The sequence below is a fragment of the Monodon monoceros genome, unplaced genomic scaffold, assembly GCF_005190385.1.
Source record: "Monodon monoceros isolate NGI ecotype Baffin Bay Population unplaced genomic scaffold, NGI_Narwhal_1 Super_Scaffold_12, whole genome shotgun sequence".
NCBI lineage: Eukaryota > Metazoa > Chordata > Mammalia > Artiodactyla > Monodontidae > Monodon > Monodon monoceros.
In genome coordinates this window covers 162,938,679-162,990,493 of record NW_021703768.1, presented here as the reverse complement: position 1 = coordinate 162,990,493, position 51,815 = coordinate 162,938,679, and the positions used below count along the sequence as shown (strand labels likewise).

The window sequence follows — 51,815 nt, the reverse complement described above, 5'->3', positions numbered from 1 at the left end:
ACACACACACACACACACACACACACACACACACACACACACACACTCCCCCTACCCCACTCAGCTCCAGCCATGCCAGTCTTGGTCCTGCTTCAGGTCCTTTGCACTGGCTGCTTCCTCTTTCCAGAACATACTTCCCCCCTTTGGACATCTAGTTTATTCCTCCTCGTCCATATAGGTTTTAGGCCTAGGGCAACATTCCCTAAGCCTACAGACTGAATCATGCCAAAAGTCCCATGTACTTGGCCTTCACAGTCAGGTCAGGGTCCCAACCTTATATCTATTTGTGCCTTTAAAACAAATTTTTTTTTTTTTTTTTGGCTGCACCATGTGGCTTGCAGGATCTTAGTTCCCTGACCAGGGATCGAACCCGTGCCCCCTGCAGTGGAAGCACAGAGTCCTAACCACTGGACCACCAGGGAATTCCCTAATAACTTATTTTAATAATAATATATAATTATTCAAAATGTTAAATGCACCTCCAATTTAAAAAAATACAACAGGATATTTGGTGAAAAGTCTCTTGCCCACGAAGGGAAGGATTACAAAGGGGCACAAGTAACCCTTTAGGGGTGATGGACATGTTCACTATCTTGATTATGGTGAAGGTTTCATGGGTGTATACATATGTCAAAACGTACCAGAGGGTACACTTTAAATATGTGCGGTTTATTGCATGTCAATTATATCCCAATTTTTTAAAAAGGAAAAGAATTTAAATGCTCCCTGTCTACCCAGCTCTTCAGTTCCCTTCCCTCCGAGAACCTATAATAGTTTCTTATTTTTCTTTCCTGAGATACCGTAAGCAAATCATGTGTTTGGGATTTGGGGTTTTTTTTGTCAATACAAATGGAAATATACAATGCACTCTACCTGCACTGTTTTTTGGCGGTTTTTTTTTCTCTTTTTTCCGCCTTTCTAATTAAGATGTTTTCACCAGTGCCTGTCTCCCTTTTGGACTGTAATTTCCACGGATGGTATGGCACCAGCACCCAGGCCCATTGCTATAAGCAGAAGCCACAGAATCTGTACATAGAGGGGTCTAAAAGCACCAGTCTGTTTGGAAGATGGGAAGTTTTGAACCTGTTTCCATAGCACTTTATGAGATTGAGAAATGTTAATTGTCCTTATCAAGGAATAGGGGATATTGATGGAGATGGGAGGGGTCTAAAGCCTCCCCGATACCTCCTTTGTTGCCCCCATTATTTCAACATATCTTTGCCCAGCTAATTTACTATTTAAGAGTAACAGTAACAAGAAAGATAATACGAAAAGCTACTATTACATGTCAGGCATTGTGATAAGAGATTTACTGACATTACATCGTTATTTTTGTGAACTATCCCCTCAGCTGAGGCTCAGGGAGGGGGAGTGACTTGCCCAAAGCCGAGCAGCACGAAAAGAGCAGGCCCGCCTCACCTCCACCTCCGAAAGGCAGGGGAAGGGGCGGCTCCCCGGTACCCGCTCACCCAGCGCGTTCTGTATCTCCACGGATCTCTCGGGGCTCAGAAGGGTCTCGTCACCATCGTAAGGGGAGCGGAAGCGGACGCCCTCCTCCGTCACTTCGGACAGGGACACCAGGGACACCATCTGGAAGCCGCCGCTGTCCTGAGGGAAACCCCACCGCAGGGCTGACAAGAACGGGACTGGGAAAATCCACGCCCAAGGAGGGCTCTCGGATCCCGGCGCTGACCCCGCCTTACCGTCAGCAGGTTGTGCGGCCAATTCATAAAGCCGTGGAGACCGCGGGCTTTCTGGATCAGCTCGGGGCCCTGGGGTGGGGGAAGAAGGGTCAGGCTAGGGGTGAGGGCAACCCTTGGGGCTCATATTGGGGCGACAGGGTTGGCCAACTTCCATCCTCGCTGGTCCCTCACGCCCAGCACAAGGCCTGAGCCATCCGGGACTCTCGATATGCGTTTTGTCGATAGAGTTTAGGAGGCGTGCCCGGGTCTAGGGAATCTCCTGGGCTCCCCCACGCTTCGCCACCGCCCAGCCCGGGGCACAGCCCACCCACCGGCCTCAGACCCAAATGGTAGGTGTTGCCCAGGCAGATGCGGCAGCCCAGCGCGTCCAGTTGCTCGGCCGTGATGCCCTTCATGGTGGCCTGCGTGCCCACTGGCATGAACACTGGAGTAGCCACCGGCCCATGTGGCAGCCGCAGCTCCCCTGCCCGGGCCCTAGAGCGGCTACACTCGGCCACCAATCTCATGATGCGCGGAGCCGACTCCAAGGATGTCGGGCTGACAACTGCCGCCATCTTGCCTGCCGGAACCACGTGGTCCGTGGAACACCCTGGGCGGCGCCATGTTGGCTGCGGTCACGTGGCGCGCGACGCGGGCCGAAGCTTTGGGAGAGCGTCAGATGAACCATGGAAACGGACGTCTGCGCGCTTGTCTCTGCGCTGCGCCCAGTTAGTTCCCACAGGCAGCGCACTGCTGCGAAGTATTAAAATTGTCTTGGTTTGGAGGCCCGTTCCTGCCAATTCCTCGAAGTAAAAGCCTCTCTAGCTATAATTTTATCTTCCATCAAATGGGGCGAATAATAGTATCTAGACATAGGGACGTTGCGAATACTGAATGACAGGATGGATGTATATAGATTTTTACACAGTGCCTGACGTAATCTTTTGTCAATTTTTTTTTGGCCGCCCCTCTCAGCTTGCGGGATCCTAGTTCCCCGACCAGGGATACAACCTGGGTCCTAACCCACTAATAATAATAATAACAGTATAGATATATATTAATACTTTAATAATCTTATGGTTGGAAATGGAGCTGATATCTGACCTGGCCAGCAGAGGGCGCGTTTGCCCCAGAAGCCTTCCTTTCGGGACCACCCGCCGAAAGCCCCGCTGATCTCAGCCAGAGCCTGACCTAGAAGCCTTGGGCTAATGCGACCAGTTTCTCAGTGTGGTGGAGTCCTCGCTGAGTCCACGTCTGGAAAGCGCCCACCAATGAAGCCCACCTCAGGACCTTTGAACTTGTTATTGCCATTGTCAGCAACACTCATCTGATATTCCCACAACTGGCTCATATTTTCACCGTCAGTTGCTCCTGACCCCCAATCTTAAAAGCCCTCCACCACCGATGACTGTATATCACATATCCTGTAATTGATATGATGCTTTTAAAAACCTCTATACAGGACTTACCTGGTGGTGCAGTGGTTAAGAATCTGCCTGCCAATGCAGGGGACACAGGTTCGAGAACTGGTCTGGGAAAATCCCACATACCGCGGAGTAAGTAAGTCCGTGCACCACAACTACTGAGCCTGCACTCTGGAGCCCGCGAGCCACAACTACTGAAGCCTGCGCGCCTAGAGCCTTGTGCTCTGCAATAAGAGAAGCCACCGCAATGAGAAGCCCTTGTACCACAACGAAGAGTAGCCCCCGCTCGTTGTAACTAGAGAAAGCTGCAGCGTGCATCAATGAAGAGGCAAAGCAGCCAAAAATAAATGAATAAGATTAACTAATTTATTTTTTTTAAAAACCCTCTATACATTGACAATACCCAAATTTTTATTCTCAGCATAGTCTTCTCTCCTGAACTCCCATCTCCTCTTGAGAGATGCCTCCTTGACACCCCCAGTGGGCATCTGTAGAAATCCAAACTCCACATGTCTAAAGCAGAATTCATGATTGTCTTCCCAAGCTTGCCTACCTACCTCCGTCTTCCCCTTCTCAGTAGTACCAGCTCATGCCCTCCACCTCTGGGACTGAACTTAAAAAAGGCCTAAAGGTTTGGAGGGATTAGTGTCACTACTGGCGAGGCTGTGATTTGGAGGGGGCCAAAAAAAAACAATGAAAAGAAAAGAAAGTCCAATCATATAATATTTACTTTCTAATTTATTATATACATTTTATATCCATTCCTGAAATAAATCCAGCTTGGTCATGGTATTCTTTTTTTTTTTTTTGCGGTACGGGGGCCTCTCACTGTTGTGGCCTCTCCCGTTGCGGAGCACAGGCTCCGGACGCGCAGGCTCAGCGCCCATGGTTCACAGGCCCAGCCGCTCCGCGGCATGTGGGATCTTCCCTGACCGGGGCACGAACCCGTGTCCCCTGCATCGGCAGGCGGACTCTCAACCACTGCGCCACCAGGGAAGCCCGTGTATCTCTTTTTATTTGATATTAAAATAACTACTCCAGGGACTTCCCTGGTGGCTCAGTGTTTTAAAGAATCCACCTGCCAATGCAGGGGACATGGGTTCAAGCCCTGGTCCGGGAAGATCCCACATGCCACGGAGCAACTAAGCCCGTGTGCTGCAGCTACTGAGCCTGTGCTCTAGAGCTAGCGAGCCACAACTACTGAAGCCCACGCACCTAGAGCCCGTGATCTGCAACAAAAGAAGTCACCGCAATGAGAAGCCCCCGCACCGCAACGAAGAGTAGCCCCCGCTCCCCGCAACTAGAGAAAGCCCGCACACAGCAATGAAGACCCAACGCAGCCAAAAATAAATACGTTAAATAAATTTTTAAAAATATACTACTCCAGGGGACTTCCCTGGTGGTCCTGTGGTTAAGAATCCGCCTTCCGGTGCAGGAGACGAGGGTTCGATCCCTGGTCAGGGAACTAAGAACCCACATGCCGCGGGGCAACTAAGCCCGCGCGCCGCAATTACTGAGCCCACACACTCTGGAGCCAGTGCTCCACAACTAGAGAGAAGCCCACTCACCGCAACGAAGAGCCCGTGAGACACAACGAGAGATCACACGTGCCGCAATTAAGACCCTATGCAGCCAATAAATAGATAAATATTTTAATATTTTTATAAATAAATAAATAATAAAAGAAAATAAAATAACCTCTCCAATTACTTTCATGTTGTGATAACCCTTAAATATTTTTGTATATCCCACTATTTAGAAATTTTCTGTCTCGTTTGTGTATATTTAGAAAACAACAAAAAGCTGGATTTTTGTACTTTTCCACCGTTCCAACGATCTTTGCCTTTTATTGACAAGTTTAGTCGATTTACATTTATAATGGTTACCAATATACATTTATAATGGATCTGATACCATCTTTTTACAGGCTTTCTATTCTTGTAGCTTCTGTGGGTTCTTATATTTGTTTTTTCTTTCCCATCTCTCTTGCCTTCTTTTGAATCAATCAAAAAATTTTTCTCAATTCATTTTCCCTCTTATTTTATGAAACTTCTGTGCACTTCATATTTTTGTGGTAGATGCTCTAGCAATTTTAAGTGGCATACTTAACAAATTGTAGATTTTTACCTTTACCATGGTCCCAATCAACTTAAGGTTTCTAGACAGTTGAACTCAGAACTCAGAAGGCTTGTCTGTCCAGTGTTTGATATCTTGATCGGGGTTTTTTTCCTCACAAATTTGGCATTATTGTTGTTCTTGTTGTTTTATGCAATCAATGCTTATAAATATATTCACATATATAGCAATATCTTTGCTTATAACTTCTACTCACAGATCTCAGATCAATTTCTGTTTGTCAGAAGTACCTCTTTGACACTTTTTTCAATAATAAGAACCCTGTGTTGATAAACTTTCTGAATTTGTGTTTACCTAAAAGAAAGTTATTTTGCCCTGGTGCTTGAAAAATTGTTTCACCGAATATAGAATTCTAGGTTGACAATTATTTTCTCTTATCACATTGAACTTATTCCACTTGTGGCTTCTATTATCACTTAAGAAATAGTAAGTGATATTGTAATGTAAATGTAAATGCTATTTCTTGAGATCTGTTTTTGTCTTTCTGGTTTCCTTTAAAAATTATTCCTTTATCTTTGCCAGTTTGCAATTTCACATGATGTATCTAATAATTTTAATTTATCCTGTTTGGGATTCCCTGGACTTCTTGGATCTGAGGATTGTGGTCTTTCCATAATTTTGGCAAATTCTCAGTTATTCTCTCTTTGAAGAGCTGCACTTGTCTGTAACTAAGCCTCAACACAGGTAGCTGTGAGTAGAATGCTGCCCCTCCTGAGAAGTTAGCCCTCCGACTGGGGAGCAACCTCTTGCTACTGGTTACTCCAGTCTGGACTGGAGTTTCCATCTCGCTGAACTGGTATAAAGGAGGGAGGGAGGAGATAACAAATACCAGCTCCCTGTTCTAACCGAATTTACTCATAGATTTTTTTCAATGGTTGTTTCCTCATTTACTGTATGCCCTTGAGACTATTCCCAGAGACTTTAAATGATTGTTTTTTAATACTTTTCACCAGTTTCACTAAGAAGTGGATCTGTGAAGCTCCTCAAGCTAGCATGCAGGAGATCGTTTACCTTTTTAATATTTTTTGATGTTTTTATTTCCCATTCAAAAAAATTAAATATATTCGCAGTATATACATATATCAAATCATTATGTTGTACACCTAAACTTGTACAGTGTTGTATTATATGTCAATTATATCTCAATAAAAGGGGGGGAAGAAATCTTTTAGAAAATATGAAAAAAGTTTAAAATGGTAAAATTTATATTTTACCACAGTATATGGTAAATATATATGTAAATAAAACGTGTGCACTAACAAAAAATGTATGAAATACAAAGAAATTTTTGAAAACTCAGGAATTTAATAAACTTGACTTATGATTCCATTTTAATTAAATAGATTTAAGTTTTTAAAATAGATAATACATGCTTTAAAAATACACATAAAATGTATACTGTGAATTATCTTTCCCATGCCTGTCCCATGTAAATAGTTCTCATCTCTTAATTTTTTTTTTTACCTCTTAATATTAAGTGATGTTTAGTATTCATTCATTTTTCTTTTTCTTTTTTTTCTTTCTTTTTTTTTTTTTTTTTGCTGCGTTGGGTCTTCGTTGCTGCGCACCAGCTTTCTCTAGTTGCGGCGAATGGGGGGCTACTCTTCGTTGCGGTGCCCAGGCTTCTCATTTCGGTGGCTTCCCATTTCGGTGACACGGGATCTACGCACGGGGGGCTTCAGTAGTACGGCGCACGGGATCGATTGCTCCGCGGCATGTGGGATCTTCCCCGACCCGGGCTCGAACCCCTCCTGTCCCCTGCATTGGCAGGCAGATTCTTAACCACTGCGGCACCAGGGAAGTCCTTAGTATTCTCTCTTGTCTATACTTACATATTTTTCAGCATATAAAAGAAAATATGTACTTTATTGTTGCAGTTGTTTTGTTTAGGGTGGATTCATCTCAATATACTAATGGTGGGTTGTTGTTTTTTTTAATCTTCTGGAATCTTTCATAGACTAACAGAGTGTTTGAACTGTCATTTTGCACTAGTCATGGATCACTGACTCATGGAATTGTCTAAAAATTTCAAAACCCTTACAACTTACTCTAGTATAAGTTTAATAATAGTTTTTTTTTTAACTCAATAGCAAAAAGGAGGTATGGGAGAAATTGCCGTCTGTCCCACAGCTATTCCACTAATAAAATCATATTATACCACATCTAGTCCCTGTGACTTGTTTAATGTTCCTTACAAGTATGTTTGTAAAATTCATTTGTGTTGTAGGTAGTTGTGATCCATTCATTTCTTTTTTATGTATTGGTATAAATATACCACGATGTACTTATAATTTCTCCAGTCAATGGACTTGTGAACTCTTCAGTTTTTGTTTTTAAAGATTTTTTCATCATTTATTTATTTATTTTTGGCTGTGTCCGGTCTTAGTTGCAGCATGCGGGATCTTCGTTGAGGCATGCAGGATCTTTCGTTGTAGCACGCAGGCTCTTCGTTGTGGTGCACAGGCTCCAGAGTGCATGGGCTCTGTAGTTTGCAGCACTCGGGCTCTCTAGTGGAGGCATGCGAGCTCAGTAGTTGTGGCACAGTCTTAGTTGCCCCACGGCATGTGGGGTCTTAGTTCCCTGACGAGGGATCGAAGCGTCCCCTGCGTTGTAAGGCAGATTCTTTACCACTGCACCACCAGGGAAGTCCCCAGCTTTTGTTTTGTGTGTTTGGTTTTGCTATTATAAACAGTGCTGCTCTGAGCATTTGTGTGTGCATCTCATTGTACACTTCTGCAAGAATCCTAGGAATAGAACTGCAGGACCCTAGATCAGGTGGATATTCAACTTGAAAAGGCAGGACCAACTTTTTTCAAGGTGATCACACCAATTGACATCCACAACAGCAGTGTAGATAAGCTTCCTCATCAGGTTTTCACCAACTATATTTATAGAGCTGTTCAATTTTGCCGATCGGGTGCCTGAGAAATGGCATCTCCTTTGGCTTTAATGTGCATTCCATGATTTTATGCTGCTGAGGTTGAACACTTTTTCAGATGTTTGAGCCATTTACTGACATCTTTCATTACTCAGATGATTTGGCAGCAGAATTCAACACAGCTGAGCTGAACACTCCTTTTTAAAATATCTATGTACTGGGACTTCCCTAGTGGTGCAGTGGCTAAGACTCCGTGCTCCCAGTGCAGGGGGCCCGGGTTCGATCCCTGGTCAGGGAACTAGATCCCACATGCATGCCGCAACTGAGAGTTCGAATGGTGCAATTAAAGATCCCGTAACTAAGAACTAAGATGCCGTAACTAAGACCTGGCACAGCCTAAATAAATAAATTTTAAAATAAAATAAAATATGTGTGTGTGTGTGTGTGTGTGTGTATATAAAATCTTCATATGGAACAAAAATACAAAATATTGGTCTTTGGAGGTTGTAACTACAAGAGTGTTCAATGAACGGCACTTTTGTATTTTCTGCACTTTTCTGTATTTGTAATATTTCACATTTCTGAATGTATAAAAAATTCAGAAAGTACAAAAGGTGAACAAACTCATCCCCCCCCACACTCACTTTCCAACTCAGCCTTTCCTAATAACGTGTTTTATCAGATTCTTGTGTCCGTCTAGTGTTTTTTCATGCAAACAGAAGCAAATATTAAGTTAAATACTTACTTTTATCCCTTTATACACAAAAGGAGGCTTGCTAGTTACCGTGGAGCATGCATTTCCCTTCTTGTGTACACCTTGGAGGGCATCCCATGTCAGTACATAGTCTCCTAGTTCTTTTTCTTTTCTAATTAATTAATTTATTAAAAAAAATTTTGGCCACACTGCATGGCTTGTGGGATCTTAATTCCCCAACCAGGGATTGAACTCAGGCCCTTGGAGTGAAAGTGAGGCATCCCAACTACTGGACCACCAGGAAATTCCCATCCTTGTTCTTTTTCAAAAGTTGTCTAGTATTCCAAAGTATGGGTAGACCATCTCTCACTTATGGGGTCTCCTGTTGATTCTCACTTGTGTTGTGAGTAATCTTTTGCTTCTACAAACAAGGCTGCAGTGAATGATCTTGTATTTAAGTCATTTCACAGGGCAGCAAGTATTTCTTTAGGAAGATTTTCCAGCAGCTAGATGACTAGGTCAAAGAGAATAATAAATCCTATTCAATGCCCTCTGTAGGGTTTGTGGCGTTTGCACCTTCACCAGCAAGCAGTATATGGAAGTGCCTGTTTCTGCACAGCCTCTCCAACGCGGTTTCACCTGCCCCCTTAACAGGAGAACTCTGGTAACTCTGTGTTATTATTATTATTTTTTTTTAAAGCATGCATTTTTTTCCCTTTTTAAAAAAATTTATTTAATTTAACTTAGTTTTGGCTTCATTGGGTCTTCGTTGCTGTGCATGGGCTTTCTCTAGTTGTGGCGAGCGGGAGCTACTCTTCGTTGCGGTGCGCGGCTTTCTCATTGTGGTGGCTTCTCTTGTTGCAGAGCATGAGCTCTAGGCGCGCGGGTTTCAGTAGTTGTGGCGCGCAGGCTCAGTAGTTGTGGTTCGTACGGGCTCTAGAGCGCAGGCTCAGTAGTTGTGGCGCACGGGCCCAGCCGCTCCGCGGCGTGTGGGATCTTCCCGGACCAGGGCACGAAGCCGTGTCCCCTGCATCGGCAGGCGGACTCTCAACCACTGCGCCACCAGGGAAGCCCACTCCCGCCTTCTTGAAACATTCTTCCTATAGCTTTTCTAGCCTCATTCTCCTGATTTTCCAATATTTCTTTTCGTTCTCCCAAAAAATTATGATGATTAAGAGCCAACGCTGCCAACACTAATGGAGCAGGTGCCAGTGTGTGTCGGGTGTCTGGTAAGCCATACGCTGTCATTGCCTTATTGGACTCTCACAGGACAATGAGGTGGGTACTATTATCATCTCCATTTTATGAATAAAGTAATTGAGGCAGAGATATTTACTAACTCACTCCTGGTCACAGGAGTAGTAATCCAGGAACAGGAATTGAAATCTCATCCTGTCTGAGCCCTGTGAAGCCGCCCTCTTATACAGCTTCTTTTCCTGAAGAAGGCAGCATTAGGGATTGCAGCACAGGGCAGGGGCGAAAGGGTTACAGCCAGAGGAAGTGGAAGAGGGGCTTCAGGCTCTGCCACTCAGAAGCCAGGTGACTTTAGTCAGGCGATGGCCACTCTGTGAGTCTCAGTGTCTTCATCTTTAAATTGGGGCAGAGGGTCATTATGAAGGTACACAGTAAATGCCAACATACACACATGAATAAACATTATGGAGCACCCACTCTGTGTCAGGCACTGTTCTCACAGCTGGCAACACAGCAGTGAAAAAACAGACAAAAATCCATTCCCTGGAGGGGTGAACAAGAAAAAATTGTAAAACACGTCATGTCTCAGGTGGTAATGAGTGTTGGGAATAAAGAGGGCAGGAAAGGAGAGGAGTTGGGAGGTGACTATTTTAAGTAGCGTGGTCAGGACCAGACTCACTGAGAAGGTGAGATTTGAGGTAAGGCCTGAAGGAGATGAGGGAGGGGCCAAACGAGATCCGAGAGAGCCTTTCAGGCAGTGGGAACAGTGAGAGCGAAGGCTCTGTGAGGTGGGAATGTATCTGGACCGTTTGCAGTGCAGCAGCGAGAGCAGTGTGGCTGGAGGGAGTGAGGGAAGGAGCGGAAGGTTGAGTGTGGCAAGGTCACAGCGTGAGATCCTGAAAGGCCTCTGGTTTGCGGTGGGGACTTTGGCGTTCCTCTGAGCTAGATAGAAGCATGGAGTGAAGGGAGTCTTTTCTATCACCAGAGGTAAAGTCGGGGTTGGAGGTGGGGTGCAGTGGCACCTGCTTTACCGTTTCGGCGCCGCTCAGCTGGGAGGGCTGTGGGGGAGCCACAAGACCGCCCGTTGAGGCAGCGCTAGGAGCGCGGCTTCAGCACTCTGGACAGAGCCGCGCACGTCGCCCGGAGACCAGGGAGGCAGCCGCCCTCGGGGCGGAGCCTGCGGAAGCGGCCTATTAAAAGCGGCGCGCTTTGCGCAAGGGCCCATCCCATAGGAGCGGGGCCATGGGTGAAGCTTGAGAAACTGTCCAATTAGAAGCGCTGGCTCGATGACACAGCGTACGATGCCAAGGGGCGGAGCCTGTGAAAAGCACCCATTCGGAGCGGGGCCTGTTGATTGGCCCTGTTGAAGCGTCGGTGCGCCAAGAGGCGGTCCTAGGGGCAAGGAGGACGTCGTTTCTGAAAGGGTGGTGTTTGCACAAGCGGGTCCTCGGGTGATTTCTGCGCCCCTCAAGTGGAAGCCCGCGTACCTTTCCAGGTGCGTGACCGGGGTTGGTACCCTCAGTAGATTCTCCAACCTCCCCTTCCTCGGGGTCCCCGCAACTGCGCAGTGTACCCCCCCCAAAAAAAAACCAGACGTAAGGGATTGCCCTTTAAGGAGTGGGTACTAAGGTCCTGGGACCCAGAAGGGCAGGAGTTTCTGGGCGTGGAGTGGAAAATCCAGAACCTCTGGATGAGAGTTGGGGGGTTTGAATACCTCTGATGTTGAAATAGCGGTCCCAGAAGCCTTGATGGTATTTTCTCTGGTTTATCCAGCTGGGGGTGGGAGCTGTCTTGTGAGATAGTCTCGGCCCCCACAGACCTGGTGCCAGGATGCCAGCATTTTGGGAAACACTGGGAAGGCCACAGGCCCAGGACTTGCGACCTGTGCGGAATGACCTCTGTGGCCACTCCTTCAACATTCCTGCTTGTTTTTCCACAGCACAGCAGAGAGCTGGTGAGTCGGGACCCCTCTCCTTCCTGTGTCCTGGGGCAAGGCAATGCATCTCTCTTGGTCCCAGTCAGCTGTCTGGGATATTCAGTATTATCCCCTCTTGGGTCTGGAAGTTGATCCCTCACCAAGTCCAGTGGACTTTTGCCACATAAATCACTCTGAACCTCAGCTCAGATGTTCCAGAACTCAAGCCTCTTTCCTGGTCTCTCAGTCTCCATTTTCACCTCTCCCACACACATGTTCTTCGCCCAATAGCCAAAGGGACTGTTCCTGAGCATCACTCAGCCTGGGTTCTTCCCAGCTCAGAATCTTTCCACGGCTCCCCACTGTCCTCAGGATAAAGGTTAGAAGACCTCTGACTGCCTGTCAAGGCCCAGCACTGGGTGGCTCCAGGATTACATCAAACCACACTTTTTCCTTTTTGCAACCAAAACGCCTCACTCATCTGACTTTAGCTCCTTGAAGTCCATTCCCACCTCTCAGGAGAATTGTTTGAGACGTCTGTTCCCTTGGCATGGCATACCCTTGGCTCACCCCCCCCCCCCAACACTGTCTTGAAACACAGAAAACCTTTCCTGACACTCCCTGCCCTAGCTGGGACAGGGCCCTCTTGGTGCCTGGAAGGTCCATGAGGGCAGGGGCCAGGTTCACTGCCACATTCCCAGCCTGCAGTACAGGACTGATACGTAAGCAATACCCAATAAATACATGTTGCGTGAATGAAACAAATGAGCACATGAAGTTTCCATTTATTCCGGGATGGGTTAGAATGAGCCTCTCAGCCAAAAACACGTGCTGCACTGTTGCCCAAAATTGTGTCCAGAGGTCTTGGAACAGGCCTGCAGAGGGAAGGAAGAGCCGGCGTGGCGCTCACACCTGGACATGGACTCCTGAGGCTGGACAGCCCAGCTGCAGAGAGGTCCAGGCCTGGGTCCTTAGGGGCAGGGCCAGCCCTGTTGGTTACACAGGAATGGTTGATGATCGGAGGTCCCTGCCAGGGTAGAGCAGTCGGGCAGCTGGGTGGTGACTTCAGGTCAGGCTGGACCCCAGAGACAACCAGGGCCCCAGTGACTGCTAAATCTAGAGGCGCAAATCCTGGATTTGCCTCCCCCATGCCTGCTCAGAAGCCCCCTTTCATCCTAAGTCTCTAATCCCCAATACTTCTCCCTGGGATCAGTTCAAATTCCCGGCAAGGCCCTGCCCCTCCCTGGGACATCATCTCATCCCGCCATGAGGTGTCAGTCGTGTGCTTTCTCCCTTCCTACCTTCCCTCCAAAGACACCCTCCAGGGTGGTGCCCAGTTCCAGGTCACTGACCCCCAGGGCCTATCCACCAAGCACCCTGTCCCGATCAACTTGCTGAGGCTGTGGGCCATCGACCCTTCTGCTGATACTCCTGGTGCTCTCTGCTGGTGACTCCAGGACGCATGACACCATCCTCCAGCAACATGTGGGCCAAGACATCTCTTCATAAGCCAGCTGTTGCCCACCATGGCCCTGGCTGAGGAGGAGGAGCTGGAGAAGCAGCTCTGCTAGGACCTCCTCCAGGCTGGCCTCCTGGACTTGGAGGGCAATAGGCCTGGGGGGAGGCCTCAGTCAGCTTTGAAGGAGTGACGCACCAGCAGCAAGGCCGCCTTCATGCTCAAGGTGTCAGCCACATCTTCCTGAACCCAGCTTCCTGGGGTGGTCCTGAGGGCTGGGATACTGTTGTTGGCCAGCTGCATCACCACCAGTGAGGTCCCTGAGCACAGTCAGGGTGCCAAGGATCTGGGCTCACGAGCTGTCTCCTCAGGACAGTTACCTGTGCTGCAAAGATGCTGCTGGCTCTGTGGCGTCCAGACCTGACTACGGTAACCCTGTCTGTGTCCGACAAACTCCCAGGGTTGTGCCTGCACCAATGAAGATGAAACCTTCACCCAGCCTTGTGCTGGGCCGAATACTGTCCCCCAAAACGGTATTTCCAGGTCCTAACAGCTGGTATCTGTGAACGTGACCTTACTTGGAAAGGTCTTTTTACATGTTTTTAAGGATCTTGGGATGAACTCATCCTAGACTAGGGTGGGCCCCAAATCCAATGACTGGTGCCCTTATATAAGGGAGGAGATTTAAGACGCAGAGACTCACAGGAAAATGTCACGTGAAGACAAGAGGCAGAAATTGGTGTAATGCTGTCACAAGCCAAGGGACGGCTGGAGCCACCAGAAGCTGGAAGAGGCAAGGGGAAATCCTGCTTGCTTCCCAGTTAACGCCCTCTTTTTGGCAACGAACTTGTCCTGACCATGGCAAAGACTCAGACAGGCATCTGATCAAAGATAAGCCACCCGGGGTCTAGCCCTTCCCCGCAACAGATGAACATGGCAGCAAGTCTCGACTCCCTGAGGACTTGTCACCATAGGTACATATTTTTCCACTGCCTTCCCTAACCTTGAGATTCATTCCCTTGCGGTGAGTCTGCATTCAGAAATGTGAATGGTGGCGGTGGCTGCTGCTTGGGAAACCAATGGTGAAAGCTGTGTTGAAAAAGCAGGTCCATAGTTGAAGGCATTTGGCAGGCGTTGCAGGAGTGTTCCTCGCCATGGACTTCTCAGTGACACAGCTTCCGTCCACACCTTTATCCTATCTTCTGAAACACAAGGTCCAAGTGATCTTGTGTGGGTCTCTTTTTTTTCCATCCCCTGGACCTGTCTGGAAGAGGAGTCGAGGCTGGAAGCCATCCCTCAGGTCTGTCTCTGGTCTCCCAAGTGCAAATGCTTGAGGGATCCCAGGGCACTTCAGGCCAACACAAATGTTTGCACTCTGGGACCCGCTCCCAGGGCTGGACCATTTGGCATCCCAGGCCTCCTCTGCTCTGGCAGTAAGCAAAATTCTTACTTGTTCTTACAATGTTTCCTCTTTTAGTGGAGAACACCTTTCTCTCACCTCCCCAAGGCGGCAAATCTTCATCCTTTGAAGGCACACTGGACTTTCTGCCTCAGCTGGGCGATTCTGAGTCAAGAATGGTTCGCACTTCTCCCAGAGGCCATGGTTAACCAAGCACGGGAGGCCAAGGGGCCACAATCTTTTTTTTTCGTGTGTGTGCCGTACGTGGGCCTCTCACTGTTGTGGCCTCCCGTTGCGGAGCACAGGCTCCGGACGCGCAGGCTCAGCGGCCATGGCTCACGGGCCCAGCCGCTCCGCGGCATGTGGGATCTTCCCGGACCGGGGCACGAATCCGCGTCCCCTGCATCGGCAGACGGACTCTCAACCACTGCGCCACCAGGGAAGCCCGAAGGGGCCACAATCTTGAACAGTACCTGGTCTGAGAGAGTGGAGAGGCAAGCAAGACTAGGTGGGTTCCTGTAGAGATGCAGTCCCAGGCCTCACTGAGGGGCTCGTTCCAGACAGGCGGGTAAAGCAATCCGGGCGCGACCCCCACTCTCTCCCGGACGCAGGGCCAGAGTTGAAAAGGGCTGCTCTGGGGAGGGTTCCTCCACCTGCGCACTGCTGACATTCAAGTGTAGAATGGTCAGCAGCATCCCTGGCCTCTACCCACTAGGTGACAGATGTCTCCCAACCACTGCAAAATTACCCAGGATCGTGAAGCACGCCAACAGTGCACTCTGTGGAACACACTCAAGGCGGGGCGGCACCAGGGGAAAGGCCGTGGCTGCTGCAGACACAAAGCGCCATCCTGGCATGGATGGTTCTGTGGCTGGGTTCCCTAGATCTTGGCACCTTTCAGCCAGATTCAACTGGGCTTTTTTAGGTTACACGTACCCAACCTACAAGGATGTTTTACTCCGTGGTGACTTGAAATTGCACTTAAAACCATATGAGAATTCATGGAGAAAACAAAGCATGCCCAACTGTGTGAGCAAACCCCCTACAGCAGGGTGGGTCTCCGGAAGTCACTCTGCAGCCCAACGGGAGAGCTGGGACTATGGTGCCGCTGGGACACCGGTTCTACAAGCTGCCAGGAAACTGGGTTGCTGGCCTTGGCCGTTCTCTGGTGACCAGGGACTGCCCTGCCCCCCACACCCTGCCTTCCCATGCTGGGAACAGAGTGGAGGAACCTGCCCATCTTGCTGCTGGTGGCCCAGACACCCAGGCCTACGACAGGCACAGAGTTTTGTTTTTCTTTATTCGTCTACATTCAGCTCAATTCAGATGTACTGCCTGAATGAACCAGACATACAAAAAAAAACCCCACTCTTTCCCACTGGTTTTTAAAATAAAATCTTCACTTATAAAACTGAAACACTAAAGCATTAAAATACAGAAAGCTCGTTTAACTCACTTCACAAAAGCATTAACAGATGAAGTATCCCTTCCGTTACTATTTAAAGACAAACTGAGTTAACACTAACACCAATTGTAAATAGACAGAGGGATACTTAATTGCAAGAACTCAAAAAAACTCTACTCAGACAAAGTTGTAATGGCAACTAACAAACCACTGAAGACACGGAGTCCCAAACACAGCTAAATATGGGTCACAGGACGGGTCACAGGAGTGACCAGCTGCACCTCACAACACAGCAACGTGGACAGGGTAGGGCGGAAGGGGCCTGGAGAGGCCGGTTGACATGTTAACTGTGATGCATAAAACTGAATCTTACAACGGGGGAGTAAGTGCAGAAGGTACAAATCTTCACCCCTTGGGGGCTTTATCTGTACTGGTAGTTCATGCTGTGATCTGCGTTTCTGCCGTAGCCCCCCTGTGACGACTGGTAGGAGCTGGGAGGGCCGCTGTAATTCTGGCTGGACCCCGGGGAGTTGTAGTTCGACTGTGATGAGTAGCCTCCTAAGGGAGAGAGGGGGGAGGGTTAGAGGTGAGAGGCACAGGCCTGCCCCGCGGTCAGAGAGCAGGACGTCAGCCAACACCAGAACTGTGTCTGCCGGAGAGATCGCAGCAGGGCAGCCATGGAAGCTCCACCTTGTTCTGCTAAGTGCCTTTCCAGGGTCACTGGGCCTAGCTGTCCCAAAAACCCTGAGGTGGGACCATCAGCCCTGCGTTTATGAGGGGTGGGGAGCTGCCCAGCCACGACGCATGGGCAGTGGAAGCTGTAACCGGGGGCTGCCTGAGCACAGGCTGAGCTCACCACCCCAAAGCAGAGCTCCACGTCAGGCTCTGTTTGGCCCTCACTGTTCTCCGTATTCTTTCCCGTTGGTGCCAACATTTAATGGTAGGGCAGGGCTTCCCTGGTGGCGCAGTGGTTGAGAGTCCGCCTGCCGATGCAGGGGACATGGGTCCGTGCCCCGGTCCGGGAGGATCCCACATGCCGCGGAGCGGCTGGGCCCGTGAGCCATGGCTGCTGGGCCTGCGCGTCCGGAGCCTGTTGCTCCGCAGCGGGAGAGGCCACAGCAGTGAGAGGCCTGCGTACCGCAAAAAGGAAAGGAAAAAAAAAAAAAAAACAAAAAAGAATAGGGCAATTTCTGAACGCCTGGCTCGGGAAGAACCCGACGCTGGAGGTGTGCCTAAGCCCGTGCTCTCACAGGGTCCTGGTGTGCCCATGTCTCCCACTCCTTGTTCTTACCCCACATGGAAGCCAAGCTGCAGCTGCCACCGGGGCCCCCCTACCTGTGCTGCTATCTGCCCAGGCCAGGCCATGCCCCCTCCTCATGGAATCCGTGTGGTCCCTGCTGGCTCTGAGTTTAAGGGGCCCCAGGCTGTGCTGCCTGCTGCCCCAGGCCCACCTTGTTTGCCTTGGTATGAGGAGCCGCCCCCAGAACCTCCGCCGTAGCCCCCGTGTGACCCTGGATTGTAGGACGACCCGCCTGAGCCGTAGCTGTTCCCGCCGCTTCGGCCTCCACTACCACTGTAGTCTGGGGGAGAGAAGATAACACAGTTAAGGGGCTGTGGCCAAGACTGCGGCTGGGGTGATCTAGGTTCCTTGTGCGCGGCCTTGGCAGTGGCAGGAGCTCAGCTGACGCCTGGGCCTTGCCCGATCCCCATCTTGACTGATGAAATTTGGCACACTCGGTCCAACCACGAAGCGCCAGGGGCCACTGGAGCCCTGTAATGTCATCATGTTCTGAAGCCCAGGTCCATCCTGCCTTCCCGCCTGCTCCTCCAACCCAGGGTCCCCAGCGGCCTCCTCCCCTCTCCCACCCAGCCAGGTACCCGAGGCCCACCGCCAGGCCCACGCACAGGCAGCACAGCTTCTTTAAGGTCCCCGGCACGCAGCTGCCCGCTATCCTGCTGTGCACGAGTTCACACCCACGCTTGCCCAGGCCTGCTGGGTCTGTGCACGACGTGGAAGGACCGGCAGACGGGGAAGTTAACTCAGGATGTGTTGGGGGCTGTCTCCAGAGCCCATCCCTGGAGATGACCTTGCAGCAGCTGGCCCAGACTCACAGGCTCTATCCACCCTTGGGCCCCAGCCTCAGCCCACAGCCTCCGGGACCTCGGAGAAGGCAACAGGGAGGGACCAGCAAAGACCTGGGCCAGGGGACCCTGCTTTCAGGATTTCCCTAACGCCCGCCCTGCAGCCAGCACCACCCGGCTTCCTTCCAGTCCCTCCACCAGAGGTCAGGTTGGGGCAGGGCAGGGCTGAGCTTCCACCACTCCTTGGGATGTGCTGCTGGCCTGGACCCCTGGCGGCTCTGGAAGCCAACTCACTGAATTTGCTCTCGTAGCTGTAGTCTGATCCGCCCCCGCCTCCGGGGGAGCTGTAGGAGTTTGAGTAGGAGGAGTAGTTGCCTTGTCCATGATTATAGCCTTTCTGCTTGCCCTGTGGGGGGCCGTAGTTGCTGTACTGGCTCTGGTTGTAGGACTGCTGCTGGCCTTGGTGGGACTGGTAGCCCGAGCCGTAGGAGGGCTTCTGCTGGCCCCCGTGCGGCTGCTTCTTCCCGGCGTGTTTCGGGGGCACTGGTGAGTTGTAGTTGTCACCTTGGTAGTAGGAACCGTAGCCAGAAGAGCCACCACCGCCCCCGCCGCCGCCACCACCACCGGCATTCCCAGAATGCCCTCCGTTGCTGTAGAACTGACCTAAACAGGAAGGCAGCGGGTCAGCTGGAGGATCGGGAGACAGGGGAGGGGAAGGAGAGGGAAGGTCACAGCTGTGGGCCCTGAAGGCTGACCCACAAGCCCACTGGCCAGGCCCGGGGAGACGGAAAGAGGCAGGAGAGCGAGGAGCAGCGGCTCCGGTCCTTGAAGCAGCCTGGTATGGGCTGGCCCAGCCTTCAGCCCCACTCACCCATCAGCTGACGACAACAATGGCTCTCTGCCCAAGCAGCGGCACGACAGCAGGCCAGCAGCAGCCTTCGCAGCGGATGTCAACATTACAATGAGATGGGCTCCAAGCGCGGGATGACATTCACGACTAGCTGACTGCTACCCAGATGTCCCCAACGGTGAGAGGAAAAGCAAAGCCCCAAAGAAGCAGCTGGCCACCGCCACCTCCCCCCTGCTGTGCTGGGAAGAGGCTCTGTAGTCCCAGGCCTGGGTGACCCCTGGAGCTGCTCTGTAACGATGCCCCTAAAAGCCAGAGTCGTTCCTGGAAGACCAGCTGGTCCAACCTGGGTCTGGGAGGACCGAATGGAGACTTAGCCCAATGACCTAGGGCATCTCCCTGGTGTGACTGCCACAGCCTCGTGGGCGGAATGAAACACTACAGCTGGGTTCAGAACACCCAGGTGGGGCCTCAAGCTACTGCCTTGGGTGGCCCCCCGCAGAGGGCCCCTCCTTACTCCCAGCACAGCTGCCGGGCGCAGGCAGGACCCAGGGGCAGGACTGACAAGCGTGCAGCCAGGCTGCCACATTCTCAGGCCCTGGAGCGGAGAATGTCACGGTGGGTCCCCCCTCTGGTAACTAGGTACAGACCCCGGAAGACAGGTTTGTTAACACAGCCCCACCACTCAGATGGACTGACGGGGCATGGGTCAGCTAAGGTGAGGCGACAGGAAGAGAACAGGTCACGTGGGTGGCTCTCCGACCCAGCCGGGCAATCCCTAGCATTCACACAAGGGCTGCAGAACTCTTGGGCTCCTGGAGCAGGCAGGCCTGGGCGCACCTGTGCTGGCTGGCCGCTGCCCCTGCCATAGACAGCCGGGGCTGGTGCCTGGTGTGGCCACTATGCCCAGGGTGGGAGGACGGGGAGAGGACGCTCCCCACACACCCTGCCCTTCCTTCCCGTATTTAGCACCAAGGATCTCCTGCCTTTTGAATGGGGTTAATTCCTTCCACCCGCTGCAGATGTACGCCCCACACCGCTGTGTCTTGGGTGGTTTGAACAATAATTTGGATAGAACTGATTTGCAACATCAGTTAATTTTCTCTAGACCCTTCCACCCACACCACCCAAAGCCAAAAACACCAAGAAGGACGTGTCCCACAATGCAAGAAAGTAAACGCGCGAAGGCTTCTCAAGGAGGCTGGAGGACAGGAGGTCCCCTGCAGACCCCCTCTCGGAAGCCCACCACCTCGGCTGCCCACGACCAGCACTGAGCGCCTCCTCGCCCCTCCGCCAGTGTGGGAATGAATGAAGACGCCAAGGACTGAGGGCTTGTTACTTTAACATGTATTGATTAAAAAAAAATAATAATAATAATAAAGGGGAGGGGAAATTTTCAACGTCATTTCAGGATAACTATTTCCTGGTATAAAAAGACATTATTCTCAAACAATAACTTTCTAGGAAAAAAAAATACATCATGCAATCAAAGTTTTAAAAAGTTTCACTGAATGTTTCAAACCCCTGGGAACAAATTATGTAATAACCGTTTTGACCAATTTTTTGCCTGACTGAATAAACGCAAAATTTTGCAAGTCAACGCAGAGGCAGGCCTTGCTGCAAAAAACCCTGCTGACCAGAGCCAAAACTACACTCATTCCCAAGAAGGACTCCCGCCAAGAGACGGGGGTCTCATTCAAGAGCCAAAACGCCTCTGCGTGCCTCTGCGCACAAGGGAGAAGCCACACAAGCTCAAGCCTGCACCCTAAGGTGAGAGGGCAGAAGCTTTCCGGGCCTTCTGGAATCTGCCGTGGATGTGCGCCCAGCAGCACAGGCCCTGCTGAGGCTTGGCTCTTCACTGGAGAATTGTGCTATGTATTAAGCTCTTCCTGCTTATTTTTAAAGCCCCATTAAAAAAAAAGAAAAGAAAAATGGAAAAAAAACCTCTAGAATCCCATGCATTTGCAGGTGTGATTACGACTTGCAAAATTCCACGTTCTCTCTTCCTTAAAGCCTGTCTGTTTCTTGCACTAATAGTGGAAGCACAGTTTTGATACCTTTGAGAGTTCACCTCTAGCTAAAGCAGCCACAGAACATTGCATCCCGGAACAAGAACCCACCAGAGCATTTACAAAAGGTGGAAGAGGTTAACTTAGCACAATATACAATTCCCCAACGTTCCCAACGTTTCACATGCTTATGAAAAAACAACAGAAAAAAGGCCAGTTGCTCTGGATTCAGATGTGGTGAAATCGTTACTGTCAAAGGCATCAACCAGATTTGGGAATTTGTTAAAAGGTTAAAAATTCATACAAAACCTGCTGTAAATTAAGACAAAGGTAGATTAAAATGCATTATTATCTGTCTCTTAAATAAAGTAATGCTTTCCATAAAAAGCAAAGGTGGGCTTTTGCCTTGATGCTGACCAACGCTGGCTCTAGAATTCTGTGCAATTCTGCACAAAAAACACATTCTCTGAAAATTGTTTTCCACTTATTGTGAACTTCAATATGACCAAGTTCAAAGGCAAATCACGATAAAAACTGCCATTGTCTTAAATTCTGCAGGCTAAGAGTTTCAGACAAGCTGCGGTGACAAGCCACGGTTGAGAAACCCAGTGAAGCACAGGGCACAGCACGGACACTTTGGGTTTTGGAGTTCGAGAAAATTGGAGTAAAAAGTTGATTTTGTGTGCAATACTTTTAGATGCTCTAGGAAGACCCAAAATCATGATAGCCGTAGCAGTCTGTGAAAAAGTCACCTACAAAAGGGGGAGACAGAGCAGAGAAAAAAAATTAGAATTCTTTTGAAAAATGGCACAGAGCGCCACATTTGAAATTCATGTTTTAGATTTCTCTGCTCCTGTAACCCCCCAATGAAGGCTCCTTCTCAAGACAAGAGCTGTGCACTGTCAGGAAAAGTATATTCACAGGATTGGTGCTTCGCATGGCTTAAAGCAGAGAAATTTAAAATTCTGACTTTTAATGAACTTTCAAGGCACACAAGTGTGTGCATTAACATTTAAAGAGTAAATTACACTTTTGCAGGATGGGGGGTGCTGGAGGACCGCCTGACCTAACCACCGAGAATGGGTGCCAGCCGCCCTTAAGCCTCAGGGAGGCTCCTGCTGCTGGGCCACCCTGCTCTAACTCAGGCCACGGGAGCTAAGCTGCAGCTTCTCCCCAAGCTCAGACAAAGAGAAACACACACTTACTGTAGCCAGCGGTCGCCGAGTTGCCTCCATACCCGTAGCTGCCATACCCGGCGCCTGAAAGGGAACAGACAGGGTCACCAGGGCAGGAGGTGGGTCGGCCGGCCCCCTGCCTCTTCCGGCATCTCAGTTGGCCCCAGGGGTCCCACCCACTCCAGGGAGCAGGCCGAGCCCACTGGGACAGCACAGGACAATGGTCCTCACCAGCATTCATGTAGCCTCCATGGTTGGCGCCACCAAAGCCTCTCCCTCTCCCTCGACCTCGGATGTTCCCTCCTCTTCCCCGTCCTCGGAGATTGGGGGGCGGGGGCACTTCGTTGTGCATGGGACCCCCCATGCCGAACCCAGGGTTATGTGGCTGGACGGGAAAGAAGACAGACGGGTTACATTCGCCTCCCACTCAAATCACCAGAGAATACACGCCAAGGTCAGAGAGTTCCGGGGTGACCGCTCACCTTAGCAGCAAATTTCGGTCCACCTCTCACAGGCACGGGGGCTCTCTTCTTCTTGTTGGCCTCAAGGGCTAGAGGGGCATCGGGGAACAGTTTTTCTAGCGCAGCAAGGGCGGCATATGCTTTGGCCACCTTTTTGTTTGAGCCAGCGCCTTGAAACTTCTGTCCATCCACCTCGACCTGGGAAGAACACATGCGTGTCTGGGGTGACCCAACACCCCCCTTGGGGCGGGGGGGAGTCTCCAAAGACTCCAGGCCCCCCACAGGATCCGCCCCCAGGACCACTCACCTCCATGACGAAGCGCTTGTCATGGCTGCCCCCTGTCTCTGAGATGAGCTCATACTTGAGGCCACGCCTCTTCTCATTAAGTTCCATAACAGGGTTCTTGCCATGCTTGGTCAGGATCGGCCCCTGCTGTTTTACGTTCTCAGGGAAAACAGAAAAGAAAACCAACAAACTCAGCTAAGGGCTTTCTAGCACGTGGAGGAGGGCAGCCGCCCCTATGTCATGGCTGAGGCCCTCCGCTCCATCCCCCTCGCCACTCCTGTCTCCAGAAATCATCTGTGGCCTCCCCAGCAATGGGACCACCTCCACCCACACCCCATCTCCTGGGGAAACGGCACATCCTCGACTGCAGGCCACCCCAGATGCTGGGTCAACACCAGCAAGGGCCTCTTGGTCATGGCTCAACAGCTCACACCCAACTCCCTCCACAGGCTCCTGGACTGGAAGGTACACTCTCTTGGGGTAAGAGAACAAGGACCAGTAACTGTCCTGGTTCACGGGACCCAGGGCTGCCTGCTCCTTCCTGCCGGGCACCCCAGCACCCACCCCGTGCTCACCTCGGCAGTGGGATCTGAGGGAAAGGCAGCGCTGGGGGTCGAGACAGCTTCCACCACAGGTGGAGGGGCCACCACGGCTGGCTTCGCCTCTGTCTCCTCAGCTGAGTCTTCCCCCTTGCTGGAGTCTCTGCCTTCGGCACCCGTGGGCAAGCCCATGTCCTGTAACACCTGCAGGAGGGAGACCCAGGCCCCCAGTGAGGGAGGGCTCAACCACGCAGAACCCCTCCCACACCCGGGATCCTGAATCAGAAGTTCCTAGGGTGGCGTCCAGGCAACTGGAGGAGCTTTCCTATAGCTCCCAAGACCACCTCGATGCCCAGCCACACTTGGGGGCCCTCTGCCCATCAGCCACAGTGATGATGGCATTCTTGCCACGTGCGACTTGGCTACCGTTCAGGAATCTAACCCTTTCGGTATGCGCGTGCCCTCCTTTAGCCTCGTGCTTAAACAGGGGATGATGGCTCTCAAGGGGAGCAAGATGAGGGGAGGGTTTTGCTGTTGTGCGACGCTGCTGGCCGCGCTCACCTTAACGGCCACGTGCAACTTGGCAGTCTTTTTGGAGGGCCCAGAGGCCTCGAATGAGTTGCCGTCTACCTCCACAGACATGGTGAAGATGGGGGCGTGAACTGGACCGGTCTGGGAAACCAGTTTGTACTGCAGCCCCGGCTTGAGCTGGTTCAGTCTCATCAGGGCATTCATCGCTTGGGGAGGCTCTGCTTTCTCCTCTAGAGAGAACACACCAATGTTGCTCTGGAAAGTCAGTCAATTCTGAACCGGGCAGGGGGACCTGTCCTGACTGCGCCCTGATGCACGACGTGGAGGACTGGGCAGGGGGCTGGGCGGCCACACATGCCGAGGCCTTGCCTGCCCCACTCCCAGGCGCACACCACGCCTGCGGTCACCAGCTGAGGCACGTCCACCCCACTTGTGTTCCATACCCAGGCTGTATTTATTTAATCATTCTTCAAAGGACTTAAGTATCATGTCCGAGAAAGAAAAGGCAAAAGGAGGTATCCCACTCACTTTGGGGTGAGCCTTAATTGAAGCCACGTGGAGGGTAAAACAAGGACTATGAATGAATGCTGGTACCTTTCTTCTGAATCTTCTTCTTCTTTTTGCTGGGAGACTTTTCCTCCCCATCTTCCTCCATTGGGCGTTTCATGGGCGTAATGGCGTAGGTGGTACTGGGGGGTATTTGAACTGAAACGAGACAAGGACAGAAGCAGCTGAGACTCCAGTCTGGGCTCTACTGGGAGCGTGTGATGATACCGCCTGCCTGGGCATGGGCACTGCACCATGCTTACCTGTGTAGTCCACTGGGTTTTCATTCTTTGGTTTCTTGGGCATCTTCGAAGGCAAGGGGTCCATACCCAGGACCTTATGGAGCTGGCCAAACGCAGCAAGTCGCAGAGCATGCTGGAGAAGGGGAAGAGGAACCTGACTCAGCCGCCCTGCGTTCCCAGCCAACGTGTGTGCTCTCACTAATGCCTTCTGGAAGGGGTGGGAGCTGACGGGTTGCTAACGGTCTCCCCTATAACAGCGAGGGGTCCCCAACAGCCAGGGCCCAGCCTTGCTGTGGGGGAAGGCCAGCCTGTGACCACCCCCCTCGAGAGGATTACAGGAGACCCCAACCTGGGGACTGGTTGCCACACGGAGCCACGTGGTGGGCCTGCGAGGGAAGGACTCCTGGAGCAGTCCGCACGCAAACACATCTCCCCGCTGAACTCGGTGTCTGAAAACAGCACTCGAGCAGGCTGAGGGGGCAGGCGACAACCACGCGTGGCGCCAGGGGAAAGAAGCAACCCAGATTGGGGCACCCTGTATCAGGCACGATCCCTTGACCTTCAGAATCCCCAGCCTGAGCCTATGAGTCCAGTGGCTACCCTGAGAATACCCAGTAATGGAACTGGAAGCCAGTGATTACAGACTGGGTAAGGGCTCACGTTGGCAATGGCGATGACTATACCTGCGCACTCTGTGTGATATCTTCCCGTTGCTGTCTGTCTAGATGCCCAATAGCATCAGTGGCTTCTTTTTCACAAGGGTCATAAATGCCAGAACCATCTGAAGGCAGGAAACAAGGAAGATATGCAGAGGATTATCTTTTAGCATCTCCGAAGAGTTGTGCTGGCTGAGGGAACCAAGTGCGTTACCCCCCACGCCCCATCCACACCCAGCTCTGGAAAACACACCGAGCTCGGTGACCCACTCGGCATCCAGCCTGTGAGAGAAATAATCCACATGTATCTCAGAGCATGGAGCTCGCGTGGGAGTGGGTCACCACTGCCCCGGATCCGCCCCGAGTCACAGCTGCGGAGCCGGCACAGGGCTGGATATGATGGTGCAAGAGGGTAGTCACATGCTTCATCCCTAGGGGGACACGGGGCTGCTGCTGCCCTAACCCGGTCAGGGGACCCGCCAGGAAGTGGCCTCAGGGCCTCAATCCCTGTCCTTTCCCTGCAACTTGCAAAGCACAAGGCCCCAACCTGGCATCACGATGCCTGAAGCCAGGCACTCCAGCACTCTCCGCAGGGCCTCGCCAGCACCCATTGGTCTGTTGGCTGTGCCGATGGACTTCTCACAGAGAAGCTCGAGGGGCTGAAAGGCAAGAGGGACAGTTAACTACAGTGTCCAGGAGGGAGTTGGCTGATGCTGAGGAGCTGTTGCCGTGTGTGTGTGTGTGTGTGTGTGTGTGTGTGTGTGCGTGTGCGTGTGCGTGTGTGCGCGCGTCCAAGACAGGACGCCTAGAGTGGGTCTTAACCAACTTCTCCTTAAAGGACCAGACGTTAAAGGGGCAGGCTGTGTGGGCCAAGAGGCAAATTGAAGCTGTTACATAGGTACTTATACTTAAAATGTAGCCATTTAAAAACATAAAAAGCATTCTTAACTATAGATAAACAGGCAACTAGCCAAAATTGGCCTGTGGGCCTCAGTTTGCTGACCCCTGTCCAAGAACAGCTACAAAACCTTCTTCACGGAGTGCAATCTGCCACAGTAAGTGTGCCACCTGGCCGGCCCCTGCCTAGTTGAGCTGTGCACCCTCCATGGGAGTCTGGTCTCGTTCTCATCCCCACCCAGGGTGTGGCACACAGTAGTTGCTCAATGAGCAGCTATGACTGGAGTATCGGCCACACCCTGAAGGGCCACTCCAGCCCATTTACCATTAACATATTCTTGGGATCTGGGAGGTCTCTGCACACATGACCCAGGGTGGCTATAGCTACAAAGGTGCCTTACCCATCCTCTGAGGGGACCCCAGGTGGGAACGCGGGTGCACAGGTCCCTCAGGACCCGGATGACAATGACACACGACTTCAGCCCATTGGCTCTGGCCTAGAGGAACAAAGCACAGGCTTTTCACACCAAGGCACCTCCCTGAACACAACGCAAACATGAAAAACACAAGTCTCAGGGTGCTACTTTGTCAAGGGTAAACGGTGAACGTTCACAACCATCAAGCGTGTGGTCGGCAGCGATTTCACCGAGTGGACAAGAATGATGTTACTCTTGGCACAAAGCAGCAGCTACCCACCTACTCAGTCACAAGCCTCCTTTGGGGGTGTCAAATTTGTCTATGCGTGCTCCTTTAGCAACTGCACGCCTGCAGGTGCTAAGTCCAGCACGGTGCTCTTCAATGTTACCGAAACTTTATGGTGAAAATTAGCCAAGTTAAAACTTAGGAATTCTCTACCGAAAGACAAATAGAAGAACAAAATGCAAACCTGGAACCACTTGGCGTGTCGGAGGGACGCCAAGGCAGCAAGGCATTTCTGCCTGTCCAGAACGTCCGGGGGATCGTTGACTGATAGCGTTTCTATTCATGGATGGAATAAGAAGACAAGGTACAGTTTGACCAAGGGGTTTCTGTCAGGTGGAAAGGGGATGTGGCAGCTTCCTAAGGGGCAGCTGAGGCTCCCAGAATCTCAAGTCATCTCCACCCTTGACCAGGGAAGGAGACGCTCAAGTGCATTTAACTCTGCCCCAAGAGGAGATGGTAAAAATCAGAGGCCCCCTCCAAAAAAACAAAAAAAACAAAAAAACAACAATAAGAAAAACAAAAACAAAAGTGGGAAGTTACTCTAAAAGGAATAATCCCATGGGGGAGGGGGACAGATAGGTGGATCCTATCTTCTAGTAGAGACTATTACCTTGCTTCCTCCCCAGGATCTCCCAATAAATTAGCTATGCTAAAAAATTCATTAGCAAAAAACGAAAAACAAAACCAAAAACCCAAAAAAAAAAAAAAATAGGTGGGGGGGGGGAGTAGAAATGCACTCCCTCTCTGCTTCCCACAGGCCTTCCCCTGAGGCGTCTACGGCAAAGGGGACCACCTCCGCCCACCAGGCGGGACTGCCCTAGCCCCAGCCCTTGACAGAGAGAGTCCTGTTGGTCAAAGGTCCAGCGTCCCTAAATTGATAAACTAGAAGGGCTCTGGTAGTAAATCAGGTATCGGAACCAAAGGTAATCAAAGAACAGCAACAAGGGCACGGCGTTAGCCTGTGCTGCAGCAAAACCGGAGCATTTGTCGTTTCTGCCATCTGTGCATCAGGGGTTTGGATAAGGCCTGTCACCTTTACTTTGAGGTGTGAGAGTTGTGACTGAAAAACGTCCACCCAGAGATGTATGAGGAGCCCTGGGTGGACTTTGAATCGTGAAAGCATTATCACTGTCTGAGGTTCAAAGACTTGATTTGAAAATCACTCAATTGTTTAAAACTTTATCCAAAACTCTGCATCAGCTCTTTGCGTTTCAATCACTGCAACTGATAAAAGCAGCCAATGGAAGAGGACAAACGAAGACGACCTCGGTTCTGCTGCAACACAAGCTGTTTGCACAAGTCCAACGTGATGCTCATGCAGAAACCATCTGGTTGTCTTCCATAATTTAAAAAGCCTATAATCACCAGGGACACGCTTTTCCAAGGCCAGAGACTGGCTCAACAGAAAAAAATCACATTTAACACCGATGAGAACATCCAAGGATTAAGACAAACAAAAATGGTGCAATCCTCTAGGAAAAGTGCTACTCACTTTTAGTGCAACCGTTTTGTCAAACTCCCAGGACTGAAACCGAGTGGGAGATGTGATCTCAGAGTAAAAGGTGGTCAAAGCTACACCGCTATCCTTTTATCAAAGCAGTCTAAAACTGAATAGCACGTTTGAATCGTGAGGGAACACCAAGTTGCCAGTGTCCTGCTGGCCTTTCTCAGCCTCCCTACCTCCAGCTAATACTTTCTCCATTTCTTCTCTGACAACAGGGGATGTCAGGTGGATGGTCAGGGACAATGGAGGCTCTTTTGTGTTTTTTATCACAATCGCGGCATCGTCGACAGATTGGAGTATTTCGTACTTGTCATCTGTAACAGCCTACAAAAGAAAATGCAACTTTCAAACGCACTTTCCCCCCAAGGCTATCGACAGCTCTGTTTAGCTCCTGGTTACTGCAGCAGACAGGCCAGTTTCTTGGACTGTGACTGACAGCAGTGCCTTCAGCTAGGGGTCAGAACCTCCCTCTTGCTGGACAGGTCTTTGGCCATCTTCCAGGTACTCCAAGGAGGAGGTGGCTACTTAGAGGAGTGATTTTCACGGGAAGCTTTATAATGTCACGGTAAGAGAGTTTAGGGTCTGGGAGGAGATGAGGGTGTGAATCCTCATTTTGTTGCTTGGTTGTTGTGTAACTGGACAGATCACTTCATCTCATCAAGACTGTGGTTTCTAATTTGTAAAATGGACTTAGTGACACGGCCGACAGCACAAGGCTGCAGAGGACTTGAACCGGACACTCCGTGGAAAGCACAGCACCCAGCACAGAGTCGGCATCCAGCCACCGCTATTTCCACACCAGGCTGAGCAGCTACCACAGAATGCGGGATGATGGAAACTGTGTGCAGTAAAATAGTCTCATCATACGATGCCTATAAAAGCACATACTTGCTGCAAACGCACGTGTCTGTAAGAGGACGTTCACAATTGTGACTTCTGCTTTCTTCTTTATACCAGTTTATATGCCTTGATCAAGAAAACTCCAGCGTTTTTGATTTTTGTCAAGAAAAACAAAGTAAATACATTATGGGGAGGACAAAGGCACTATGGAAAATCTAAGTTGACTTTTCTCCACCTCAGCACTACGGACGCTCTGGGCCACATCACTCTTGGTTGTAGGGCTGTCCTGTGCACTGGAGGACCTTGAGCAACATCTCCAGCCTCTATACCTAGGAGATGCCAGTAGCACCCAACTCCTCCTGCTGTGACAACTAAAACTACTCTAGACTCGCCACATGTCCCCTGGGGTGCAAAATCTGCCCCAGTCAAAAAACACCAAGCTAAATTGATAAAAATATACTTTCTTTGTATCTATCTTTAAAGACTCTTCAAAAACTGTCTTTCCTTTAGAAATATTTACGTCAAATTAATTTTCTTCACTTAATATACTTTTTATAGACAAAGATTAAAATTAACTGATCATTTCAATTCTGACCTCTGTCCTGAATCCCCAGTTGTCAGTCACACGTGACAGTACGTACCTTCTCACGTGACAGAACATACCTTCACACGTGAAAACAAACAGTGTGTCTAAGAGAGTCTTTTCTTTCTTCTTTTGCTTATCCTGTCACTAAATCCAGGGTAAATGCGTCCCAAAGAGGCACTGAGTGGCAGTGACACTCAAGAGGTTCTGAAGCCCCAGACCTCACCAGCTGGGTATGCGGGGTCAGTTACTGAGCTCCCCACACCTCAGTCACATCTTCGGAAATACTTAGATGATAAAGCCCGATCTCAGTCATTACGATGAAATGATAAAGAGCTCTTCTGGCCTAGAGTCTGGTGTAGTCAATGCTCAAGAAATGCCAGAGGCTATTATTTATGTAATACTTTTGTAATGAGACAAATAAATCGGTTAAAAAAATTTTTTTATGTCCAGCTTTGTGTCAGGGAGGAAGAGTCAACAACTGTGCTACCTATTCATCCACTCACCCGCCCATCCATCACTGGAGTCTGGATGTGAAGGTCATGCCCAGTGCGGCCCAAAAACAGTGCAGCCTTGTGCATGGCAGGCACTGGGCCCTTCTTGGCTGCCAGAGCATCTGGGTGGCTCTGCAGCGTCCCGCCTGTCACCTACAGAAGGTGTGAGCGCAGCAGGTGCAAGGCTGGGCTTGGAGTGTGCCTCTTGGCGCACCTCTTCCCCTGGCCGCCCTCCAACCCCAGTGGCGGCCACACTCACAGCGAGCTGGATGGCCAGGTTGTCAGCCACCTTGTCCAGGAGGGCGGTCGTGGGCTTCTCCTTACACAGCAGCACCAGCTCCAGGTCCAGGTCACCCTTGAGCAGCAGGCCCTTTGCCACGAGGCCAACACGCATCACGCCCCTCAGGGTTCTAGTCACATGCTCTGCCTTCTGCTCCCTGAGGGACAGCCCAACACATGCTCAGTGAGAGATTCCGTCTGGCCAGAACCCAGGGATCCTGGAAAGGCTGGAGTTTCTTAGAAAAGGAGGTGCTCAACCCTAGCCTGGCCAGTCTCCCTAGAAAGGAGAAAGGAAAAAACAAAACAAACACACAGACAAACAAAAAACAACCACCCTACAAAACCAACTTACCCGGCCCCTTCTTTGGTCTCGTCCTCTGGGGGCACATCCACATTCTCAGACTCGGCGTGATCGCCGCTACCTTTCTCCTGCTCATCAATCCAGTCGGACACAGCCTTGAGAGCCCGCTCCGTGTGAGACACCATGTTCTGGACTGCCTCCAGCTCCTCTTGTGTCGGATAAACGGAAGAATGCTTTGCCATCACATGGCGATCATCATTCACAAAAATTCTCACTGGACGCTGGAAATGTGAAAAATTAGTCAAAAACAATGCAACTTGACACTTACCTTTTAAGCTGTACAACTGAGAATTATTCATATGAAAATAAAACTATATGAACATATCTGAAAGCCTGAGCAGGACAACCAAACATAACAGCTGTGCTTTCTCTAGGTGGTGGGAGGAAGGGGGCATTTACTTTACACGTTTCTATATTACTAGAATTGTTACACTATGTACTTGAAAAAAGTCCAGTGAAAAATGATTACAGAATCAAATGCTTTGGGGACGCAAGACAGTGAAGGGGATTAAGAGGAACAAACTATTAAGTATAAAATAAGCAAGTTACAAGGACACAATGAACAGGATTGGGAAGGTAGCCAATATTTTATAAAAACTTTATATGGAATATAATCTACAGTAAGTTCTCAAATTACTGTTGTACACCTGAAACTAATATGATATTGTAAGTCAACTACTTCAATTTAGAAAAAAGAATCAAATGCTTTGGGGCAACACTACAGACATTTTTGTACATGAATGAAGAAACCATATCTATGATTAAGAAAAAAACTTTCTTACCATTTTTACTTCTTTTCCTGTAGTGTCTGGAAATCAAATTTTTCCTTATCTTTTCAAATTGTGACAGATTTCCTTGGTGTTATCAATACTTCAACTATCTATAAGATCAGAAAATCTTTTTAGTTTCACATATTTCATCAATGGATGAATCTTAGCAGTCAGATATTCAGCAGGATGCAAACGGCGCTGCCTCAGGAAGGAAGTCCGTCCACACAGCAGGACACATCTTTATTTCCAAGTAACCACTAAGCCACGGTACAAACAACTAATTATAAAATTCCATAAAAATGAAAACAGCTGGTTTCTAGAAGGTGCGTCTCACTTCGGGCCCACACTCAGGTGATTTTTACTTTTTTAAAAATCCCTTTTCATTGTATCTTTATATAAGTATGCCAATTTTTACAAATAAAAAATAAACCTTTTAACAAGCCTCCAGAAAATGGTACAGGTGAAAATGTTCAGCAAAATCTTGGTATTTGGAGAAGAAAAAGAGAGGGAAAGAGCTCTGGTCCTTGAGGGTAATGAAGAGATGGAAGGAAAGCAGGAAACAGAGGGGCTCAAAAGTCTTCTGTAAACTGGAGAGGCAAGAACCTTCTGAAACGTCAGGTGGATGTGGCCACTGCAGCACATGGACACACACCTGTGGGTTCAATTCTGGAGTGGTTGAGACAACTGAAATACACAACAGAAGTCTTCAAGACAAACGTAGCTATAATTACAATTTTGGACTCTAAATAACATGCTGACTACAACCTACTCAATTCCCACTCTATGCAAACAGTCTGGTCCACACTGAAATCTTCCAAATGAGTAAACAACCAAAAAAACCCCATCAGCGTAATAGGTAACAGATGAATCCACCCATTCCCTCCAACCACATAACAGCTAGCCCCTTCCATCCACACCAGTTACCAGCCAGGGCAGCAGGTTCATCTCTGAAACGCACCCCCTTCAAGGATAAACTCCGACATGACTAGCCAGAACAAGAACTTCCCACAATGCTTCCGGACTACTTAGCAATCTCATCGAAAACTTGAAGGGTTCCAAAGTAGAACTTGAAAATCTAAGGGTGGAATGACAGGCGATGCCCCTGCAGAGCCAGGCAAAAGGACAGGTGGCATCAAATGCTTCTTGACATGGGAGGGAGGGAAGGGAGGAGTGGAGGACCAGTCCCTGGGCTCAGCTCCTGGCTGAGCCTGGGCCCTTGGTACTCACCAAGTGGGAGCTTTTGCAAAGATGTGGGCCTGAAACTTTGCCAGCTGAGCTACTACATGTGTGGCCTTGAAGTTTCGTTGGAGTTTCCTTCTAACCTGCAACATGAATCTACTCCTCTACCTCTTCAAGGGGACTGTGAAAATTAAATGAATTGACCTATGGAAAGCATGGAGCATAAATCCCACAGACCCGCAAAAACAGCACCAACTTCTGCTACAGACAAGATGTATACATCACTGGCTGTTGTAGGGGCGGAGCACATGCAAAAGCACATCCTGTATTAAGGGAATAATTGTTCATTCAGTTAGGAACGAATGATATTACAGCTGTGTTTGAAAAGAACGTCTTTGGGGCTTCCCTGGTGGCATAGTAGTTAAGAATCCATCTGCCATTGCAGGGGACACAGGTTCGATCCCTGGTCCGGGAAGATCCCACATGCCGCGGAGCATCTAAGCCCGTGTGCCACAACTACTGAAGCCTGCGCGCCTAGAGCCTGTGCTCTGCAACGAGAAGCCACCGCATCGCAACGAAGAGTAGCCCCTGCTCACCGCAACTAAAGCTCGTGCGCAGCAACGAAGACTCAATGCAGCTAAAATAAATAATGGCTTAAACTACATGCCTGGTATTTGCTCTAAAATACTCCAGTGAGGTGGTGAGTGGAGAAGGGAAAAGGATAAATCAACACTGGAAAATGCTGATACCTGCTGAAGATGAGGATGGGTATACTGGGATCATTTGTGCATGTTTGAAAATTTCCAAAATAGTTTTTGGGTTTTTTTAAAAGTGAGTAGTAAACAAGAATTCTTACAAAAATGCAACCATGGCAGGTAATCTAAAATTTAAAGCAAAGCTCAGAAAACCAATTCTAAACTGACAAGAGGCAGGCCATCAGAAATCACAGCTGACTGGTGAGGAGCCCATGTTAAACAGCCCCCAGTCCTGGCCATATCTATACTGAAACTCCATCAATCTGATAATGAAGGATGATGTTTAAAACTGTATTTACTTATTCAAAAGTATTCAGCATGCACCTCCCCTGTGCCAGGCCTTGAGCTAGATGCTGGGACAGTGATGAACACAGCACGCAAGTCCCCCATTCCTGTGGACCTGGCCAGCGAGTGTACCCTAAAGGAGAAACTTCGCCTTCCCTCCGAATCCAACATGGTGCATCACTGTACACCTACCATCTCTTCATTTTACATTCTTCCTCCACCACAGATATCAGATATAGAGACTCCAAAACAACAGAGCTTAAACTGAGATCCCAGGTGACTAAGACCTTTTTATTCAGGGTTTTGTAGGACTGATATTGTCTAAAATCTTCTAAAAGGAGCTCCTGGAAGAAATGGTTGATTCGGCACCTGATGCACAACTATGGTGGGTGAGCCTGGGTCACGCTGCACTGTCAGAAAGCAAGGAAACATGCACAGATTACTGCAGGCTTGTCCAAAGGACAATTGAGCTGAACTGTGAAGACTTCCAGTGGCTACATTTGGGGCAACTATCAAAAAAGAAAACGGAAAAAAAAAGCTTCCACCCAGATGAAGTTCTCAAACACAGCAAAACAGCCAAAACTCATCAGCGGTTGCCTCTGGGGGATGGTGGCAGGAAACACCTGGGAAGGGGTCCCAGAAACCTTCTGGGGTGATGGTCATGGTCTACATCTTGGTAATACTGATGGGGACATGCAGTGGTCAAAATCCATTGAACTGGATATTCAAGATCTGTACATTTACTTCAAAAGAAAAAAAATGTAAATAAATACTGGACTCTAGTTAATATTTAGAGGAAAGACTACAACTTTCTGCTACTTTGAAAAGCATCATAAAAATAGATTATGTTAATTATATTTCAATAAAATGAAGTGGACCGAAAGACGAAAAGAATAGAGATGGAGAGATATGTGAAACACAACTAAAGTCAGATGTCAATGGCATATAGGACTTCCCTGGTGGCACAGTGGTTAAGAATCCACCTGCCAATGCAGGGGACATGGGTTCAAGCCCTGGTCCGGGAAGATCCCACATGCCGCGGAGCAACTAAGCCCGTGCGCCACAGCTACTAAGCCTGCGCTCTAGAGCCCTTGAGCCACAACTACTGAGCCCGCATGCCACAACTACTGAAGCCCGTGCACCTAGAACCCATGCTCCACACTGAGAAGCCACCACAATGAGAAGCCCGCGCACTGCAATGAAGAGTAGCTCCCGCTCGCCACAACTAGAGAAAGCCCACGCGCAGCCACGAAGACCCAACGCAGCCAAAAATAAATAAATAAAATAAAATGAAACGTTAAAAAAAAAGATATTCACTGTGTAAAACATCAGCCCATCGCAGCCCTCAAGGACATTTGTGCGCCCCCAGATGCTCCTGCCTTCAGCAAACGTCCCACAGAGAGGTCTCCATCTGCTGTCTTCACTGCTAAAACTCAGAGCATGGCTGTGGCCTGTGCTCCAGCAGGCTGCCTCACTTGAGAGGCAGGCCCAAGAAGGGACCCGTAAAGGGGCTCACTGGGCTGCGGCTAACTCTGACCACCACCCTTGGCCTATCTGCGATCCTTTCATCCCCTGGCCCTCCTCCCTCAGGCCAGGCCTTAGCGGCGATGGCTTCTGATTCAGGGGGACAAAGCGAGTAAGAGTACTTGTTCAGTGAACTAAAACAAACACGTAAAAACTGAAGTCAGGAATTCCCGGGCAGTCCAGTGGTTAGGCTTCTGTACTCTCGGTGCCGAGGGTATGAGTTCAGTCCCTGGTTGGGGAACTGAGATCCCACAATCCGCGAGGCAAAGCCAAAAATAAATAAATAAATAAAACTGGAGCCAGGATTTCCCTGGTGGCACAGTGGTTGAGAGTCCGCCTGCCAATGCAGGGGACACGGGTTCCAGACCCGGTCCGGGAAGATCCCACATGCCGTGGAGCGGCTGGGCCCGTGAGCCATGGCCGCTGAGCCTGCGCGGTGCTCCGCAACGGATGAGGCCACAACAGTGAGAGGCCCGCGTACCGCAAAACAAACAAACAAACAAACAAATAAAAAACTGGAGTCAATACTTCTTTGCAGGGCAACAAAACCGGCTTCACTTGCCTCTGTGTAAGCCTCGATCTGTCATCCAAATCAGCCTCCTGGAAGCCAGTTGCTCCAGTCCTGAATACCAGAGAATCCACCTCATTTAACCTCCTTTTCAAGATTTTGAGGAACACCGCTGGCAAGAAACCCACAATACCCACCTATATATGCAACACTCCACTGCCCCCTGCCTATCTAACTTTAAACCCAAGCCTTGAAAGGCTCACAGAGCTGCTCCTGCAACCTCATTCAGGATTCAAACCAGGCCCAACTGAAGCCTGATATTTACCAGCCCAGCCTCTCTGAAAAGAAGTCCAAAAAAAGAACGAGTGAAGAGCGAAGAATCAGGATCTTAAACAACCTCTGTGTGGTCTTGGGATGTTCTAACATGCAGGCATCAGGTTTCTTTCTTTTGTTCTCAAAACCAGCCCACCCAGAGCACGCACAGATACAGAAGTTTAAACGACAGCATGCAGTGAGATGACCACCTCTCTGACCTCTCACTAACTGGAATATGCCGTTCATGACCACTTGCTGTTGGGAAAGAAACGTGCCCAAGTCAGCATGTGTGGATCAACACATGTCTGTAGAATGAATGAAGAGGTGTAGTGACAACACCCCAACAGGTATGGCCCCACCTATCTTGAAGAGTAAATCCCCCCATCCAGGGTACTTCACAAAACCTTAGAGTCCCAGTCACTCCTGGGAATGATCCCAAACTGGATGCTCCTCTTAAAAAGACCTAATTTGGCTTTAAAAGGTACAGGACCCAATCCTGGTTCCCTGACCTCTGGAGATATAATCCTATCCTGGAATGAGAAATGGAATAATACACACATACAACTTGTAAGTGACTCCTTAAACTTTTACACATTCACATCATCGAGGATACATGGAAAATAATTTTAACAAAGCAACCCAGCCAGAAGAGGCCAATCTAAAATCTGATTATGGATGCCACTGTGAGAAAATTTTCAATTCAAGACATATCTTAAGTCTAGTGCAATGGTTCCCAGTTCTGTGCCCCACAGTGTTTTTACTGGTCCATAGGGAGGTATAAAGTTAGGAATAAAGATGTTCACAAACATTTTCAATTTAAAGGACTGTCCTTGGGACTTCCCTGGTGGCGCAGTGGTTAAGAATCCGCCTGCCAGCGCAGGGGACACGGGTTCTAGCCCTGGTCCAGAAAGATCCCACATGCCGTGGAGCACCTTAGCCCGTGCGCCACAACTACTGAGTCCACGTGCCACAACTACTGAAGCCCACGCCTAGAGCCTATGCTCCACAACAAGAGAAGCCACTGCAATGAGAAGCCCGCACACCACAATGAAGAACAGCCCCCGCTCGCCACAACTAGAGAAAGCCCGCGTGCAGCCAACAAGACCCAACAAAGCCAAAAATAAAGAAGGACCGTCCTTTACTCTAAACTTATTTTCTTCCTATATGTTCAGTATTAAAACATCCTTTTTTCTTATGAAAAGGTGGAGATGGAGTATGTTAATTAATTAAAAAGATATTTTAACTGGCAAATGCAGGTTGTTTCCTAAATTGCTTCTGGAACTATAACTGGTCTGTAAGACCCAGGCCTCCAGGCCCAATGACACCGTGGAACAGCCACAGGTCTCAGAAACAGAAGCCCCAGGTTTGCGCCCACCTGGGCTTTCCAACCTGGCCACTGTGGAAGCTCCAACAAATCACTTTATCTTTTCAGAGCTGGGTCAAAAATGAGATTAAAACACTACCTACACCTCAGAGCCGCAAACAGTAAGGATTAAAGGTGACAAGGTGGAAAAATGCTCTATCAGCTGTAAAACTACAAATGCAACGTATTGAAGGAGTAATTTCAGCTACTCTTGGATGAACCAACAGAAATATTTTAACATCTGCCTGTGAAAAAACAATATTACAGCAAAAAGGTTTAATGTGACTCCAAGTGGGAATTATTAAACTCTTTTAGCAACATGCCCTTCAGGCAGCAAGGGGGGAAGGGAAGCCAGCTTAGAAATCCTTGAGAGGGAGGGGCAGGCAGAGGCAACCTTCCCCTGTGTTCCCATGGGAAAGCCTCAGATTTCTTTTTTTAATTTATTTTATTTTATTTATTTTTGGCTGTGCTGGGTCTTCGTTGCTGCACGTGGGCTTTCTCTAGCTGCAGAGAGCAGGGGTTCTTCGTATCGGTGCACGGGCTTCTCAGTGCAGTGGATTCTCTTTGTTGTGGAGCACAGGCTCTAGGCCCATGGGCTTCACTAGCTTGTGGCCCGTGGGGTCAGTAACTGTGGTGCACGAGCTTAATTGCTCCACAGCATGTGGATCTTCCCGGGCCTGGGATTGAACCAGAGTCCCCTGCATTGACAGGCAGATTCTTAACCACTGAGCCACCAGGGAAATACCCAGTTTTTAAAAAAACTAGTTTCTAGTTAAGAAACAAAACAAAAAAATGACTGTCTCTCAAAGGATGTTAAGTATTAACAACATGCAAACTGTGAATTATTTTAGTGGGTAAGTTTCTTTTTCAAATGAAACTTTTTAATTTTGAGATATTGTAGCTTCTCACGCAGCTGTAAGAAATAACAGCGAGATCCCCCATGTACTCTACCCAGTTTCCCCCAATGGCAACATCTTGCAAACTCTAGAACAATATCACAACCGCAATCAGATACAGACTGCTGCTGTCACAAGGATCCCTCCTGTTGCCCTTTATAGTCACATTCACCTTCCAACTGTCCCCCCTCCCCAATGCCTAACCCCTAGCAACCACTAATCCTTTTAAGGTTTCTGTAATTTTAGCATTCCAAGAATGTTATATTAATGGAATTGTAAAGCATACAACTTTTCAGGATTGGCTTGTCTGTTGCAGCGTAACTGCCTCAAGATTCATCCAAGTTGTGTGCGTATTGACAGTTTGTTCTTTATGATTGCTAACTAGTATTCCATGATAAAGATGTACCATAGTTTAACCATTCACCCATTAAAGGACATCTGGGTGGGTTCTAGTTCTTGGCTGTTATAAATAAATATTAAGAGACACTATGAGCCATGGGGCCAGGCTGGTCATTTCCATATTAGGGAAATTTAGACTGGTTTTTTGTGAATTATGAATAAACAGTAAGAATTATTAACCTGCAAAAGCTCTAAATGTACCACTGAAAAGCAAGCCTAACTTACCACATTCATCCTTTACACACACACACACCACACACTCAGATAAAAGAAAGAAATCAGTTCAAAGGCAAGCAGCACAAAAGCAAGTGGCCTAGAAGATTATCCCAGTAAGACCTTACCCTTGAGCTTGAACCACAATCCTAATGGAAATCATATAAATGGCTGTTTCCAGGAAAATTACCATGAACCTCAAATTGCCAATAGCACCTCTTCTCACTAATCACCTAAGATTAAAAAAATAATCTGGAATAAATTTACAGACTAATAAAAGGACACACATTCAACTTTGTAAATGATTCTTTGTGATCTTATATGGACAAGACATCCAATGAGAAGAGAAAAAAATTAAATTTCAACTGGACATCATTTCACAAAACATCTGAAAACAGCTGATGTTAAAAGTCTGAATGAAGGACTTCCCTGGTGGCCCAGTGGCTAAGACTTGGCACTCCCAATGCAGGGGGCCCGGGTTTGATCCCTGGTCGGGGAACTAGATCCCAAATGCTGCAACTAAGAACCAATATAACCAAATAAATAAATATTAATAAAAAAAAGTCTGACTGAATTTCTAATTGCTATTTATAACAGTATCACCTAAAAAGTGATGTCTAGGAAAAATCCCAGAGATTTAATAGAACATAACAATGGCAAGAAACAATTTCTTTTAGCAAGTCAGCACACTGACAAGCCTCCCCAACAAACATATGCCTACCCTGCTTTCAGTATTATTTCTGTAACACTGTTAGCACCACAGAGGCAGCACCGACTTACCCTAAATAACAAAGTAGGAGGGAAACTAGTGGCTTCAGACAAAATTGTCAAATGCTGCAGCAGAAGACTAAAGTCCACCTCATCTCTTCAGGGCCGCAACCCCATTTCACTAACCAACAGTGTGTAGGCTCCCATCAAACCACTATTTGCCTCTAATTCCGAACCCTGCCACTGGAAAAAGAAATCAAATCTTTCTTGCCCAGGACTTGGCTAAAATAAAATATAATATATAATAATATACAGAGGGACTTCCCTGGTGGTGCAGTGGTTAAGAATCCGCCTGCCAATGCAGGGGACACAGGTTCAAACCCTGGTCCGGGAAGATCCCACATGCTGCAGAGCAACTAAGCCTGTGCGCCACAACTACTGAGCCTGCGCTCTAGATCCCACGAGCCACAACTACTGAAGCCCACACGCCTAGAGCCCATGCTCCGCCAACAAGCCACTGAAATGAGAAGCCCGTGCACCGCAAGAAGAGTAGCCCCCGCCTGCTGCAACTAGAGAAAGCCCGCACGCAGCAACGAAGACCCAACACAGCCATAAATTAATTAATAATAATAATAATAATAATACACAGAGCCTAAAAATCCTAACTCCTAAGAATATTCGATCAAAGCAACGTGCAAATCAAATATCACCATTTTGTGGGCCATATCTGCTAATACTAGATGGTGACACTTTACACATCTTTCAAGACTGCACAAAGTTAAGCAACTTAATGACAAAACACAGCAGGAGGGCAAGTTTCCAGGGGGAAGGAATCATTCCTCTGAGATGTAAAAGGTGAAATCAGGAGGAACTGGAGAGAAAGAGGAGAAAGGTAAGTAAGAGGGAGCTGCCTCAGCCCAAAGAAAACTTCTAAAGCCTTTTTCAAAACTGAGCACACAGGGCTTCCCTCGTGGTGCAGTGGTTAAGAATCTGCCTGCCCATGCAGGGGACACCATTTCGAGCCCTGGTCGGGGAAGATCCCACATGCCGCGGAGCAACTAAGCCTGTGCGCCACAACTACTGAGCCTGTGCTCTAGAGCCCATGCACCACAACTATTGAGCCCATGCGCCACAAATACTGGAACTCGCACGCCTAGAGCCCATGCTCCGCAACAAGAGAAGCCACCGCAATGAGAAGCCCGCACACCACAACTAAGACTAGTCCCTGCTCGCCGCAAATTAAAGAAAGCCCACATGCAGCAACGAGGACCCAATGCTGCCAAAAATAAATAAATAATTTTTAAAATGTGAGCACACTTCCAACTCCCACATGCTGCTGAAGCCTACAAGTGCTGCCTATGTTTAACCAAAGAGAAGAGATTTATAGACTTGTAGAAGGCTCTTTCCTCATCAGCGACTCCACCTGTCCCTATGTGGCAAACTTAACCAGGGGAGCATGAGCACCATATTTGTGACATCAAAATATTAACAGCCAGTGGACTTCCCTGATGGTGCAGTAGTTAAGAATCCACCTGCCAATTCAGGGCACATGGGTTCGAGCCCTGGTCTGGGAAGATCCCATGTGCTGCGGAGCAACTAAGCCCGTGCACCACTACTACTGAGCCTGCGCACTATGGCCCGCAAGCCACAGCTACTGAGCCCGCGTGCCACAACTACTGAAGCTGGCGTGCCTAGAGCCCGTGCGCCGCGATGACAAGCTACAGCAATGAGAAGCCTGCGCACCGCAATGAAGAGCAGCCCCCACTCGACGCAACTAGAGAAAGCCTGTGCGCAACAACGAAGACCCAACACAGCCAAAAATAAATAAATTTAAAAAACCAAAGTGTTCTCCTTAAACTGAGAAAAGAAAAGATATTAATAGCCAGGACTTCCCTGGTGGCACAGTGGTTAAGAATCCGCCTGCCAATGCAGGGGACATGGGTTCGAGCCCTGGTCCGGGAAGATCCCACATGCCACGGAGCAACTACGCCCATGTGCCACAACTACTGAGCCTGCGCTCTAGAGCCTGTGAGCCATAATTACTGAGCCCGCATGCCACAACTACTGAAGCCCATGCGCCTAGAGCGTGTGCTCCACAAGAAAAGCCACCGCAATGAGAAGCCCGCGCACAATGAAGAGTAGCCCCCGATCACCACAACTAGAAAAAGCCTGCGCACTGCAATGAAGACCCAACGCAGACAAAAAGTAAAATTAAAAATACATAATATATGTGTATATTAGCAGCCGCTCCTGCCAATATTTTTTTGTTTGTTTTGACAAGAAAATAATTTAAGAAAAATAAGAGACAGCCTCAGATTCCTCACTCCCAGGAATGTGGGCATCTCCTCGAGTACAGTGGAAGTAGTTATAGGAATTTTTACCTACAGGCGCTGGACAAGTTCAATCAGGAAAAAAACAAAGAAAAACTGCAAATGATTAGGCACCACTCCACTCCACAAACAGGGAGATTCCCAGGCTGGCCCAAGCTTCAGCAGGGTAGGGAGACCCTGACAAATTAGTGCCCAGTGCTAGCAAGGCCAAGCCTGGCAGTAACTGCCTGCCTCCAATCAATTCAGACAACGCTAGAGTCTGCACAGATTCTATTCACAAATCCCAGGGACCAGGAGCTGTCCACAAGGCCAAGAGACAGCTCAGGGGTAAAGACCCAGGACTAGTGACAGGGATAGTAGCACCTACCAGTGCCCTGGGGCCTTCCCCCCCCCATTCCAGCTGTGAATGAGCCTCTGGTTCCCACATTTAATTCACAGTCGGAGCAGCTGCTGTAGCTACATCCCACGAGACCACACACAAAATATAGTGGCAGCACTGTGAGCAATCCGTGGAGATTCCAGACCACAAATACCTGAGGAAAAGAGCCTCAAGTCGTAAATTTCAGTCCTAACTTCGGGTGACACCTTGTGTTTTCCCGTGGACTCCAAATATGCCAACCAGACCACTCATTTTAAAGACATCACAGTCCTAAGCAATCATAAAAAGATTCAGAATCACTGAAGTACCTGGGTCTGGAAAAGGTTAGCCAATGCTTCCCTGCTGATGGATCAGGTCCCCAAGGCATAATCCCAAGCAACTTTCAAACAGTTTTGGAAATAGAGAAGAGATGGCTTACTCTCCCTAGGTTTAGACAGTGAACTGCGGGAGAACATGCTGATCACTGTACACCCCAAATAATTCCCCCAGGTGGAGTATTACCCTGGACAGAACCTCAAGAGCAACCCCAAGAATCTGTCACTCAACTACTTGAGAAAATAAAGTAGAAAAGGGAAAGGGTTTCAAGCTCTCATGCTTGGGTCCCAATCTTGCAGATCACAGGACACTCAAATATCGCACTAGATCACAGTTTTGGGGGAGAATGAATGCCAAGTCCAAAGCAATCTGGAGAAAATTCAACATCAATGAAACACCTGAATTAAAAAGAAGAAAAGCTTAAACCCTCCGCCAAATCTGGCTCCTGATCTGGGGGAGGCCTAGGTAGCCAGAGATTTGGGAACCCCATGAAGCCTCCTTTGCAATCCAAATAATGACGGGGTTCCAGGGAGGGGGTCTGCCTCTCTGCCCCACGTAAGGACAAAGAAGGCGACGTTTCCCGCCTTGGGAACCTGGGACCCTCCTGGAACTCGGGGCGGGACTGGGACAAAGAGGAGGACAGATGGGAAGGGGGGTCGCCCCCGCAGCGCGGGTCAGGATGCTCCTGGCCGGAGGGGGGTGTGTGCCGCCGGCACGTGCGCGCGTGCGCGCGTAGCGCCACAACAGACAAAGCCCGGCCCGGGGGAGGCGGCGGCCGGGGGCCCGGTGCGCGCGCACCCCCCGCGAGAGGCGCCGCCGCCGGCCGAGGGGCCGCGAGGGGGGGCGGATGCGCGCGCACCGGGCCCTCGCCGCCGCCATTTTGTTTCCTCGGCACAATGGGGGAGAGTAACGGCCGAGCGCGGGAGCAAGGCTGGCAAGGAAGGAATGAGCCAGGCGCCAGAGCGAGAGGACTGGGCGGAAGCGGGGAGCGCGGGGCGCCTCAGGCCTTGTCACCGCGACTCTTCAGCCGATCCCGCGCTGAGTGGGAGGAGGGGCGGGAGGAGGGGAGAGGCGGGAGCGGGCCCGGCCGCCGCCACATTGACTCTTACCTTGTCCGCGTCCCCTTCTCCGACCGCAGCCGCCGCCCTCTTGCCAGATCCCGCCGGGGTCTCGCCCCAAAAGCCACGCGGTGCGCACCGGGCTGCTGAGTCCAACTGCAATGGCGAGAAGAGGAGGAGGAGGAGGAGCCGGAGCCGGGGCCGGGGGCGAGCGGGCGGGCGCGCGCCGGGGAGGTGCGGGGCCACGTGACCGGTCGGAGCCCCGCCCCTTCGCCGCCGCGTTGCCGCTCGACGCAGGCCCAGCCGGAGAGGGAAGGAGGGACAAAGAGAGATAAGGAGGTGGGCCCTGGTCACGTGACAGAACCGTAGACGTTACGTGGCGTCGGAACGTTTCCCTCCTCTTTCCACGCCTCTACTTGATCATGTGACAGTGGCAAATTCAGCGTTCTCCTTGGCCACATGACAAGGACCTTGGCGCCTTCCCGTTGTCGTATTGGTAGGCCTGCATCATGTGACAACATCGCGGCTCTTTTTTTCAATGGCGGTTTTTGAGAGGCCATTACCACGTGAGGCAGGGCGAGCGTCTGAGTCTCTCTGCGGCTGCTAGTTTACGCGCCTGCGCGGACGCCATCTTACACTCGTTGAAGTACGTTGGCGGAAACGGGAAAGAACCTTGCGCGTGAGCGTACTCATAGTGGCTTGTTCTCGGTAGAGGAGGTTCGGCCTCCAATCGAGGGATTACCGCGGAACTTCCTCCCCACTGTCCGCATCTCCTGCGAGAGGCCGAGCGGACTCGAGGTGCGTGTGCGAGGAAAGGGCGGGCCGAGCTCCTCGTTGCTGCCCCGGGACTGGTGCCAAGCGAGCGCCCCGGGTCTTTGGTGTTAAAACTTTATCCGGTGTAGCGCCCAGCCGGATTGCCGAGCTTCTGAAGGGCAGAACCGAGTTGGTCGGGATCTTCCAGCCGCCCACTCACAGATGGAGAAACTGACGCCCGATCCAGAAAAAAACCCAACTGGAGACTTAACGGTCTTTGGTGGGAGAGCTGGGGCTGCGACAGAGATGCTCGGCCAACCACTTCTCAGGGCTCATAAGTAAAGCTACCGGGGACCGAGCGCCTTTTCTTTACAAGCCTGATGTCGTTGAATCCTCCCGAGCGCTTCGTGAGATCCCCGATGTACAACCTATGCATAAACTAAACCCCACTCATCTCCAGTGTCAGGATCAAGTTGGTGCTCGACAGGCGTCGTTGTTAGGCAGGTTGTCGTGTGCGAGTCTGTGATTCAGACACTGCCGAGATTTGGAACAAGGAGTAGTTCAAAAGGTTTCCTTCCTAAAGAAGGCGAGAAGTCGTTCAAAACTTACGGCCTAATAACGGATTTTCCTTGCAAAAACGTAGGGATGGTGCAGCTAATTTGTTAAGAATGCAAGATCCAGGGTCGCACTAGGTTTGAGTCTCCCGGTGTGACCAAGAATAGTGCCCCTCCCTGAGCCTTCGTTTTGTTATCTACAAAATGGTGATGATTTATTTTCTTAAAAGCACCTGGCACAATTCTTTGCGCAGAACAAATGCCCCAAAATGATAGTTGTTACTAACAAGGTAAGGTGTAAAAATGTAATTACAGAATGAGTGCATGCTGTACCTATCACTTTTCATTTTTGTTTACACTTAGATCTTGAACCAATAATCTATTCATATGATATAAATAAAATGTCAAATGTGCAAAACGATGTGAGAAAACAAAGTCAATTTGTCTCCTCCAGACACTCCTTTTTGGCAACCATTGTAAAGTTTTTTGTGTGTATCTCTCCAGAGATGTTTTAGTTCCAGAGATGCTTAATTATGTTTTTATTAGAGTTTCTCGTAAATAATAGACGCTCTGCATCTTGCTTTTTTTCCCCCGACTTGGAGATCTTTCTTTAAATAAAGCTTGAGATTGAAAAAAGTTTTGGTTAAATTAATGGGGCAGTATTCAGACAAAATTAGCTAAAATAAATTTAGATTGTTCAAGGTCACCATGACAATAAAGGTGATAACTTGGCTTTAACACTGAGTTAGAGATCAGCTATTCCTCTGCGTGACACTTCAGGGAAGAGACTCAGAGGTGGGGCAAGTTGACTAAGCTAATAGCGCTACCAAGTGGCAGAACAAGGAAGGTTTCTAGTTTTCTGATTGGCAAGCCCATAGGACCTTTTTTGGGAGGGACCCAAGGTTCCTTTTTTTTTTTTTTCTGGCTGCGCCAGGCAGCTTGCAGTATCTTAGTTCCCTGACCAGGGAGCGAAACTGGGCCCACATCAGTGAAAGCGCTGAGTCCTAACCACTGGACTGCCAGGCAATTCCCAAGGTTACATTTATGAAGAACTGGCTTTTGAGGATCTCATTCCTCTAAGGTAGCCCTTACCAAATTCCTTTGATATATGGGCAGATAAGATCATGATTACAGAACAGACCAAGGCTCCATGGAGGAGCCCAGGATGGACCTGAAGAGTTTTTGAACCTCAGAGCGTTGCTGGAGTGGCTGGCATGGAGTTAATGCTAAAGAAACAGTTGTGTGGGGCTTCCCTGGTGGCGCAGTGGTTGAGAGTCCGTCTGCCGATGCAGGGGACGCGGGTTTGTGCCCCGGTCCGGGAAGATCCCACATGCCGCGGAGCGGCTGGGCCCGTGAGCCATGACCGCTCAGCCTGCGCGTGCGGAGCCTGTGCTCCACAACGGGAGAGGCCACAACAGTGAGAGGCCCGCGTACCGCAAAAAAAAAAGAAACAGTTGTTGTTGTGATTGTTACCTATTGGACTGGTGCCCCATCCAACCAGATTCTTTCAGTGACGTGGTCCATTAAAGTGCAGGTGAGGTGATGAGAAAACCAGAACTCCCTTAAGAGTGTATTCCCGTGAACCCACCTGTACGCCATCCACCAGGAGCTGCTGGGTAAGAGGTTTTCAGCCCGGCCTGCCTCGTCCATGTTCTGTCCTTGGTCACCATACAAGATGGAGACCCAAGATGTCATCTGCCCTCTCATCCCTACACCTCCACCCTGGCCCAGCCTCCCACCCTTGCCTTTCCATTATTCCATGGTTAGCAACCCCCTGTATGCATAACAATTCTCTCACCTCCTTGCCTTAGCTGACCCCTGCCCACTGTCATGTGGCTTTACCTTCTCCTGTCTCCATTACACCCACTCCCTCATTAGTTGAAGAGTGAGGTCTGCCCCTCTCCCCTTGCAGTCCCTTGATCTAAACAGATTCTGCCATCCTCTGGGACTTTAGTGTCTTCATGAACATCCTCTCCATTCCTTGCCTTCCTCAACTTAAGAGATTTCTCCTACTTCAGCCCCCCAACCCCAAAGTCCCCTGATCACACCCAAGAACTCCGCTTGAAAGTTTTTTGAACCACACCTGCTGCTTTCCCACCCTCTCAGTAGAGTGAACATAGGTTGACTGCCGTGCTTTGGGGAACCACCCCGCTCCCTTGCTCAATCTGTAGTTCAGTTGTTGGGTCCCCACTGCTGGACTCTGAAACTAGTCCCATGGCCTGGCTACAATGATCGGCTTAGCAGTAACTGACCAAAGTCAGGCTAGTCAGAGCCAGTGAGCACCAGCCTTGGGATTTGTGGGTAAAAGAAGCCTTTATTTCTCTGATCTTGAAGCCAAAGTACAAGGTGTGGTTGGGGGACAGGGAGTGTTTGACAGAGAATGAAACTGACCTGGAAGAAAGCTGAGCCAAAAGATGGGGCAAGAAAACATTACGGTGTTTACTCCAAAAATTAAACATAGAATTAACATGTCATCCAGCAATTCCACTTTTTATCTCTTTTTTTTTTTTTTTGGCCGTGCCACAAGGTATGTGAGATCTTAGTTCCCTGACCGGGGATCAAACCTGCACCCCTGGCATTGGAAGCATGGAGTCTTAACCACTGGACTGCCAAGGAAGTCCTGGCAATTCCACTTCTGAGTATATACCCAAAAGAAATGAAAGCAGGGACTTGACATACTTGTACACCCATGTTTGTAGCAGCATTAATAGCCAAAAGGTAGAAGCAACTCAAATGTCCATGGATGGATGAATGGATGGATAAACAAAACGTGGTCCATCCATACAGTGGAATATTATTCAGCCCTAAAAGGAAAGGAAATTCTGACACATGCTACAACATGGATGAACCTTGAGGACATTTTGTTAAGTGAAATAAACCAGTCACAAAAGGACAAATACTGCATGAGTCTACTCATTTGAGTCCCTAGAGGAGTCAAGTCCATAGACACAGAGAGTAGGATGGCGGGTGCCAGGGCTGGGGGAGGGGGTGGGGAGTTAGTGTTTGATGAGGACAGAGTTTCAGTTTGAGAAGACGAAAAAGTTCTGGAGATGCCTGGTGGTTGCCCAACAATGTGAATGTGCCTAATGCCACTGAACTGCACACTTTAAAATGGTTATGGTGGTAAATTTAACGTGTATTTTACAACAGTGTTTTGTTTTTTTGGCTGTGCTGGGTCTTCGTTGCTGCGCGTCGGCTTTCTCTAGTTGCGGCGAGCTGGGGCTACTCTTCATTGCGGTCCGCGGGCTTCTCATTGCTGTGGCTTCTTGTTGCAGAGCACGGGCTCTAGGCGTGCGGGCTCAGTAGTTGTGGCGTACGGGCTTAGTTGCTCCGTGGAGTGTGGGATCTTCCCGGACCACGGATCGATCCCGTGTCCCCTGCGTTGGCAGGCGGAATCTTAACCACTGCACCACCAGGGAAGTTCCAACACAGTTCCTCTTCAGTCCCTTGTATCTACTACATGAACTGCATGGCTGAGCGCACTCAAAATGGCTGTACGTGGGTCACCCACCGCTGTGCCCAAATCAGGCCAACCTCACAGATAAGTAATATAATATTTACCCAATCCTAAGTGTAGAGCTTGGTAAATTTTTACATAGCATACATCTGTGTAACTACCACCCCAGTCAAGACAAGGAACATTGTCACCACCCCAGGAAGTTACCTCCTGCCCCTCCCAGCCAACTGCCAGGCCTTTTCTTACATCACCAGGGTGAACATTACCTGTTCTAGAATGTTACAGAATTGGAAGACATCTTTGTGTCTGTCCCTTGCCTGGGCCACTTTTGAGTTTTCTGCCAGCTTGTAACTGGCCTGCACATCTGTACCTCCTTTCCAAAAGGGCAGCGGTCCTCTCCCCCTGGCCTGGCCTCATCCTGACTCATTCTATATCCATACCTCTCAGAGAGGCAAACTGCAGCAATGAATGCCGGCCACCAGAGCTGGTAACTTACAGACTGTCTCTGGAGGCAGAGGAGCTGGCCTTAGAGGCCGTGCAGCTGGGAGCAGCTGCTGGGACCCAGTGAGAAAACCATCCAATGGGCCTGGCCTCATGGAGCTGACCTAGAAAGGGAGGAAGGCAATAAACAACGAGCGAAGTATGTAAGATGTCCATAGTGGCAAGTGCAGTGGCGAAAATAAAGCTGGGGGGTGCAGGGCCAGGGTGGGTGAGATTTTAAGTCAGATGGTGTGCAGAAAAGCCCTTACAGGGAGCCCAAGGACCTAGGCCAAGCAGATTGCTGGGTAGAGAGTCTTCCAGGCAGAGGGAACAGTCAGTGCAAAGTCCCAGAGGTTGTCTGTGCTTGTGGAAGGAGCAGCGAGGAGGAGGCCCGAGGGGCTGGAACAGGGCCAGTGAGGGAGGAGGGGAAGAAGCACCATGCAGGAAAGGGTGAAGAGGTCCTATAGGGCCCCCTGGACCCACATGGAGACAGTGGCTTTCACTCTGGGTGCCTTGAACTCCATAGGAGGATTTTGGTTTGGTTTGGTTTGGGTTTTTTTACTGGAGTATAGTTGATTTACAACTGTGTCAGTTTCAGGTGTACAGCAAAGTGAATCACACATATACATATATCCACTCTTTTTTTTTTTTTTTAGATTCTTTTCCCATATAGGCCATTACAGAGTACTGAGTAGTGTTCCCTGTGCTATACAGCAGGTTCTTTTTAGCTACGTAGGAGGGTCTTGAGCAGCAGAGAGATAGGATCCATCCTTCATCTCTCCCTTGCCCATACCCTCAAGTCTCTGCTCCTCTCCATTAGCCGCAACTAAATCTAGCTTTCCACCTGCACCTTGTACCCCGGTGAGTTTGGGGGGAGAAAAGAAACTCCCACAACCCTCGTAACATTCCTTGTTCATGCGGTGCTCTCCCACACGCAAAGATGATTTCTCACACCTTCATTCTTCTCACAGCTCTGCCATCTCCCCATGCTCTGCTCTCAGCTGATGACCTTCCTGCTTATTTCAAGAGCAAACAGTTGCTCCCATGCATATTCTTCCACCACTAAAGCCATGAGCACTTGTGCCCACATCCCTGTCTTCCCCCAGCTCCAGATGTCCCTCTCTGGCTCTCCTCAAGTCCACTTTTTCTCCTCCTCTCCCCAGGGCTCAGCCTGGCCTCTGTCTAGGGCAGGTAGTCTCAGCCAGCCCTGGGGATGTGAAAGACCATCCAAAACACTGAGCACTCATGATGGCATGCCTGCAGCCTGAAATTCTCCCCTGTGGTCCAGATCCACCCATGCAACCATCTATGTGACAGCTTCCCTTGGAGGTATTGTGTTCAATGGGTCCAAAATGAACCTACCTGGGACTTCCCTGGCGGTCCAGTGGTTAAGACTCTGCGCTTCCAATGCAGGGGGTGTGGGTTCGATCCCTGGTTGAGGAACCAAGATCTCACATGCTGCATGGCGCAGCTAAAAAAAAAAACAAAAAAAAAAACCCAACCTACCTACCCAGATCCACTTTATCATTTCTCTGCACCCTTGCCAGGGCTTTGTGTGGTTTTGCACCACTGCCTGTACCTGCAACTCTTCTTCAGAGAACTACCCCTGGGCTCTGGACCACGTTGCCAATGCACCTTTGCTAGCACACTCAGAGAATCAGAAGTGCCTGGGAGCTTACCTTCCCGTGGGGCCACCTCTAATCAATGACTTACCGGTGCAGGCTGTAACTCAACCTCCAGAGCTCCCTGGCAATCAGGCGACATGTGCCCTCTTCAGGACTCTGCCTGGGCTTGCCTCCACTCAGAGCTGTGCTTCTTCCTGCTTCTTTGGCTCTTTTCCTTTTTTAAAAAAATATTTATTTATTTATTTAGCTGTGCCAGGTCTTAGTTGAGGCACGCGGGATATTTGTTGCTGCGTGCCGGATCTTTTAGTTGCGGCATGCAGGCTCTACCTAGTTCCCTAACCAGGGATCGACCCCAGGCCCACTGCATTGGGAGCGCAGAGTCTTAACCACTGGACCACCAGGGAAGTCCCAGCTCCTTTCTTTCACATTCCACGTGTAATCAATCAGGTCAGCTCCTCTTCAGATTATATCCAAAATCTGCACACGTTTTATCACCAAGACACATCAGAGCATGTGCTGGGACCAGAGCAGTAGCCTCCTCTTTGGTCTCCCTGCTTCTACTTTTGCTAACACTGGGCACTTTCCAGATCAGGCACTGTGCTAAACCCTTTACATTCATTCAGCTGTTTCATGCCTCTATACTGAGTGCCTGCTCTGTCCCAGGCACTCTGCCCAGCCCTGGGATAAAGTCTCAATACTAAAGAATAGGCAAGATCTGACATTCTGGGTGGG

At 49.6% G+C, this 51,815-nt stretch overlaps 2 protein-coding genes across 5 annotated transcripts in view; both read right to left on the bottom strand.

Annotated features, from left to right (window-relative positions):
• QTRT1 (queuine tRNA-ribosyltransferase catalytic subunit 1) overlaps positions 1 to 2,273 on the bottom strand; it is a 12,089-nt gene extending 9,816 nt beyond the window's left edge. Inside the window, exons 1-3 of the mRNA XM_029217638.1 lie at positions 2,015 to 2,273; positions 1,704 to 1,772; positions 1,470 to 1,608 (exon numbers count right to left, since the gene is read on the bottom strand). Of these exons, the coding sequence (XP_029073471.1) occupies positions 1,470 to 1,608; positions 1,704 to 1,772; positions 2,015 to 2,257 (451 nt within the window). The 5' untranslated portion in view covers positions 2,258 to 2,273. The remainder of the gene's footprint in view (positions 1 to 1,469; positions 1,609 to 1,703; positions 1,773 to 2,014) is intronic.
• Positions 2,274 to 15,952: 13,679 nt separating this feature from the next.
• Positions 15,953 to 44,447, bottom strand: ILF3 (interleukin enhancer binding factor 3). Of its 4 annotated transcripts, none has more exons than XM_029217250.1 (20): positions 44,266 to 44,363; positions 32,000 to 32,097; positions 31,209 to 31,438; positions 30,837 to 31,014; positions 28,837 to 28,984; positions 27,341 to 27,432; positions 26,856 to 26,951; positions 26,105 to 26,216; positions 25,585 to 25,682; positions 24,923 to 25,034; positions 24,708 to 24,818; positions 24,144 to 24,343; positions 23,619 to 23,786; positions 23,065 to 23,202; positions 22,779 to 22,955; positions 22,528 to 22,681; positions 22,327 to 22,380; positions 18,560 to 18,928; positions 17,635 to 17,763; positions 15,953 to 16,741 (listed from the first exon to the last, which is right to left on the bottom strand). In XM_029217250.1, exons 2-20 carry the CDS (start codon positions 32,000 to 32,002, stop codon positions 16,605 to 16,607), a joined length of 2,706 nt encoding a protein of 901 aa, XP_029073083.1. In that variant the 5' UTR covers positions 32,003 to 32,097; positions 44,266 to 44,363; the 3' UTR covers positions 15,953 to 16,604. The 4 variants fall into 4 exon arrangements, with proteins under 4 accessions (XP_029073083.1, XP_029073084.1, XP_029073086.1 ...); XM_029217251.1 differs by having other exon boundaries at positions 16,063 to 16,741; positions 23,065 to 23,190; positions 44,266 to 44,447; XM_029217253.1 differs by lacking the exons at positions 15,953 to 16,741; positions 17,635 to 17,763; positions 18,560 to 18,928 and adding an exon at positions 18,943 to 21,873 and having other exon boundaries at positions 44,266 to 44,447.
• Positions 44,448 to 51,815: the final 7,368 nt, after the last annotated feature.

What these genes read in the sequence shown, in the direction of transcription:
- ILF3 (XM_029217250.1), bottom strand. An exon ending in GGGGTCCCCTCAGAGGATGG is followed by an intron (nt 26,217 to 26,855) that starts GTAAGGCACCTT and finishes CTTGCCTTTCAG; the next exon opens with CCCCTCGAGCTTCTCTGTGA. An exon ending in AGTTGCACGTGGCCGTTAAG is followed by an intron (nt 23,787 to 24,143) that starts GTGAGCGCGGCC and finishes TCCCTCCTGCAG; the next exon opens with GTGTTACAGGACATGGGCTT.